This window comes from Heloderma suspectum, chromosome 3 (genome assembly GCF_057233095.1).
Source record: "Heloderma suspectum isolate Gila_16-S chromosome 3, 16-S_ref, whole genome shotgun sequence".
Taxonomy (NCBI): domain Eukaryota; kingdom Metazoa; phylum Chordata; class Lepidosauria; order Squamata; family Helodermatidae; genus Heloderma; species Heloderma suspectum.
The window spans coordinates 61,398,596-61,470,684 of NC_139460.1; the positions used below are offsets into that span (position 1 = coordinate 61,398,596).

A 72,089-nucleotide genomic window follows, 5' to 3' on the forward strand; every position below is an offset into this window, starting at 1 on the left:
GCCCCCCGAAGTTTCGGGGAGAAATTCTCCGCCAACCCTACAAAATAGGCAGAAATACTCATTTCTGGAAGGAGGCAGGTCAGCAGAGCCCCCTTATGCAAGCTCCCCTGACCTGTCTCCTTCCAGAAATGAGCATTTCTGCCCATTTAGGTTGTGCTGCTAAGTCAACATTGCACAAGCAGCAGAGACTGCTTGCACAATGGGATTGGCAGGGCATAACAGAAAGGGCAGGGGCTTAAGCAGCCCATTGAATTCTGCCGAATATGTTCCAATATTCATCTCCATCTCCTAAAAACTAGATGATGATGATGATGATGATGATGATGATGATGATGATAAGAAGGACAAGGAAGGAAGGAAGGAAGGAAGGAAGGGGGAGGGAGGGAGGGAGGGAGGGATGGAGAGAGAGAGAGAGATTTTATTTGAGGGAAGATAGAGGCTTTTCAGTTATAATTGATTTCTTTGTTTATTATGTTTCTAATGGTATAATGGTATTCTAATGGTATACTAGGGCTGTGGTGGCTTAGTGGTTAAGATGCTGAACTGCAGACCAGAAGGTCGGCAGGTCAGCAGTTCGAGACCCGAGTGCTGCGTGACGGAGTGAGCTCCTGTCTTCAGTCCCAGCTCCTGCCAACCTAGCAGTTCGAAAGCAAGAAATTGCAAGTAGATAAATAGGTACCGCCTCGGCGGGAAAGGTAACAGCATTCCGTGCACCTCGGTGTTCAGTCATGCCAGCCACATGACCACAGAAGCGTCTTCGGACAGCGCTGGCTCTTTGGCTTAGAAACGGGGATGAGCACCGCACCCTAGAGTCGGACACGACTGGTTGGGGACACCTTTACCTTTACCTTTTAATGGTATAAAATCTGAGAATGTTTGGAATGAACAGATGTGATGATGAAAATAAATACAGTAGTATTTCATAGGTGTGGAAATGAAAGGGAAAAGGAAAACAAGTCATTGCTTGTCATTGTTGCTAAGCAAATTGTTTTACAAGAGGGGTAAAAGGATGGCAAAGGGGCTGAAAAGTAACATACATGCATTCATTGCATAGCTGAACTCCAGATTGTTTTCACCAAGCTAATGATTCTTTTATCATCCCTGAGAGGTTCTTGTTTACAGTCAAGGAGTGGAAGGAAGAACAAACTGTCAGGGAAAGCAAAGGTTTCCCTGGGGAGAGTGGCATGGCTGCCAGGTTTTAAAACAATTCCCAACTCTTGGGGGAGATAAGATTAGTCCCTTAACTTATTGCAAGTTGGATGACACCTGTAGTAGTTCATTTGTTTTTGTCTAATTAAAATACAAATTAATGTTTGCAATATTACAAGTCTCTTAAAAGATTTTAATCATGCAAGGTACCCTGCTGTGATACAAACTGTGACATTTAATAAATAGAATACTTTCCCCATTTCCTGCTTTTCAGTTGTGTGGTATTAATTCTGCCCACATACCTGTCCCCAGTATAGCATGTGCTGAGAAAGGGATGAGCTTTTGTGTGTTGTCAGGAAATTTTCCACTTAGAGATGATCTGTTTGTTATATCACTCACAGAACTGTCACCTGGCAATCCTACCAATTCAAGGTGGCAGGGTCAAGCCCAGATCATGGGGCTTTCATCAAAGGCAAGGATAGCTTGAAGTGCTGGTGGACACAGGACAGGGACAGGTAAGGCAATCAAAGGGCTGCCAATACAACAAGGAGATGGCTGATTTGATGTGAGGGAAGAATGAGAAATGTATAAAGTCCAGAGAATGGCTACTTTCAATCATTTTTCTTTGAGGCATACTTATTAGCAGTTGCTGCTTTATCTGTGTATGAGGTGAATATTTGAACAAAGAGTAATGACTTGAGAAATTTGGTTTTTTGGAATGACATAAACTATCTGTGAGGAATTCTAACATTTCTCCCTTTTCCTCCACCTCTTCGTTCATGATGTTGGTATTTCTGAAGCACTGTCTAAATCATATTTGAAGGAAGATATTCTGATTTTGCTGCATTAGTTTCTGCCTTTTTGTTCTGTATCCACCCTGGAAAAAATTTACATAACACTTTTTTGAAAATACTTTTTATTCTATTTTTTATCTTTATAAATGAAATAAACAGTACCAACAACCTAGTCATTATCTACAGTTTCCAACAATACAGTATTCTTAGGAGGACACAGCAATAACGAAAAAGAAAAAGAAAAAACAGAAGAAGGAAAAGGAAGAAGAAAGCAAGAAAGAAAAAGAAAAAATATAAAAAAGTTACTTAAAAGGATTAAACTCCATTACACACAAACTTCAAATATCATTCTACTTAAAAGTTATACCTATAACATTGCCAGTATTACAATTCAGTACAGCATAGATAATCAACCTTACATTTCAATATCATATCATCAGTCTTAGAGCAAGGGAGCAAGCCTACAATTCATTTCCAATCACCATATATTGCCCTTCAGTTAACATATAATAGTAAAGCTTAACAATTTAACCAGCCAAAAATATTACTAATCAAAGTCTCATAATAATGAGAGTAATAATAATAAAAAGGAAGGAAATTAAAAGAATAAGTAATAATAACAGATCACTAATAAATTTTATGCTATCTATATTTTAGATAGTGTCACTTCTAAATCTATATATGAATGTATACATATCTATACACACACAAACAGGAATTTTATTATACAGTATATCATGTCTAATGTAAAAAAAGAGGAAATAAGAAAAAGAGAGAGAGAGAAAAGGGAGGGATAGATGTAAATAGTCCTGTGGACTGGCATACTGTCTGGACCTTATAAGCCAAACAAATCCAAAAAACAACAATAATTGAAAAGTTTCCAGCTCATGAGGCTGGGGAAGATGTATCTCGTGCCTTACTTTGAAGGCCAGCTAGCCAAACGTCTGCTATTTCATGTATGAAAAAATGTACATAATACTTAAAAAACAACATCTATTTCCTGACAACATAGCAGTCCAGAATCTGAGAGACATACGTTTAAGATGCAACCCAAGCACACTTGCTAACGATGAAGTCCTACTGAACTCAGTGGGGCTTCTGAGTTAACATAACAATATCAGCTATAATAAGTCATGGCAGAACCAATTCTCCATTGTGTAGAGTTTATTTATCTAATTACTTACTTAATTTTTTAAAATTTATATCCTGCCTTTCTGCAAAAAGAAGGAGAAAGAGGAGAAGGAGAAGGAGAAGGAGCAGGAGCAGGAGAAGGAGAAGCAGCAGCAGCAGCACTCAAGGAAGCTAAAAATAAGTTGCAGATTAAAAAGAGATTCTTAATTAAAACATAACATGAAAACATAACATTAAAAACACAATTAAATACTCAACAGTGAAAGAAATAAACAGCACCAACCAATTTAAAACCTCTTCAACTACAAATCAGCATAAATGCCCAATGGCCTGTCTAAATAAAAACTTATTTGCCGGCTCACAGAAGGACAACAGACATAGATGATAGACAGACAGACCTTAAATAAAATTTTAGAAATTGTGTTTTTCCCAAAACGAATTTGTTGTAAGCAGCATAATTTTGTACAGTCAGTTATGTTAGTGTAAGTAAGTATGAAACATTACCAGATTTAAAGTAGGGCTCTGCATTGCTTCGGTGGAAAGCCCAAACGGCAAACTCTGAGCCAAAATAGGGCACTTCGGGCCACTTCCAAGGCAAGGCGGAAGGGACGCAAAGCAGCACAAAGTAGGTCAGGTCACTGGCTCAGGATCTATTTCCAGCAATACAGGGAGTCACCATTTTAAAAATGGCAACTCCCTGGAACAAGAAGATGGCTGCTGGCACATGTCCCAAGGGCAAGTGTCCCAAGTGCCAAGTGGCAGTGGTGGCACAGCTGGGCTTCCAGATCATTCAGAAGTGTATTGAAGTGCTTCTGAGTGACCTGACCCACTTCGTGCCCCCTCTGACCAGCCTCAGAAGCATCACAAAGCAGCATGAAGCAGCCTGCTTCAGCTCGGAGTTCGGACTTTGGGACAAAGTGAGATACAGCCCTAATTTGAAGCATTGTATATTTCACAAGGCTTTCAGCCTCTTCCTACTCCTTACTATTATGTGTTGATTCTACAGAATATTTTTGCAGGCAACTACTAAAGATGTTTATTTAACACATTTATTTATAGATTACTAACATAAGGACATATCCCATCTTCCTCCTTACAAATGAAGCTGTTGAATGTTTCTACTACTCCTGGATTCTGTTTTTGTTTTCCTTCTTCTTTAAGGATAGTTCAAGGTTCCCTGTATTTCTACTTGTTCAAAGAAAAAAAAAAGTCTAAAGAAGGTCTTAGTTTGGTAGCTCTCTGGGGTGTCCAAATAAGTTAGTCTCTCTAAGAGGACATTAACGTACCCATCACAGTAGTTTAGAGATGGCAAATATACCAAGTTTAGCTAAAAGGCTACAGAATGGTCCATGGGAGGAAGATTGCACTTACTTTTCATTTTCCAGTTTGTTAATGAAATTCTTAGGGATGGGTGAGAATTTTGTTTGGTTTGATTTTTGTTAAGAACTTACCCAAGCCACACATCTCCTCATAAACAAAATGGGAAGAACTTGATATTTCACAAAATGAAGCTAACAGATTCTCCCATGCCTATTTTTTCTGGACTGCAGCAGCGGTGGCAAAAGGAACAGAAGTGTGTCATAGCAGACGTATGGTTACCAACAGAAGGAATGCATGCTTTCCTCTTTTGTGGCCATGACTGCAGTAGGGATGTCAGAGAATTCCGCCACCGATCAGTAGGGATGTCAGAGAATTCCACCACGCTAAGTTTCTCTTTCGTTTTAGAAAACCAATTTCATTTAGGTTTAGCATTATGCTTGCTCTCTACAAGCCAAAATACAGAAATAGAATGTGGGATATTTTTTAATATAAGAAGAAAATTTGGAATAATACACTTCTGGGAAGATGGATGCTAAATACTGCTCACACTTGTACTGCATCCATTTTGATACAAAGATCTTGCTATGTTGACTCATGAGGGTGCATGTTAAAGGGATCATGTTGTGGCCTAAAAATTGGGTAATAAATGTGTCGTCTCTCCATGAGTGATGATTTAGAAACTCCCACTTGACAGCTAGCAAAGATACATTGATAGAGAATTTAGAGATATTTTTTATGATCTATTAGGAAGAGAAACAAATGAACTGACTGACAATACACAGGAGAAAAATATACCCTTTCACACCAGAGAGGAAGAATACATATATTTGGCACAAGGCGAATTGCTTGCTTGGCGGTGATATGGAAGTATATCCTCAATTTGTAAAAACAACAACAAACAAACAGTGTTTTGTTGTTGTTTTTAAGTTGGGTCACTAGTGAAGGACTTATGCAAATGATTCATCAGTGCAATGCAAATTCATGTTTTCAAGGAAATGTCACCCACATAGGGATATTTTCTTTTAATATTTCATATTCTTCTTATAATGTGTGTGAAGCAAACCTGGCTGTATGGCACCATCTGCCCAATTACATACCTCTATCATTTGAACTGTATAACTAACTCATCCTAAGGGCTTCTTTTAGGATAACCTTCATGCTCAGGGATGGCTGCCCATGTATGAAATGTACATACCCCTTGGAGACTTCATTGTAAAGTGGAGATGTTCAACTTATGGAAGGTCACAACACTGCAGTTCTTCAAACCATCAGTTTCTGTCCACAGATCTTTTAATGATGGATAATCATAACCACTGAATGTATGGATTCAGTACTATTTCTCTCCAAACCCAGGCCAAGAGACTCATGAAGGCATCCATGGAATGCAGTTTTGATTGGATGTATCGATTTTATCATTCCCCACAAGAACTGTGCAGAATTTAACTGAAACATAAAGAAAGCAGTAAAGAGATGAATGAATATTGTGGGGAAATGAAGCTGATTAAGTTTCAAGAATAATCCAACAGTAAAAATACCCCTGGAGACATGATGACAATTGGGAGAATGCAGGAAAATTCTGGATGTCCATGGAGACCCTTAGATATTTCTTCTGAAGAGAATCAGAATATGAAAAATTCCTCAACCAATTCTAGAGGAAGTTGAGAGCTCCATGTGCTATCCCTATTCAACAGAGAATTTATTCTCTTTCTGTGCATGCAACAAAGTATCTCGCAGACAGTATTTTTATAGCAGAAAGATAGGTCTCAATAGCTAGTACAAAATGTTTCTTTCCCTAGCTACCGGTTCATACATGTATTTTTTTCTGATCATGCTCATAAATACGTTTAGATACATGTAGTGGTTGTTTATTTTTAAGACATTGGATTTATCTGATTTAAAAAAAAAATCTCATGCAATCATTTCCTCTAAATTTTATCCATTTCAAATCCATTTGCTAATCCTGTGAGCTTACTAATTATGAAGAAATCATGATATGATCAGGGTACTTGGTGCTTATGTCTGTAATTTTATATTTTCATGACATATTATTAGTATGCTAAATTAATGAAAAAAATTCCTCCAGCAGCCCATTTCATGTTCAGCTGTTGCTTTGGTTTACATGCAGCAAACATGGCAAAATGAATCCTGAAAAGCACATTTATTATGGAAACATCTGTTGGGCACCTCAGCTGGAAAGAAATGTGAACCCAAGCCATTTTACTACCTGAAATGGAGCCTGAATGTGTCCCTGCTCCAACACTGGTGTCTTGCTGCACCATTTAGACACAAATTCCTGCCTTCATCTATCCTCCTCTCATGGGGCCAACTGGAACAGGTTGCTTCACCTCTTGCAGCTGATCCTGCTGAAAAGAGAAACAAATGTGTCTGCTTTTGGTACTGAGCCAGAGTCCCCCAAGGGCTAGCACTGAATTCACACTGAAACTTTTATATATCAATGCACTGGAATAGCTGTGCCCTGCCTTATGAGGCACTCATCCTCAGCCACTGCTTTAATATTTTTCAGGAACTCCTATTTAAGAATGGCGGCAGAGTCTGGTTAGGGGCTCGGGTTTGGTGGATTACCACCAGCTCGGCCCCCTAAACTGGTGTTGGCAGACCGCCGCATTTGCCTGACTTGGCACGTGCCAAGTTGGGCAAGTGTGGCGGGCCCCGGTGCTCCGCCATGCAGCCATTCTGTGCAAAATGGCAGCTCAGCCTTTTCCGTAAAGGCCGATATTATGTAAATGGCAACTGTAAAGAGCCCCATTTACACAACATTACTGATGTAAATGTTGTATTTAGACCATTTACGCCTATAATCTTGCATAAATGGGCCTCTTTATGGCTGCCATTTATGCAAAATCAGCCTGTATGGAAAAGGCCAAGCAGCCATTTTGCACAGACCTGTCTGGCCCATGCAACACTCACTGGGTTGAGCGGCTGGCAGGGGTCCAAAGAGCAGTCTGTGGCACAGACAGGGGTGAATTCACCCATCCCTACACCTATTCCTATTTTATACGAATATGTAGGAATGCAAAGACCAAGACTCAAAGAGCTAGTTCAGGTGTACCTATGAAGTTGCATGTGTTTTGTGGAACCATTTAAAATATCCTCCATAGAACAGAAGACTAGCATGCCACACCACAAATTACTTTTGAAATGCCCCTCAGCTTCAGAAGAAGTTAGCCAGGGATACATGAGGGGCTGCAGTTTGAAAAACTCAAGCCAAAATGCTGCTTGGGATGAGATCTAGGGATGGTGGAGAACTCCGCCACGGACTCCAATGAGGCCAGATTCTTTAGAATCTGCCCCCCCCCCGGAGTTCATGGTGGTATGGAGCACTCCCCTCCGCCACCCTGCAAAATTCTCCCCGGATGGACCCTACCTGCCGCCGGCCGGGCCGGGCCAGGCCATCAGCTGCCATCTGCTGTCCCAGTCTGTGGCCACAAATGGCGTCCGGCACAGCGGATGCCATTTGCATCCCTGCTTTAGCCGTGATAGGCTACATAAAGATTTACAAAGCCTATCACAGCTAAAGCAGGGACGCAAATGGTGTCCGCTATGCTGGATGCCATTTGCAGCTGGCCACAGGCCGGCAGTGGACAGAAGTCTGGCTGTGGACGGGCCCGGCTGATGGCTCCGTGGACTTGCTGCAGAGCAGAGCCAACCGGGAAAGATTCCAGGGGGAGGGACGGATCACCTCTCCTCCCCTGTGGACCCCCGGGTGGAATAGTAAGTGGATTTCATACACCCCTGTTGGGATCAGAGAACTAGTTGTATTCTTATTTAGATCTTCACCAGGGTATTCCTCCTGATGTATAGAGCTCTTGCTGCAAACCTAACCTGGACCTGAGTGCTGTTAACAAGTGTAGGCTGGTAGCCAACATCTTCTTCCAGGGCAAGGTGCTTCAGCAGGTAGGGATGTTAGAGAAATCCTCCACAGACCCCAATGAGGCCAGATTCTAGTGAATCTGGCCCCCAAAGTCCATGGAGGATTGGATCTCTTACCTGCACCTCCAAGAAGAATCCTCGCTGGCCGGATCCTCCCCGCTGGTTGGCACTGGAGCGGATTGACTGAGGACTCAAATGGCATCCTGGACGCCATTTGCATCCATGCTTTTCATTAACATGATAAGCTATGCAAATATTTGCATAGCCTATCACGTAAAAGCAGGGACATCCCTGCGTCTCTGCTTTTACATGATAGGCTATGTGGATATTTGCATAGCCTATCGCATTAATGAAAAGCACGGACGCAAATGGCATCCAGGATGCCATTTGCGGCCATAAAGCCCTTAGTTTAAGGTAAATGCAGCCATTTACAGCTGCATTTACCTTAAACTAAGGCCTTTACAGCTGCAAGTGGCGTCCCAGATGCCATTTGAGGCCACAGTTACTCTGGGCCACCAGTGATACGGCAACGGTGGCTGTATCGCTGGCACTTTGGAGCCGGCTGGTGGCTCCATGGACTTGCTGCGGAGCGGAGCCAGCCAGCAAGGATTCCGGCGGGGGTGGATCGCTTCCACCCCCATGGATCCTCACGGATGCCAGGTAAGAGGGTTTTGTACACCCCTATCAGCAGGTGGTTGCCAGTCAACTCTTGAATGAAACTGATTATCTAGATCCATTTCAATCAGGTTTCAGGCCTGGTTTTTTGGAATGGAAACTGCCTTGGTCACCCTGCACTATGACCTTTGCCAAGAGAGGAACAGGGGGAGTGCAACTCTATTGATTCTCTTGGACCTTTCAGTGGTTTTCAATACCATTGACCATGGTATCCTTCTGGATATGTTGTCTGGGCCAGGAGATGGAGGCACTGCACTGCAGTGGTTCCACTCCTACTTGGATGACTGATTCCAGCAGGTGGTGCTGGGGGATTATTTATCTGTGCATTGACAGCTATGCTAATGGGTTCTGCAGGGCTCTATTCTATCCCCCATGCTGTTCAACGTCTACATGAAACCACTAAGGGAGGTTATCCAGAGATGTGGGTTGAGGTGTCATCAATATGTGGATAATACCCAGATCTCTCTCTCCTTTTCATCACATCCAGGTGAGGCAGTGGCTGTTCTGAATCAGTGCCTAGGCACAGTAATGGACTGGATGAGGGCCAATAAACAGACACTCAATCCAGACAAGACAGAGGTGCTGGTAGTGGGTGGTTCATCTGCCCAGCTGAGTGATGTTCAACCTGTTCTGGAGGGGGTTGCACACCCCCTAAAGGATCAGGTTCATAGTATGGGGGTGCTTTTGGATCAAGCATTGTCACTTGAGGCACAGGTGAACTCAGTGGCACAGAGCACCTTTTATAGCTTAGGCTAATATACCAACCACATCCTTATCTGAACAGAGATAACCTAGCTTCAGTAATACATGCTCGGTAACATCTCGTCTTGATTACTGCACTGTGTTATAAGTGGGAGTGTGGGACTGCCTTTGAAAATGGACCTGAGACTTCAGCTGGTCCAAAACAGGGCAGTGAGATTGTTAGCGGGGACTGGACAATGTGATCGTATTATGCCAGAACTTTGCCATTTGCACTGGCTGCCAGTCCATGTCCAGGCAGGGCCAGGCCTGATTCAAAATGCTGTTATTAACATTCAAAGCCCTAAACTGCTTGGGGTCAGGATACCTGAAGGATAGTCTCCTCTCACATATTCCTGTCCAGACCCTAAGATCATCCTCAGCTTCTCCAGGAGCCACTGCCAAAGGAAGTGAGGTGGGTGACTACTAAGAAGAGGGCCTTTTCTGTTGTGGCAACCCAGTTGTGGAAGGAGCTTTCCAGAAAGAATCGCCTAGCACCTACATACATTGTACTCTTTCTCGTACCGGGTGAAGACATTATTTTCCTAGGCATTTTAGTCTTTCGGTTTCTGTTGTTTACTTGTTTCAAATCTCTTACTGTTTTTTTAAGCCTTCCCATTGCTGCTAGGTGGTACTTTGGTTTTTACATCTATTTTATGTTGTAATTTTAAACGTTTGAACTTCTACAGTATATCTAATGTTGTATTTTAATTGTTGCGAACTGCCCAGAGAGCTTCAGCTATTGGGTGGTATAGAAATGTAATAAATAAATAAATAGATGATTGATAGATAGATAGATAGATAGATAGATAGATAGATAGTTATCTGGTTATACAAACTTAACATGAGGACATGTGGTGTCCCTCCACCTCAGTGGTGAATACCTCTACTATAGATCACAGCTTGACTGATAGAAGAATGATGTTACATTTAGGAATGTGCAAAAGTCACTTACCTTTTCGAAGGGGGTGATTCGCAGTGGGGTGGAGGCTCTCCGCATCTCCCCCCGAAATCCTAACATGACTGGCTCCGCTCCACGGCAACTCCACGGAGCCACCAGCCGGGTGCATTCGCAGGCATGCGGAGCCTGCGGACGCAAATGGTGGCGGCTACAGCAGCCGCCATTTGTGTTCCTTTTTTTTGCCGTGATAGGCTACGTAAATATTTACGTAGCCTATCATGGCAAAAAAACAGGGGTGCAAATGGCGTTGTTGTCGTTCAGTCGTGTCCGACTCTTCATGACCCCGTGGACCATAGCATGCCAGGCCTTCCTGTCCTGCGCTCTTGTGCCCCTGTCTTTCACCATGATAGGCTATGTAAATCTTTACATAGCCTATCACAGCCTATGCAGGGATGCAAATGGTACTGGTTAGGCCTCATCTGGAGTACTGTGTCCAGTTCTGGGCACCACATTTTAAGAAGGATCCAGACAAACTGGAGTGGGTTCAGAGAAGGGCAACAAAGATGATCAGAGGACTGGAAACAAAGCCCTATGAAGAGAGACTGAAAGAACTGGGAATGTTTAGCCTTGAGAAGAGAAGACTGAGGGGACATATGATAGCGCTCTTCAAGTACTTGAAAGGTTGTCACAGACAGGAAGGTCAGGATCTTTTCTTGATCATCCCAGAGTGCAGGACACAGAATAATGGGCTCAAGTGACAGGAAGCCAGATTCCGGCTGAACATCAGGAAAAACTTCCTTACTGTTAGAGCAATACGACAATGGAACCAATTACCTAGGGAGGTGGAGGGCTCTCCCACACTGGAGGCATTCAAGATGAGGCTGGACAGCCATCTGTCAGGGATGCTCTGACTTGGATTCCTGCATTGAGCAGGAGGTTGGACTCGATGGCCTTGTAGGCCCCTTCCAACCCTACTATTCTATGATTCTATGATCTATCTATCATCAATCAGTCATCGATCATTCTATCTATCTGTCTAGCCTATTTAATTATGAAGTGTAAGCATACCATCTTGCTAAATTTTCAAATATTCCCTCAACAACAACCTAATATTGTTTAAATTCTATTACAAAGGTTACAATATAGGAAGATAGTTCCTGCTTTTTATTATGGTGTCAGTTGTCCTTTTATCTAACCTATAATCTCTTCTGATTTATAGTCAGATCTGCCATTCACTTTAAACTCTATAACTAAACTTACTACAACCTTGGGAATATTAGACTACTGATTATCATGGTGGCAATTTGAAGAACTTGACACATTTCTTTATTGCATCAATACTGACTTGCAATTCAGAAGTGTTTCTGTCTATACACAATTTATATAGAGAGATCAAATTCAAAATAACAGTATTCATAGAAGTCTGCTGACATCTAAAAATTGGCAAGACAAAATTGACATGTGATGGAAAAGGTGCAGACAGATCCAGTCTGTAGCAAGCAAAGATCATCATAATATAATAATAACAGTAATACAATGTTTAAGCAATACCTACCAAACTTGTCCTGCAGATCCTCTTCTGGAAGCATTAGAATGGAGCAGTTTTCCCTGAACGTTTATGGTTTATATAATAGTGATCTCTTGATCCACTGCATCCAGCTTCTGTCTCATTTCTATATTACTGAGATTTCATTTTAAAATATTTTTAAACAATCCCTCCATCCATCCCTTCCTTCCTTTTTTGACTACAGAGTGTCATGGGTCATATAAAAACCAGCAAAAATCCTGATTTTGGCCAGGAATTATTAATATCAACAATGTTGTTGTTGTTGTTGTTGTTGTTCAGTCGTTCAGTCGTGTCCGACTCTTCATGACTCCATGGACCATAGCACGCCAGGCCTTCCTGTCCTGCGCTCTCTCCTGGAGCGTGCTCAAATCCATATTCATTGCATCAGTGATGCTATCTAGCCATCTCATCCTCTGCTGTCCCCTTCTCCTTTTGCCTTCAGTCTTTCCCAGCATCAGGGTCTTTTCCAGAGAGTTTTCTCTTCGCATTAGGTGGCCAAAATATTTGCGCTTCAGCTTCAGTATCTGTCCTTCCAATGAGCACTCAAGGTTGATTTCCTTTAGGATTGACTGATTTGACCTCCTTGCAGGCCAGGGGACTCGTAAGAGTCTTCTCCAGCACCACAGTTCGAAAGCATCAATTCTTCGGCGCTTAGCCTTCCTTATAGTCCAGCTCTCACAGCCATACGTTACTACTGGGAAAACCATAGCTTTGATTAGACGGACCTTTGTTGGCAAGGTGATGTCTCTGCTTCTTACTATGCTGTCTAGGTTTGCCATAGCTTTCCTCCCAAGGAGCAAGCATCTTTTAATTTCATGGCTACAGCCACCATCTGCGGTGATCTTGGAGCCCAAGAAAATAAAATCTGTCACTGCTTCCATTTCTTCCCCTTCCATATGCCAGGAAGTGATGGGGCCAGATGCCATGATCTTCATTTTTTTTCATGTTGAGTTTCAAACCAGCTTTTGCACTCTCCTCTTTCACCCTCAACAAGAGGCTCTTGAGATCCTCTTTGCTTTCTGCCATTAGGGTGGTATCATCTGCGTATCTGAGGTTGTTGATAATTCTCCTGGCAATCTTAATTCCGACCTGTGATTCATCCAACCCGGCGTTTCTCATGATGTACTCTGCATATAAGTTAATTAACAATGTACTCGCAGTGTTTTAAAAGTTATTATTATTATTATTATTATTATTATTATTATTACTATTATTAAATTTATTAAGCGCCCATCTGGTTGGTCACCCAGCCACTCTGGGTGATGTACAGCATATAATAAAACAGTTTAAAACAATAAAATTCTACAATAAAAACGTTTTCTAAAATACCCTAACCCACCCCAAATGCCTTCCTGTACAACCACGTTTTTAATGCATGGCGGAAGCTCATTAAAGAGGGGGCATGGTGGAGTTCCCTAGGGAGGGAGTTCCACAGAATGGGGGCCACCACAGAAAAGGCCCTCTCCCTCATCCCCACCAGTCTAGCTGTCCTGGCTGATGGGACAGAGAGAAGGCCATCCGAGGCTGATCTTGTTAAGCGGCCTGTCTGGTGTTGCTGGAGGTGCTCCTTAAGATAGGCTGGGCCAGAACCATATAGGGTTTTAAAGGTTAAAACCAACACCTTGAATTTGGCTCAGAAAACAACTGGTAGCCAGTGCAGCTCCTTCAGCACTGGAGTGATGTGATCTTGCTGGTGACTGCTTTTAATCAGGCGAGCCGCCGCGTTCTGTACCAGCTGCAGCTTCCGAACTGTCTTCAAGGGTAACCCCATGTAGAGCGCATTACAGTAGTCTAAACGAGAGGAGACCAGGGCATGTACTACCGATGAGAGCAGATGGTCGGGAAGAAAGGGGCGCAGCCGCCATATCAGATGGAGTTGATACAGCGCTGTCCGGCTCACAGCTGACACCTGAGCCTCCATGGACAGCTGGGAGTCCAAAATGACCCCCATGCTACAGACCTGGTCTTTCAAGGGTAGCCGTACCCCATTCAACACCAGGTCAACATCCCCCAGCCTCTCTTGTCTCCCACCAAAAGTACCTCGGTCTTGTCAGGGTTCAGCTTCAGCTTATTCCTCCCCATCCAGCCACTCACCGTCTCTGGACATTTGGACAGGGATTCTACGGCCAACCTTGGTGAAGATTTGAATGAGAGGTAGAGCTGCGTGTCATCCGCATATTGATGACACCACACCCCAAACATCCTGATGATAGCCTCCAGCAGCTTCACATAGATGTTAAATAGCATTGGGGAGAGGATGGAAGCCTGTGGCACCTCACAAGTGAGTGGCCACGGGTCCGAAACCTCCTCTCCCAGTGCCACCATCTGGTACCTGCCAGAGAGGAAGGACCGGAACCACCGCAATACAGTGTCTACAATGCCCAACCCCTCCAGGTGGTCCAGGAGGGTACCATGGTCAATGGTATCAAAAGCCACTGAGAGGTCGAGGAGAACAAGGAAGGAGCATTTACCCCTATCCAGAGCCCTCCTCATATCATCCACCAAGGTGTCCAAGGCCATTTCTGTCCCATGCCCAAGCCAAGCCTAAAGCCCAACTGAAATGGGTCTAGATAATCAGTTTCTTCCAAGTGTGCCTTCAACTGCATTGCCACCACCCGCTCAATCACCTTGCCCAAAAATGGCAGATTTGAGACTGGGCGAAAGTTGTTCAGAACTTGAGGATCCAAGGAGGGCTTCTTTAAGAGCGGTCTTATCACTGCCTCCTTGAGGGCTGATGGCATCACTCCCTCCTCAAGGGAGGCGTTCACCACTGCCCTGATCCCCTCACCCAGTCTCTCTCTGCACCCCATAATGAGCCAAGATGGGCAAGGATCAAGTAAGCAGGTGGTCGGCCTTACAGATGAAAGCATCTTGTCCATTTCAGAAGGAAGAAGCTGGAACCGATCCCACAAAACCAGTGTGCCACAGACTGCCTCCTGCTCACTAACTGTATCCGCAGTGCACGGAATAACACTCCTAATCTGATCAATTTTATCTGCAAAGTGCCTTGCCAAGGCCTCACAGGAGGCCTTAGAATGCTCCAGTGGTTCAGGAGCCACAAGACCGACCAGGCTCCGGACCACTTGGAACAGCCTCCTGGGACAGCACTCTGCAAACGCGATAGAAGCAGCATAATATTCCTTTTTTGCTGCCTTCACCACCACGTGATAGGCTGAAGATACAGCTCTAGCCCGTGTCTGATGGTCTTTGGAGCGAGACTTCCACCACCGGAGCTCTAGCTGTCTCACCTCCCATTTCAGAGCTCGTAACCACAGATTGAACCATGGTACAGTCCAAGCACTGTTCACGGGGAGAGGGTGTTTCAGAGCCACCTGATCTAATGCCCCAGTGATTGCGGCATTCCAGCCACCCACCAGGGTCTAGACTGAGTGGCCGTTGGCATGCCCCAGAGAATCTCCAAGCATGTTCAGGAATCCATTCGGATCCATAAGACGCCTGGGGCAGACCATTTTAATGGGTCCTCCACCCCTGCAGAGGGGTTGTGGAACCGAGAAGTCTAACGTCACCAGATAGTGATCTGACCATGACAAGGGGGTGGTGGATATGCCCTCGACTTCCAGATCATTCCCCGCTTCTCCAGAAACAAACACAAGGTCTAGTGCATGACCGGCTACATGGGTGGGCCCAGTTAGAATATGGTGCAGCTCCCAGGAAGCCATGGTCTCCATGAAGTCCCAAGGTGCTCCTGTGAGGATGGCCTCTGAATGTACACTGAAGTCCCCCAACACCAATAAGTTAGGGGACTGTACACACACATCAGAGACCACCTCAAGCGCCTCGGTATATGAAACCTAAGCATTTAGACATAGGGTTAGATCCACATTTACAGTGGATCAACTGCACTGATGGCAGCAAATTTCTGCACCCTTCCTTCCCATGGCAGCCCCTCCAACCTCTTGAAAATGCTACAGAGAGAGTCAGGATACACTGTTGAATGGGGTAAGCTGTGGTGTGTGGGGGAGAAGGAGATCCCCTCAAAATTGGGAGGAGCAACATTCTGTGAGCAGAGTCTTCCCTCTCACAGAAGGTCCCTTCCTCTCATGGATCCAGCCCTAAAGGTAGTGTTTTTGAGCTTGACCTTTTAGGAACACTTAAATAAAGAGGGCAAGAAACTCAGCAGACCAAATGTTTTTCACAAAAGTAGGAAAGAACAGGATGCTAAAGTTTTCCCTAGTGAACAATAGTGGTCATGGTCCTAATGAATGTAAACACAGTACCATAGTCATACAATGATGTAAAAGCTAGAAGAAGATACATTATGGACATTGGATGCCATAATTGCACCATACAATATGAATAAGTCTATAGTTGGGCCATTAAACCTCCCTTGGTCTCTGCCTCCCTTCACTTTCTTCCAGCTTTCTGCAGTCATGAATTATGCCATTCCGTGAGGAGTTAATTGGAAGTAAATGTTTGACATTTGCTGCTGATAATAAAACCATCCTGATAAACTGGTTTGAAAAGGTACCTATCACCAATGCATCTGAAAACTGAGCCATAAGAAGTGCTTACAACTTGCATCTTCCTCTTAAAAGAAACCAACTGCCTCCCACACACACACACACACAGTTTATTCTTATCTTTCTGACCGGAATATGCACCCATTTGCACTGAGAGTTGGGAGATAAGTTGCTCCTGAAAAATTAATGCAATTCGTAGTTAGTTGGAGATTTATTAAAGCTTTGCTTCAAGCAAGTCATTTCATTTTCAGAAACCCAATTTTAATGAAATGAAGGAGGTCGACCACTGGATCACTTTTATATTAATCTGCTTTTTCCCACACAATTATACCTTGTTTCCCAAGTCCCATTGAAGTGGGATGTTTGACACTTCGGGAGGGTAATTTTTGACTTTAAACTGCAAAGGTCTGTGTTTATGAAAAAATAAGTGACCCGTTTGACAAGAAGTACAGCTAATACTGTACCATAGCAGTTGCTGAAATATTAGAGCCATTTTTACAATCAGGGACACGTCTTCCAATCCCTTTAGTGCTACTTAATGGTGCATTTAAAATGATTGAAAGAGCACCCTGGGTGGATGATAGAAGTTGCATATAAGCCGAAATATATTTTGTTTTCCACATAGGGAGATCTGCATCTATACTTTCTCAGTGCAGTTCTGCAGTTTTTGCAATGGCTCATTAACAGGTATCCAATGATAAACTGTGCTGTCAAATTACAAACATTAAAAACCTGAATGGTGTGTCTTATATGCTTTTAACAGTATAACCCTGTTATAGTAGTTAACCATGGTATTTTGTGAAAAATATTTAACTGAAAGGAAATCCCTTTAAAGCAGAAAATTTGCCAATTTCAGCTTTATAATTTCTTTTTTTATTCTTCATTGCAAAGCTGACCTCCACATTATCTTTCCTATCATTATTTCCATAATATCATTAATATTTTGCCCAGTTTTATGCAAAAATGCATGCAACATATTTGATTAATTTACATTTCTTTATTTAATCTAATGTAGGCCTACACCACAAGTGACCCATTATAAGGGTTTTATTGAGCTGCTGAATACTATTAGTTTTAGATTGTTATTCATCTTACAGTGCAATCCTATACATGTATTTTCAGAACTAAGTCCCATTGTATATAGGGACGTAAGAAGTCACCCTAGCTTGAGTTCTCCAGGCACTCACTGAAGCTGCGCCCCTGCTCACACACACACACCCGGACCCGTGCTCGGGCCACCCATGAGGTGGGCGAGTTCCCCGGGCTCACCGTGATCCCCTTTGGTGTCCTCCTGCCATTTTCGCACCTTTGATTTCTACGTAAAACAGGAAGTTAAAAAATGTGCATATTTAAATATGCACAGTTTGGAGCTGGGAAAGCTAAATAAGCGCAATATTAGAGGTATACGCCCTCTAATATTGTGCTTATTTAGCTTTCCCAGCTCCAAACTGCGCATATTTAAATATGTGCATTTTTTTAACTTCCTGTTTTACGTAGAAATCAGAGGTGCAAAAATGGCGGGCGCTCACCAAACGGGATCGCGGTGAGTCCTGGAAAGTGCAAGCGGGCATGAGTGGGGGGCGAACAAGGAGCGTCTCAGCGACCGCAGTCTGGGGGGTCCTGAGCGGGGGGAGCCTGACAAATTCCCAGACCCAGTCAGGTGCCCGCAACATCCCTAATTGTATAAGTATAGGATTGCAGCCTTAACATCTTTTGGCTGGTTTTAATTGTATTGTTGGTTCTTATTAGTTAGTTCTGGTTTTTAGTTTTCTGTTATTGACATGTTATTGTTATTACAAGCTGCATTGAGAGGTTTTTACCCTTAGATGCATCCTATAAGTATTTTAAATACATACATACGTACGTACGTACATAAGCTGAATATAGCCCACGAGGCAAGGATCAGCAACATGATGTCAATGGATGCACTTGCACCTATCAAGACCCCTGAGCGTGCCTGCCAGACTCCTTATTCTCCCCTCCACTCACACAGATATCCCCTTCAAAAAAAATGGCTGCCAAAAATGTTCCCTGCCTAAAAATGGCTTGCGGGGGAAGCCCATCCCCCACCAAGGTCCCTTGGGGCAATGGTGTCATCAGAGGTGGCTGGGCTTCCCTCCTTCTGCTGGTTTTTGGCAGGGCACCCTTTTCCCCACCTCTCTTAAAGTTAATGGAGCAAGCAGTTTTCATGCCAAAGTATTAAAATCATTTTTAAAGTATTCAATTAATAAACAATTACAGGTGTAATACAAATAAATAACCGAAACAACAAAACAGCGATAGAAAAACAGTCAAATGGAACAGCATCATGATATCAATCTGTGAGATTTGTCTATGGGAAATCTTGGAATATGTTTTCCAAATCTTCACATTGCACACACACAATTTGTTAAATTAAGCATACATCTGCCTGTCCTTTTCATGCTCACTCTCTCATTTGAAATAATGAAATATACCATACAAGAGCAAAACTTGTTGACAGCTTTACTATATAGAATAGTTACCTTTACCTACTGCATCCAGTTAGGCTCACTTAGCTGAGTCACCAAGAGATATTGACTCTGCAAGCATGTTCATGCAAAGTGCTATTTCTGTAGCACCTACCTTAAAGATTTAAAACATGACATTATGATACATTTTCATAATGCTTCCAAGTTTTTCCATGCTGAAATCAAAGCCAAAAATAGTATTGTTTTATCTAGATGCCATTTGTAAATGTAGAATTTCACAGTTGAAGAAAACGAAGAAGGTGAATTGGATTAACAATTTCCCACCTCTCTTTGGGTATGGCAACCCAAGTTTTTAATCAGTCTAGGATTATTTTTAGCTATGGATACAGTACACTGAGGTGGTCCTGTTCATGCTATCAGTGTGAGAGTAGCTATTTGTGCATTCATGTTGGTAGGGATGGGGGGAGAAATTTATTTAGTTTGCATTTTAATAAAATTGACCTAATTTCACAATCCTGAACCACTATGCAAACCGAAATGCAGTTATCCTTTAAAATTTGCACTTCTCCAATTTTGCAATGAAGCTCTTCAATCAAAAATCGCATACAACAATGGCTATATTAGGGAAAATAATGTTAAAATCCATTATATTAGGGAAATCGCTTGCAAAAATGTGTATATTAGGAAGAAATGCATACAAAAATGCATGCATTAGGAAAAAATATCCACAAAACTGCTGATGAATTTTCATGCGAACTTTAAAAAAAAATCTCAATATTGAGGATGAAACAAACTTAAGACTCGAAAAATGAGAAACTGAAAGAAACCAAAATTGACAGGTTCCTCTATCCCTATGTGCAGAAAGCTAATCCACAGTGAGTTCAGCATGTGACATTGGCATGCTCACAACCACTTTAGAACATGGTGCACAGCTGGAAATAGATACAGGCTGACTGAAGGGTGGCTCCTTAAAAAAAAAAAAAAATCTAGTACGCCCTGAAAAATACCAGAGTGAGTTGCTTCTATTAGTTTCCCATCCAGGCATGGACCAATCAGACACTAGCACTAACACAAATTTCATTGCTCTAGTGTAAGGGAGCACTCGCACAATGCCAATAAGCCTTAGCAAGTGCAACAAGTTTGCTGGGGAATCCTGCCGCACCATCTAACACTATTAGTGTTGCACTAGAGGTCCCTTACATTAGGAATTTATAGTGTCTGATTGGCTACTGATCCAGGTCTGCACATGCTTAGCATCAGCAATACTGCAGGAGAGGAAGTACCAAAACATTCGCTAGGCATTGGCATGGCTGCATAAACATGGCTGCCCTAAGGAAAGCTGTAGAAATATAAGGCAACAAAGGATGTGCACTGAAGGATTTGATGAGTGAACCACTTTTGTATAGACTTTTTTTGTCTTGTCATATCTGTTCCTAGATAATTATGATGGAATTATGAAAATGTGCTTACAAATGGAAATGTCCAGACCTTAAGGATGAAGCCTCCAAAGCCTCTGCTCTCACCAGGAAATCCCCCTCACCATTGCTCAACTCTCTTACTGTGCAAGGATAAATTTGTTTGGGGGTCCTTCTTAAACTCTCAGTTTAAACAACAACAACAACAACAAGGATATACAGAAGTTCTTCAAGAAAGCTCTGAAAAAGAAAACTAATCACTAGGCAACCTAGAGGGGTCTCCAGGATATAATGGCAGCATGTGAAATGTTATTAAAATCACTGAAATATGTATTTTTCTGAGGCATAAGAATCATGCATGTAAACTTCTGGACTTATTTAAATTTTGAAATTGTTTCCTCAATATTATGTTATAATATTTCGCTGTAAAATAGTGGTTACTGTAGAACAAGGAGGAGGAGGAGGAGGAGTTGAAACCTCTTCCAAGACACTGTAACCGGTTTTGTTCAGCTTCCTCACTCTTAAAGTGACAGACCCATACCCTTCCAAGCCCTATGGATCAGGGCCAGCCCAAGTTATTTTGCTGCCTGAGGCAAAGAACAGGATGGTGGCCCCCTCCCTGCCATGCCATGTATAGAAGTGGACTGGACTGGACTGGACCAGGAGTTGAATCTTACTTCAACTCTGGCAACGGGACAGCATCCTCCACTGACCTGAGGGCAGCAGACTAGTTCAGGGGGCAAGGGCAGGCTGGGTGGCAGACATAGCCCTGTCCTCTTAACCTCACCGCCATTCCCCACCCCTCAGCATCTGCTGCCTGAGGCAGCCGCTTCACTCTGCCCAAAGAAAGGGCCAGCCCTGCTTAGGAGATACCCACATGCAACTCATGAAAGCCATTCATAAAGAAATGTGGACTGGAAAGATACATAGGTGGAATCCTCCATCTCTGCAGCCTGCTGTTGAAAGTGAAGTGCCCACAAGAGCGATGTAAGCAGACATACAATAAGGGTCCTGTTTAAAAATGTCAAACTTTAAAGTTTATTTTTAATTAGTTGTGAACAATTCTAGCAACAAGAAATTGAAAACGGCTTTCTGAGGACCAGCTGGGCTATCTGTTGTTTACAGTGCGGTGTGAAACTGCCTGTTCCACAGCTTGCTTAAACTGAAATAGAAAAGAGACTTGATGTGAATTAAACACTGTCAATTGTGTAAATAATAAAGATGTGCTTGACAGTCAGAAACCAATTACTGAAGAGTCTAAGGATATGTAAGATTACAGTTCCAGGTGGTATGCTGAAAACTGTTACTTAGTATTTACATACGTGAGGGGGGAAATCGTTGGTATGAGTAACAGTGGCAGGAATTGGTGAAGAGGTGACTTAAAAAAAAAAAAATATCCGCAAGCTACTCACACGATGACATCTGCAAACATTTGCAGGGCACAATGTGTAGCAAGGCACTACTCTGCTTGTCTCTCTAGTGTCTACGTTTTGACAGCTCGGTGAAGTAGCTTAGTTTCAAACCACTGCTTGCAATTGTAAGTACTTTATTTTCATCTCTTGTTGTTATCCATTTATCCAATTTAATTAAGGGCTCTTTTACACACATTCAGAACAATAGAAAAGGCTGCCAGGAGATGCTCTATTATTATTTAGGAGGGAGATTATTGATTTAGGGTACAAGCCACACTCTGCTCAGCGAGCTCATTCTCTCTCTATAGGTGCGTGTGTTTGTGTGATGAACTGTAACCAAATTCAAAAATACTAACAAACCGAAGGAGCGATTACCGGGCACAACTAACACACCACACGCAGCAGCTTCACAGCCATCATGCTCATTCATCTCGAGGTCTGTTCTGAAGAGAAGCTTCCCTGTGCATTGTTCCTTTGACATCAAATGAGCATGTGCCTGTGACCAGCTCAAATGAGCATGTGCCTGTGACCAGCTCGAATGAGCACGTGCCTGTGACCAGCTCGGAGCACGTGCCTGTGACCAGCTCCAAGGAGCACATGCCTGTGACCAGCTCCGAGGAGCATGTGCCTGTGACCAGAGCAAAGGAGCATGTGCCTTTGTTTGACCACTCGAAGGAGCACGTGCCTGTGACCAGCTCGAAGGAGCATGTGGCAAATCCAATGTGTGTTACGGTTGGCCATTTGACAACATGGGTTTCTGCTTGCTTGATCTCACACCCAGGCCATTTGTCGATACATGATGAGGATCACAATTTCTTTTACTTGCATCCTTTTGTGCCCTGTTGGATCTGGCCACCAAATCTAGCCTTCCTGGGCTCCCAATTTGACCATCTCAGTTTCTCCAGATTGTCACAACCCTTTTCCCCAACCACCTATCAGTTGATGGTTTCCCAGCTTTTCCCCCATTCTAAAAAGGTTGAAAATGCGTCTCCTAATGCTTAATTGCTGGCAGTAAAAGCTTTAAGCTAAAATAGGCTGATAGTTGGGTATTTTGGGCCCCAAAATACCCTTCAGCTCTGCCCACCACTGGATTGCAGCCCCCAAGAGCTTCTCCAAAATGGAATTTGACCCACACATGCTGAAAGAGGTTCAACACCACTGCTGTAAGCATCACCTCCAGCCTGTGTGACTGAAGGCAGAGCAGAGGACTTCGCCTAGAGCAGGGCTATCATTGGGCAAAAAGGATCTTTGGGGACAAAGCAAAAGACTTTCAATGTGCTTAGCTGTTGGAGGGAAGTCTTTCTCTCACTGGACATGCAAATTTGACACAAAAATCAAAACTCACAAAAACTCAGCTCAGCTCTAACATAATAGCAGTTCCATAAATCACACATACAAGGAGTTTAACATTTCAGCTACATAAAAGCTTTGCAGATTTTTGGTTAGTTTGTGCTAACCTGGGAAACAACGCCAGGCAGGGGAGGAAGAAAAGGCAGAATAAAAGCATCATTTTGATTTTGCCAGTTTCAAATCTAACCAAATCAGTGACCTTGTACACATTTATCTATCATTCTCTCTGGCCTACAAGTATATTTCACCATCTGGGTCCTTTCTTTGAGATTATCTCAAATAACTTATTCTAAATTTGGTGCTATTAGTGGAAATCTCATACTCCCTGAGAGGATAAAGATTACAGCATTTCTATATATTTTTTTTAAAGAGATTATCTTGAGATGGTTCACATACATTGCAGGAAAAGCCATTTAGCCATCACAGGGGCAGATGCCCTTCGATAGCTTTGACAAGCAGAATGCATCATCTCAGAAATACTCCGTAGGCCTAGAAGATGAATGAATTTTCTAAAGGGTTCTTTTTAGATGAAAGTATCTGTATACCTGCTGCTGTGTTCTTAAAAGCTGCAGATTAGACTGTATGAAATGTACAGGGTGATGAAAACTATAGTTAGACTGCAATCCTTTTTCCACTTTCATGGGAATAAGCCCCACTGAACTCGGGAAGACATGCCTGATGCCTCTGTGTAATCTGGAGAGGCCCAGCTTCAAATCCCCATTCACACATGAGGCGCATTAGATGAACCTGGTCCCTTAGCTCACAGCCTAACCTACCACAGGGTTGTTGCGAGGAGGATCAAAGAGTTGGTAGAATACTGCCCCAAATTCCTTAAATTGTAATCAATAAATAAATTGGGTGTGTTGTTGCTTTTTAAATAAAACTGTTCTTGTCTGTGCTCCGAAAATCTGACCATTTTTCTTCAGTATTCACTAGGAGAAATTGCATGTGTGCGCACGCGCACACACATACACACAGAAATTGAGGTGAACCAAAAGGAGTGTGCCCACTTCTAATTGCCAAAGCTGACTGATTTCTGAAAGTAATTTTAAAGGAACACACATTGCAGACATACATTAGAGAGATTTAGGCTGCAATCCTATATACACATAACTGCCTTTTTAGGGGTCCTGTTCGCAAGGAACTTTGTAATCACGTTCACTTAAATGAACTTACACTTTCATTGCAATGTGAGGAGGTCAGGAGTGGAGGGGGCAAGGCTCCCCCTAGCTCCCTCCACAAATTTTAAACTGAACACCTAAACAGGTACGTCTCACTGGATTCAGTGGTACTTTCTAGTAAATGTGTTCCACTTGCAACCTATAAATGTTTACTCAGAAGTAAATCCCACTGCGTTCAATGGAATTTATCCCCAAGTAAGTGTTCATAGAAATGCAGCATGCCAAATTTATTTCAATGTAATTTAAGACACACCTTACTTTCTCTAAGTTGTGTCCATAGACTTCAATTTTACTTTGTACTATCAGTGATAACATCCATGAATGTAGTATTCCAGAGACATCTGTACAGCCCGGCATTGTTATGTATTTGTTTCTGCTGGAAAATCTGAAAGAAAAAAACACACGACACTTGATTTGCATATTGCTTGAAAGCTAGAATCAATTCCAGATCTCAGCTGTAGTAGTGAAAATTTGGCAGTGAATATAATTAAAAGTTATATCATTCATATTTAGCTGAGAATATAAATGGCACATCAAGTTTTTTTCCTCTTATCTGAAGCAATTAAGGTATCCTCAATGGAACAAAAGCCTCATTCAAAAAGTAAGGAAAAGCACAATAAGAAAGATTCTTTCTGTCTTTTCATCCATTCAAAGGGAAATAATCTGTAAACCTAATGTATTTGACAGTGTGTATTACAAACATTTGTAAAGACTGCATCCAAATACACAAGAGCACATCACTGTAAGTCTGCTGTTCGGAAACAGATTTCCCCCTCAAATCTAATTAATATTTGCTGTAATTAATATTTGTTCCATAAAAATATTAAAAGCTGTTGGAATATGTTTCTTAAGCACCCCTTTCTTCAAAATTAATAAAGCAAAGTATTTAATTATTAAAATTAATAAAGCAAAGAGGGAAAGGTTTCCTTCATTGAAAGTTGAACCACTAAAAAAAGCCCTCTTCTGATTCCAAATACGATCTATTGTTATTAAACATTGCTGAAACATTCTGTCTTGTAAAAATAAATTTGCTTTGGTAAATCAAAAGTATAATGACTTTGTAAAGGTTATTGTTTTTAGCGATAACTTTTTAATAGCAAAACCAGTCTCTCCTGCAAGCTTCTCTCTAGTATAATATTCCTATTCTGCTTTTCCCACCTTCAACCATGACTTGCATCATTTATACTGCATGCTTTCTGCCATGATAATGAATTGTTACAACTCATCATTGCGAAAAGACTGAATGAAATTGAAAGTAAAACACAAAAAAAATCTTTTTCCAGGTATTTATTTTTTTACATTCCCAGGGATCCTATATTTTGAAGTATTTTAGTTCCAAATAGCTCTACAGCTATGAAATAAAATTGTGCTAACAAATGTTTATGGACTATAATCCTCTTCTGCAGTGATTCCAGTATTTATATCTAGGTATTTGAAAATGAGAGCTTATTTTTGGTGTGTACTGTGGTTCTAATAGTTTAAATGTCCTGTAGAGATGACAAATTACAGATACTAGAACTGATGCTAAGACTTCTACTTAATTAAAATAAAATACATCTTTAAAATAATCAGCTAGTACTTTACCATACGAAACAGCAGCTTCTTATTTACAGAGAAAGAGAATCTTGGTAACAATGAAGGTGAAGATAAACAGATATCTAAATTCTAAACATCTTCCAGACAAGATAGGAAGACAAACTTTATATGATTATACTTCATCTACGAGTGACAGTGGAAAAATCTTAGTTGGAGGAAGTCCGCTATATGTGCTAATGCTGGGATTGTGCTGAAATTTCAAATGAGGTGAATAGTTTCCAAATAGTGGTAGATGGAAAATATCTACAAAATTATCCAAATGTATGGCACGAATGGATCTGAACACCTATTTTGCTAAATCCACTTCATACAAACTGTCCCCATCATTTGAAGTCAATGGATAAGAATTTTAGACTACATACTAAAAATTGCCGAATTATACAAATGTTTATGCCTATATTCTAGAGCAGTTTCACAGATCTTAATGATCTTCTGCCTGATCCTGCTGAGGATCATATAACTTTCTATTATACACATATCTTCAGCTGGTTGGGAAAATGTGTATGGTAGTGCAACCGGGTAATTTTAGACCACAGGTGGGCAATTTGTGGCCCGTGGGCTGCATGCTGCATCTGCTGCAGTCCCTGCCACCCCCCAAATTCAAGAGAATTGGGGGAGGGAGTGGAATGGCATCTGAAGCAGCTACAAAGCACCAGAAGGGTCACATTTAGCTTGTTTGCGTTACCTGAATGGGCTTCACTGTGGCAAATAAACAACTGTTCAGGCCTCCTAAATGTAAGTCTAAGATAAACTTTGGAGGTTGTTTTACCTTTTCTGTTTTCCCAAAAATAATTACTTTTCATGCTTCAGCTACAAATATGCAGCATGCCAGTTAACAAGGATATATGTAGAAATAGCCCTATTCAGGCATTTGATATTGGTGGGTACTGAACAGTGAACACAAAGGAGCTATCTGGGGTGGCCCTACCCCTAGACTCTGACACACATCATCTAGAGGCAGAGCTAGCATGCATTCCAGACAGCCTGTTCATTTGGTATTCCCAGTTACTGAACACTTCAATAGGGCTAATAGCATTCCTGTTTAAAATACATGAAAACGCCAATGTCATGTGTCCTCATTCGCTTTTTCCAACTCTTAGGGATATACGAAATGACTTACCTGTTTCACTTCATGACACCCGCGGTGGAGGGGAGGCGTTCCATCCCTCCCCCCAAAATCCTCGCCAGCCAGCTCCGCTCTGCGGTGACTCCACGGAGCCACCGGCCAAAGCTGCCCGCAGCGACATCCGGCCGCTGCTGGGCTACGCAGGGACGCAAATGGTGGCTGCCGTAGCCTCCTCCATCTGTGTCCCTTTCTTTTGCCATGATAGGCTATGTAAATATTTACATAGCCTATCACATCCTCTGCAGGGACGCAAATGGCATCCCTGCATTAGCTGTGATAGGCTACTTTAGCATTTACATAGCCTATCATGGGAAAAATCGTGAAGTGAATGGCGGCGCGAATGGCACCAGGTAGGTGCTCCATTTCATGCACCTTTCACGGGGCGGGGGGTGGGGGGGCTTTGTTCTGCCATGGATTTCGGGGGGCCAAATGCACTGGCATTCAGTCTCACTGAGATCCATGGTGGAATTCTCTGACATCCCTACCAACTCTACAATATCCTTTCTGGTGTAGTGAATAGAAGTGTACATAGTACTCCAAGTGTGGTTGCACTATGGATTTTTATTCAATGATAAAAAAACCTGCTGGTTTAAGACCAGAGTTAACATCTCATGTTGGCTCAAACTCCAAAAAACCCAGGAAATCAGAAGCTAAAGCTGATGCCTTCATAGATGTGCCCCGTGATCAGAGATGCTGATGTGCAATGTCACAAATTGTGCTTGTTTATAACTTACCCTGTATGCACCCACACATTTCCTTGGTCTTTCAGGCCCAAATCCAGATTGGAAGGATGGAGTGCCTGGGACCAGCAAAGATGTCCCACGTTGTAATGGTCCTGTGTTGCCTTACGAAGCATCTGAGCCTTACTATATTGCAAGAGGAATCCTCCTGTGAGTTGAGCCATACCACTTTGTTGCTTACATCAGTAGCTGGCAGGATGGGTTGGACAGTGAGAGGGAGTGCTCTAATAGTAATTTTCAATATCCTTATGTTGTTTTTTGTGTCACGGTGCTTATACTGAATTACATAAAAGTTCAAGTTTCTTATTCTGGATTTGGAATTGCACCATGATTTATGAGAGGGAAAAAATCATTCACCACCACATTAAAATTGCCATCATATCCCCAACCTACCAAAATGGGTTGGGGGAATGAAAGACAAATGTTTATTATCTACCACATTGGGGTGTCTCTACCCCTCCAATTAATTGCACATTCATGATTGGCCATTCACTGAATTGTGCGGGTCCTTTCCATGACATCGTCATTGTCCAGTCATTATCCCACCATTTCCACCCTCCTATCCCATGTTTTCCTCAAATGGAAAAAATGTGGTATTTTTCCAAATATGCACAAATGGAGCGCCATGACCTCCCCGTGTATTTCTCCCCTAGTGTGAATGAACCACTGTGGTTCAGTTGTTTTGATAGGCTAGCCTATCGCGTGAAAAACCACAGACTAGGGATGTACGAATCCCTTACCTGGTTCTGGTCCGGGCCTTCGGCGGCGGGGGGGGAGGCAATCCGTCCCTCCCCCCGGAATCCTCCCCAGCCGGCTCCGCTCCGTGGCCACCATGTGCATCCTTGTATTAAGCCATGATAGGCTACATAAGTATTTACATAGCCTATCACGGCAAAAGGCGGGGAAGCAAATGGCAGCCGTTACACCATTTGCGTCCCTGCCTTTTGCCGTGATAGGCTACATAAATACTTACATAGCCTATTACGGCAAAGAGCGGGGGTGCAAATGGCGTAGTGGCCGCCATTTGTGCCCCTGCTCTCTGCCGTGATAGGCTACGTAAGTATTTACGTAGCCTATCACGGCCTAATGCAGGGACACAAATGGTGGCCGCTATGAGGGCTGCCATTTGCGGCCGCAGCAGCCCGGCAGTGGCCAGAAGATGACCCAGAGCCGCCGCCGCCACATCCGCCACCAGGTAGGTCCGTTCCAGGCGGGATTCTCCAACATCCCTACAACAGACACAAATGGCGTCGCAGATGCCATTTGCAGCTGTAAAACCCTTAGTTTAAGCTAAATGCAGCTATTTATGGCTGCAGTTAGCTTAATCTATGAGCTTTATGGCCACAAATGGCATAGTGGGTGCCATTTGTGTCCGGAGTCAGTCAGCCTCAGCCAGCGATACAGCAATGGCGGCTTTATCGCTGGCGCTCCAGAGCTGGCCAGCGGCTCTGTGGAATTGCCACAGAGCAGAGCCAGCCAGCGAGGATTCCAGGGGGAGGGACGGATCGCCTCGCCCCAAGGGTGGATTCCCTGGAGGACCGGCAGGTAGGGAATCCACCCATCTCTAGGTGTGCAGTAATGACGGTAAAGGCAGTGACAATGGGCTGCGGGGTATGTCGCCTTCCTGTGCCTGCACCACTTTGGGTCCTTCCCATTTTTGGCCTGCAGCGTTCTGAACAAGGCAGCAGGTCAGCAGAGCAGCCTGATGGCATTCTGACCTGCTGGGACGCCCCCTGCTGTGCATTCCCAGTGAGTAAACAGCTGAGTAAATGGCAGAGATTGTCAAAAACACTGAATGGCGAGGCAGGGGTGCCCAGGGAGATCGGTGGAGCAACTGTCTGCGTGTCGGTCCCGATCTACCAGTAACGTGCAAGGGGAGGGAAAGGGGCAGGAACCTGGGAGGAGCTGTCGCTACATCCCAAGACTGTGTAATGCTTTTTTGTGGAAAGGTGGCGATGCCTCTGAGCAGCATCACCACCCCCATGAGAAGGAAAGAAAGGAAAAATAACATGATGAGGACAGCCATCTAAAACGAACGACCCAGTCCTGCAATGATACTGGAAGGGGACAGAACAGGCACTGATGTGGAATTCTCCACCTGTGTAATGGAGCTCTCAGATTTCTGCCAGCATGCATGCTGCAGGGCCTATCTGTGGATGCTTTAGAATTTGAAATGTCTGGTGGGATTAAAACAGTTTTGGTGGTATCATTTTGCAGTTATGAATAAATGATAAGTGGAAGGATTAAACATCCCACTTCTTCATTTCAAACGGCATCCTCTCAATATCATTTCACACCAGAAAAGATGTGTGAGCTAAGGTTCACGAGCTCAATTGCCTAACTTCATATTCTATGTAAGTCCCTGTGTGAACACCTTTTAGAACAGCCTTGCCCACCCTGCCCCCCTCTATAATGGGAGATGTATTCCAACACATCAGGAAAGCCCCATGTCAGGGAAAGCTGTTTTAGAGAGGGAAAGGCCCTGGTCTACAAATGTACTGTAATATATATAATTCAGCTACCCATTCCTGATCAGAATCAATATGTTCCATACCCGCACCTTTTTTTCTTGGTGCCTCTTAAAAAAAATGAAACATGTCCTTGCTTTGACATTTATCATTACTGCTAACATCATCAATCACATCTGTGTTAGGAAATGCAGCTACAAGCACCATCCCACGTCATGTGTGGAGGTATGTGTGGAGAGTGGCAATGCCACTCTCAGCCCTGCTGCATCAGAGGAGACCCCCACACATACATCTCCCCACTGTCAACTCACAAGTAAAGTCATGGGTCAACAGAATAAAGGTGTGGCTCAGCTCACAGGAGGATTCCTCTAGCAAGACATTAAAGCTCAGATGCTTCATAAGGCAATACAGGACCAGGAAAACATGGGACACCTCTGATGGTCCCAGGCACTCCATCCTCCCAATCTGGATTTGGGCCTGAAAGACTAAGGAAATGAGTGGGATGGACGGCAAGCAAGTTATGAGCAAGCACGGTTTGTGCCATTGCACAACATCATCGGTGATCATGGGCCACGTCTGTTAAGGCATCAGCTTTAGTTTCTAATTTCCTGGCTATTTGGAGTTTGAGCCAAGATGAGATAGCTTTAACTCTGGTCTTAAACAGGCAGGGTTTTTTGATAATTGAATTTCCCTGGTTTTTACCCCAAGTCTCAGTGATGTATAGGCACTATATATTGAAAATATGCATCATGACCCAAATGTTCTCTTGCTAGCCAGTTTTAAAAACAAAAAGGCCCATTGTTTCAGCAGAACACATGCACTTCTAGAAAACAAGCCAATATTATTATCAGCTAAGATATCTGAGCTATAAACAACAGAAGGTATTACGAAGAAGCTAATCTGTATGAGAATAGTCTCTATTTTTCTTTTGACTTAACTGAGACATCTTAATGCTTTCCTTAAAGAAACCCAGTGAATCTTAACAAATATATATTCATTTCAAAAGAGTTAATTATACTGAGTACATGAATAAAACTGGTGAATGAATTATATTATTGAGTAAATGAATTATATTATTGAGTAAATGAATTATATTATTGAGTAAATGAATTATATTGAGTAAATGGATTATAATGAATAAATTATAAGTGTTTAAATTAATTACAAGCAAGCACATAAAATGGCTAAATTAAATAATTCCATTTCAACCAGTTTTAGTTTTCATCTAATTTGTTTTACAGAGAAACATGGTTTAAAAAAAAGTTTTGACCATCTGAATGTTGTAATTTATATTACAAAACCTTGGCACTCTGGCATTATTTTCAGTACTTCATACAATCTGGATGTCTGCCAGATGTGCCGCTAACATCAATCAGCTTAATTTCATATTTTAGCACATTTTTCACTATGAATGAAACCAGCATTTATGATCCAGAACCCTGCATGCACTGAAGCTTTCAGTCCTCTTGAATGAGAAAGGAATGCTTAGCCAGCCTAGAAAAATATGTTCTTGCATGTTTCAAGTTTCCATTCACACAAGGAAGCCCAGCATAGATTAGGGATGAGAATTTTGTTTCATTTCACAAATCACTCAAAAATGCCCTGTTCACAATCCCTAACACAAATGCAAATGGGAACATATTTTCCCTTGGAAAATGCACAACTTTCTCACAATGCACAATGTTCTCAAAATACAAAACTTTTAATTCACCCATGCTTTAGTCTGTGGGGCAAATTTGCACAATTTTGGAAATGTGTGCAAAATTGGGATTTTTTGTGCAAATTTCACATTTGATAACTGTTACTTTTGCACAATTTTCCCATTTGCCCAATTTGTGATCACCAATGGAGGCGCAAATCAAGGAGACATGAGCCACAAGCAGATATCTGAAGAATCTTGTTGACCTTGAACACTGGTCGTCTGCCTATCCCTATCCTGGGAGTGGTCATTCGAGGATTTGGAGCCAAGTGCCATCAGTATGCTGATGACACACAGTTCTATCTCCCTGTGACATCTGAATCAGGAGAGGCTGTGCAAGTCCTGGATCAGTGTCTAGATGCAGTAATAGGCTGGATGAGGGACAATAAACTGAAACTGAATCCTGGCAAGATGGAAGCCCTGTGGGTGAGTGGTTCCTAAGTCTGGGAGATAGGCTCATTGCCTGTTCTAGATGGGGTTGCACTCCTTCTGAAAGATCAGGTCTGTAGTCTGGGGGTACTCCAAGATCCATCATTGTTGCTGGAGGCCCAAATGCCTATGGCAGACCAGAGTGCTTTTATCAGCTTTGTCTGGTTTGCCAGCTATGGCCTCTCCTGGACAGGGATAGCTTGGCCACAGTGGTACAGGTGCTAGTAACCTCAAGACTGTATTACTGCAGTGCCCTCTATGTGGGGCTGCCCTTAACTCTGCTCCAGAAGCTGGAGCTACTGCAGAATGCAGCAGCTCAGCTGCTGTCAGGAGCTTCCCTTTTCAGCCTACAACTCCTTTGCTGAGGGAACTGCACTGGCTACCCATCTGCTACTGGGCCAGGTTTAAGGTTTCGGTATTAGTTTATGCACCCTTAAACAATTTGGGACCAGGATACCTGAGAGAGTGCCTTCTCCCTTACCAATCTGCCTGGTCACTGAGGTCATCAGAAGGCATGCTCCTGGTGGTTCCACATGGACATAGGGCACATGGACCAGTCCACCAGGAGAAGAAGGTTCAGTGTGGTGGTATCCTTTCTTTAGAACTTCCTCTTCCTGGAGGTCAGGCAGGCGCCAACACTTCCGGTGCCTCCTGAAAACAGTTCTGTTCCAGGAAGCATTCCTTAAATGACCAACCACAGTTTTCATTGGCATTGTGTTTTTAATAATTTTAATATGGTGTTTTAATCTTCTATCTTTTTTACTATTGTACTTGTTGTGTTCACCAGTCTGGAATTTGTTTGGATGGGGAGCAGTACAGAAATGTTGTGAAGAAAATAGTCTTTTCGGATTCCAGCTAAAATATTGAATTTGTGCATTAATAGCTAGTTCTGACTCCTTGTCCCATGGGTGGGAACCCAGCACAATAGAGCTGCAAAATCTCCCTTTCAAGGGATTAACTTAAATGTTCTTAAACAGAGCTGAGAAGCTTAATGACAAAATATCACTGTTGCCTATGAATACTGTATCTAGATCAAAAAAGGCAATTGTAGCCTATGGGCCTGACTAGAATGTTGCTTATGAGTAGAATTGGCTTGGTACTAGCCACATGCAAAAGCCTCTGATAAAAGAAGTGCGTTTTAAATCTGAACCACACAACAGATGGGAGGGCTACTGTAAGAGGTGCTCATAAGACAAGGTGCTGGTCGAACTAGTGCGACAAATGTATTTAACTTGTTATACACAGTATGAGATCCGCAGTGACAACCTACTTTATCTGCTCCTCCATACATATTTCTGGGCAGGTCCCAGAATATGTTCTGTTCAAGGTGTCCCAGGTTATGAGTGATTTGCTGATCTCATTTCCCACAGTGACTTGCCACTCGTTCCAGTCTTCAGTGCCACTCATGCCAATCTTCCCTCAGTTTCCCCCAGGAACAGTGTAGAATAGACAAACTAGCCTGGGTCCCAGCACAGATCAGGTTCTCAGATAAAAAATTCAAAGCCACCTGCCTCACCTATGCTATATCCCTTAAGGAGAGAGGATGCAGTCTGTGAAGACTCATAATTGTGGTCCACCACCTACCAGCTAGGAGCTACATACCCCCACAGATTCCTGTTCCTATCCAACCTCTCCCTGGGAGTGGACACAATGCCTTCTGCCACCATGTGCACCTATGCGAGGCTAGAAAAAGGGGAGAACTAATCTCCGTTGAAACCATGTGGTGCACATTAGAGATGCCACTAAAGTTTGCAGTCTTGGGCTCGAGGGACTTGTAATGGTCACCTGGAATGTAAGATCAATGAATCAAGGTAAACTGGAGGTGGTCAAACATGAGATGGCAAGATTGAACATCGACATCTTGGGAATGAGTGAACTAAAATGGACAAGCATGGGCAATTTTAATTCAGGTGACCATCATATCTACTACTGTGGGCAAGAATCCCTTAGAAGAAATGGAGTAGCACTCGTAGTCAACAAAAGGGTGGGAAAAGCAGTACTGGGGTACAATCTCAAAAACGACAGAATGATCTCAGTACGAATCCAAGGCAAACCATTCAACATCACAGTAATTCAAGTCTAAGCCCCAACCACTGAGGCTGAAGAAGCTGAGGTTGATCGGTTCTATGAAGACCTACAACACCTTCTAGAACTAACACCAAAAAAAGAGGTCCTTTTCATCATAGGGGATTGGAATGCTAAAGTAGGAAGTCAAGACATAACCGGGATAACAGGCAAACATGGCCTTGGTGTACAAAATGAAGGAGGACAAAGGCTAATCGAGTTTTGCCAAGAGAACACGCTGATCATAGCAAACACTCTTTTCCAACAGCACAAGAGGCGACTCTACACATGGACATCACCAGATGGTCAATATCGAAATCAGATTGATTATGTCCTTTGCAGCCAAAGATGGAGAAGCTCTATACAGTCAGTCAAAACAAGACCTGGAGCTGACTGTGGCTCAGATCATGAGCTTCTTATTGCAAAATTTCAGCTTAAATTGAAGAACATAGGAAAAACCACTAAACCATCCAGGTATGACCTAAATCATATCCCTGATGAATATACAGTGGAGGTGAGGAATAGATTTCAGGGATTAGACCTGATAGACAGAGTGCCTGAGGAACTATGGACGGAGGTCTGTAACATTGTTCAGGAGGCAGCAACTCAATCCATCCCAAAGAAAAAGAAATGCAAGAAAGCAAAGTGGCTGTCTGATGAGGCTTTACAAGTAGCTGAGGAAAGTAGGGAAGCAAAAAGCAAGGGAGAAAGGGGAAGATATATCCAACTGAATGCAGAGTTCCAGAGAATAGCAAAGATACAAGAAGGCCTTCTTAAATGAACAATGCAAAGAAATTGAGGAAAACAATAGAATGGGAAAGACTAGCGAACTTTTCAAGAAAATCGGAGATATCAAGGGAACGTTTTGTGCAAAGATGGGCATGATAAAGGACAAAGAAGGCAGGGACCTAACAGAAGCAGGTGAGATTAAGAAGAGGTTGAAAGAATACACAGAAGAACTATACAGGAAAGATCTGAATGTCCCTGATAGCCATGATAGTGTGGTCACTGAACTTGAGCCGGACATCCTAGTAGGGATGCACGAAAGTCACTTACCTGGTCTCGCAGCTTGCTTCGCGATGGGGGGGAGGCACTTCGCTGCTCCCCCCGAAGTTCAGGCCGGGGGGGGGAGGCTTCCCTCCTCACCCGGCTGAAATTCAGGCCGGGGAGAAGCGCTCCGTCTCCCTGGCTGCGAACTTCAAAAGAAAAAAAAAAAAACACCCCTGTGATAGGCTACGTAACGATTAACGTAGCCTATCACGGCTAGATCTGCAAAGTCAGCAGTGATAGGCTACGTTAATCGTCGCGTAGCCTATCACAGGGGTGTTTGTTTTTTTGTTTTTACTTTGCTTGTAATGGCGGCGGTGGCAGCCGGTCGAAAGATCGGCTGCCGCCCCCGCCCCTGACGAAGACCTGCCGAACCGCCGCCGGGACCCGCCGCCGGGAGGGACATTCGTGAAAGGTAAGTCCCATCCCGGGGGGGGCGGGGGGCAGTGGGGTGGATAATTTCTCCCCGAACAACCTTCAGAGGACCGAATGCGTTGGCACTCAGCCCCCCGAAGTTTCGGGGAGAAATTCTCCCCCATCCCTACATCCTAGAGAGTGAAGTCAAGTGGGCCTTAGGAAGCATTAGTAACAACAAAGCTAGCGGAGATGACAGTCTTCCAGCTGAGCTATTTAAAATCCTAAAAGATGATGCTGTTAAAGTGCTGCACTCAATATGCCAACAAATTTGGAACATTCAACAGTGGCCACAAGACTGGAAAAGGTCAGTTTACATTCCAATTCCAAAGAAGGGCAATGCCAACGAGTGTTCAAACTACCGTACAATTGCGCTCATTTCACATGCCAGCAAGGAGATGCTCAAAATCCTACAGGCTAGGCTTAAGCAGAATGTTGTGAACCAAGAACTACCGGAAGTACAAGCGGTGTTTCAAAGAGGCAGAGGAACCAGAGATCAAATCGGCAACATTCGCTGGATCATGGAGAAAGCAAGAGAATTCCAGAAAAAACATCTATTTCTGCTTCATTGACTATGATAAAGCCTTCAAAATTGGGAAAGGAGTACGACAAGGCTGTATATTGTCGCCCTGCTTCTTTAATTTATATGCAGAGTATATAGGACAGCTAGACTGTTGGGGACGAGGGAGAGGGCCTTTTCGGTGGTGGCCCCCATTCTGTGGAACTCCCTCCCTAGGGAACTCCGCCATGTCCCCTCTTTAATGAGCTTCCGCTGTGCATTAAAAACGTGGTTGTTCAGGCAGGCATTTGGGGTGGGTTAGGGTATTTTAGAAAATGTTTTTATTGTAGAATTTTATTGTTTTAAACTGTTTTATTATATGCTGTACATCACCCAGAGTGGCTGGGTGACCAACCAGATGGGCGATTAATAAATTTAATAATAATAATAACAATAACAATAATAATAATAACTACTACTACTACTATTACTTTTAAAACACTGCAAGTACATTGTTAATTTATTTAACTTATATGCAGAGTACATCATGAGAAACACCGGGTTGGATGAATCACAGGTCGGAATTAAGATTGCTGGGAGAATTATCAAGATATGCAGATGATACCACCTTATGGGCAGAAAGCAAAGAGGATCTCAAGAGCCTCTTGTTGAGGGTGAAAGAGGAGAGTGCAAAATCTGGTTTGAAACTCAACATTAAAAAAACGAAGATCATGGCATCTGGCCCCATCACTTTCTGGCATATAGAAGGGGAAGAAATGGAAGCAGTGAGAGATTTTATTTTCTTGGGCTCCAAGATCACCACAGATGGTGACTGTAGCCATGAAATTAAAAGACGCTTGCTCCTTGGGAGGAGCTATAGCAAACCTAGACAGCATAGTAAGAAGTAGGGATGTCGGAGAATTTCTCCACGAATCTCCAGGAGGCCGAATGCCAACACATTTGGGCCCCCGAAATTGGTGGGGAAATTCTCCGACACCCCCGCCCCCCCGGGATGGGACTTACCTCGTGCGAATGTCCCTCTCGGCGGCGGATCCCGGCAGCAGGTCGGCGGCGGTTCGGCAGCAGTTCGGTGGCAGCGGACGGTCTTCCGACCGGTTGCCGCCGCCGCCATTTCCTGTAAAGTAAAACAAAAACAAAAACGTGATAGGCTACGTAAAGATTTATGTAGCCTATCACGGCTAGATTTTCAAAGTCAGCCGTGATTGGCTACGTAAATCTTTACGTAGCCTATCACGGCTGACTTTGGGGGGGGGGGAAGCGTGTATGCAAATGGCGGCGCCCATGGGCGCCGCCATTTGCGTTCCTTATTTGGGCACGGGTAGTCTACGTAAAGATTTACGTAGACTACGGCGAAAATAAGGGCAACGCTATTTGCGTTGCCCTTATTTTCGCCATAGTGTACGTAAATCTTTACATAGACTACCTGTGCCCAAATAAGGAACGCAAATGGCGGCGCCCATGGGCACCGCCATTAGCGTATGCACTTTTTTTTTTTCAAAGTCAGCCGTGATAGGCTACATAAAGATTTACATAGCCTATCACGGCTGACTTCGAAAAACTAGCCGTGGTAGGCTACGTAAATCTTTACGTAGCCTATCAGGTTGTGTGTTGTTGTTTTTTACATAACTTTTTTCTTTCGAGGCCGGAGAGGCGGGGCACTCCCCCCCGGCCAGAATTTCAGCGGGGAGGGATGGGGCGCCTTCCCCCCGGCCAGAATTTTGCCGGGGAGGGACAGGGCGCCTCCCCACCCGCCAAGAATTTCGGGGGGAGAAATGGAGCACCTCCCCCCCCTGAAAACAGCTCCGGGACCAGGTAAGGGACTTTCGTCCATCCCTAGTAAGAAGCAGAGACATCACCTTGCTGACAAAGGTCTATCTAATCAAAGCTATGGTTTTCCCAGTAGCAACGTATGGTTGTGAGAGCTGGACTATACGGAAGGCTGAGCGCCGAAGAATTGATGCTTTCGAACTGTGGTGCTGGACTGTTACGAGTCCCCTGGACTGCAAGGAGGTCAAATCAGTCCATCCTAAAGGAAATCAACCCTGAGTGCTCATTGGAAGGACAGATACTGAAGCTGAAGCTCAAATATTTTGGCCACCTAATGCAAAGAGAAAACTCCCTGGAAAAGACCCTGATGCTGGGAAAGATTGAAGGCAAAAGGAGAAGGGGACGGCAGAGGATGAGATGGCTAGATAGCATCACTGATGCAATGAATATGAACTTGAGCACACTCCGGGAGAGAGCAGAGGACAGGAAGACCTGGCGTGCTATGGTCCATGGGGTCACGAAGAGTTGGACAAGACTTACCAACTGAACAACAACAACAATGGTCACCTCAAACAAGAAGTAACAGTATGAAATTTCTGCATTCTCTTCTGGCTCAGATTAGTCCCTAAGGCCTTCCCATAGTTCTTAAGGAAACTTCAGCAACTTCTGAAATCAGAATGGCTTTGGAAAACAAGCCAATATCAGAAAATATTTCTGATTTGAAGGGTTGGTTTGGGGCGAATGGATATTTGGGTTTCTTTTCAGATCTACTTGTTATGAATCAGGGGGAAGTCACCCATCTCTAGTACTGATAGGGATCTCATGTGTAGCCATGGATGAAAAAACCACTTTGTCAGTGGTTTTTAAAGGTGTTTCCCATAGTTGCATCTCCCAAGCCTTTCAGCAAGGCAAGTCATAGTTGTGTACCAAAATTCACATTGTTGTGAACTTTCTCATGCTGCTCATCTCCAGAGAAATGTGCAAAAATAGTGCATATTAGCGGAAAGTGACACACAAAATATGTATATCTGAAAAAAGGGCACACCAAACTGCATTTCAGCCATGTAAAATCCTTGGGGAAAATGTGTGTGTTTAACCATTGGCACAAAATTTACATATTAGGAAAAATGTGCACCAAAAAAGGACAGATTTCCATACAGATATTTAAAAAAAAAATCACAAGCTTGTGTGAAAATGGGATGGAATGAGCCTGACCTCTAAAATCCAACAGTCTCAGAAAGACCAAGATTAACAGATCTGTCCACCCTTACTCATGCACTGCTCAGGCATTCAGGCAGGTTCTTTATGAGTACAGTATTCCATAGTGTAGGTGCATGCATCCCATGCATGATCTCCTTTAATGGATTAAGCTATATCAAGAGTGTATCTTCATAACATCAGCACTAAGCACAACTTAAAGCAAAAAGAGCCCCAATGCCTCTATCCATGCGTGTTGTGACACAGTGTTGGAGGGAAGGTGTGGCTAGGTCAAAAACATGCAGGTGCATGGCTGCGGTGGCCAGCATGGACACAGGCTCATGCCAAACACCAGCAGTTGGCAGCCATGTTCCTGAGCTGTCCCAGCTATCCACCGCCTCTACTGTCATCGCATCACATCCACTGGATAAGGATATCAGGAACCCTCCCTCTTGGACACCATTCAGTGGCAGCAGAGAGCACGCAGCAGCCACTGCCTATCACACCACTGTGCCAGCTACTGCTAAGTAACACCTCTAGAATACAACTCATCAAATCTCAGTGACTCTAAAAAGTCGTATTTTGCAAAGTTTCTGAGAAACATGCTGCCACAGCTTAAATGTTTGTCATCATCAAACATACCTACGAAGAATTTTTGCTGATTAAGTTCTTTGTCAGATTCAGCTGTTCTGTTTGTCTGAAGTTTGCAAGGATGTTCAGATTTTTATCTGTTATAACGGGTGATGGAATTCTTCCAAAAGAATAAACATAAGAATCATTTATTCAGGTTAAACAAGGGCTGTACAAGAATTTTGTTTGTGCTCACAAAACATTTTTTCATAAATGTTGTATTTGTTTATTACACACAAACACGAGGCAGTATCCAGATTGCTTTGGTATAATTATACGTAAATGAATAATACAACAACAATAACCATCAGCAACAACATAAATGGGTTACTGGTTCACTTTAGAAAAATAACCCAAAGGTATAGAACCTAATTCTACCCTTATCTGAAGTAGGGGTGTATGGATTCCCCACCATCTGTTCTGGTGGGGAATCCGTGGCAGAGGGAGGTGATCCATTCCTCCCCCCCTGGGATCCTCAGAGCGGTTCTGCTCCGTTCGGATCCTGGGGAGGGACTGGCTTGGGGGTGCTTACCTTCCCTCCTGCAAGCCAGACCCATTCACTTCCTTCCTGTCCCTGCCGATTGCCTTTAAAAAAAAGTATTTTTTTAAAAAAGGCAGTTGGGAGGATGTGCCCATAGACTTATACGCAAATAGAGTCATAAATCTTGTGTATAAGTCTATGTGTCCATAGGCTTATACGCAAGATTCACCACTCTATTTTGCCTATAAGTCTATGGGCACAGCCTTCTGATCGCATGTGCCCATAGACTTATACGCAAAATAGAGAGGTGAATCTGGCATATAAGCCTATGGACTCATAGACATATGCAAGATTCATGACTCTATTTGCATATAAGTCTATGGGCACATTCCCCCCCCCCATCGCCATTAAAAAAAAAAGACTTTTTTTTTTAAGGCAATCAGCAGGGACAGGGAGGAGGCGAACGCCTCTGGCTGGAAGAAGCAGCCGAGTGCTGTTCTGTCTCCAGTCCTCCTGGAGCAGAGGTAAGTGGTCCCGATCTGCTGTGGATTCCTGAGGCCAGATTCCAAAGAATCCAGCCTCATTTGAATACGCAGCGGATTTCTCTGACATCCCTAATCTGAAGTAAGCTCATGAAAAAAAAAAAAAACCTGGTCCCATGTACTTTGGAATTCTTCCATTGTAGTAGGGAAGGCGGAGAATTTCTCCACGAATCTCGGGGAGGCCGAATGCCAAGGCATTCGGCCCCCCGAAATTGTTGGTGAAATTCTCCGCCCCCCTGCCCCCCCCCCTGGATGGGACTTACCTCCCTCGAATGTCCCTCTCGGCGGTGGGTCCCGGCGGGAGTTCGGCGGCGTTTCGTCGGGGGTGGGGGCGGAGGCCGGTCTCCCGACCGGCTACTGCCGCTGCCATTACAAAATAAAGTAAAAAACAACACACACACCCGTGATAGGCTTCGTAACGATTAACGTAGCCTATCATGGCTAGATTGCCAAAGTCAGCCATGATAGGCTACGTAACAATTAACGTAGCCTATCACGGCTGACTTTGGCAATCTAGCCGTGATAGGCTACGTTAATCGTTATGTAGCCTATCACGGGTGTGTGGTTTTGTTTTGTTTTTTTTTACTTCTGTATTTCGCGGCCGGGGAGATGGGTCGCTTCTCTCCAGCCTGAATTTTGGCCGGGCGAGGCAGGGTGCCTCCCCCCCCGGCCTGAACTTCGGGGGGAGAACCGAAGCGCCTCCCCCCACTGCGAAGCAAGCTGCGGGACCAGGTAAGTCCCTTTCGTACATCCCTACATTGTAGGAGACATCACAACTGGATGAAATGACCTTTCAGTAGTTAACTTAAAAAAGTAATTTACTATTTAAACTAGGGATGGGGGAGAAATCTGCCACGGACCCCAGTGAGTCTGGATTCCAAGAATCCGGCCCCATTGGGGCCCATGGCGGAACGGAGCACTCACCTCCACCTCCACATGAAATCCTTCCGGGGCGGATCCGTTGCTGCTCTGCAGGATCAAGGTGGAGCAGAGCCAGCCTGGATGGATTCCGGGGGGGAGGAATGGATCGCCTCCCTCCCCCCGTGGACCTCCTCACCCGGAACGGGGTAAGTGATCCTCCCATCCCTAATTTAAACTCTTTCTTTTTTACATACTTCTATATTAAATTTCACTGTCAATTAAAATTTCCAAGATGTTTCTTGGGGTGCTTCAAGATGAAGCATTCACCCTGCCTCATTCACAGATTTTTATCCTGCCTCATTCACAGAACTTGATGACATCTTCCATTTAGAGTCTTCCGTGTTTTCCCACCACTTCTGCCATCTTTTTTCTTAGCGTGCGGGGGGTGGTGGGGGTGGATCTCTTAAGGAAGAAAAGATAGAATAGCTGCCTGATGCCTATGGATGGTTAGTTCTAAGACTCCTTTCTCTGGAAGCACCCTTAGGCTGCAACCCTGTGGTCCCTGAGAAAGCATCATAGGATACCATGGACCTCCCTCTCCACCTGTGCAGGCAGAGGAGATCTGCCCTTGGAAGCCTCCTCTGTGTGGTAGCAGGAAAGACGGCCTGTGTTGGTACTCCGCCATCAGAACTCTGATGGCAGAGGGAGTAAAACGGAGGCAAGCCTAGGGTGGATCAGAAGAGGCTTTGCATCCACAGGACCAAAGCCCTTGTATTCCCCTGATATGATTCTAGAACAGAGGAAACCCTATGCCAGACCTGGAGCTGGCCATAGGTTCTTCCTCTTCCATTTGGAGCAATGGAAGGGGGGAAATCCTGTTGGTGTTCTAATTATTAAGCTGGCTCCTTAATATTTTTAATATTTGTAGGTTTTAACATTGTAATATTTTGATATATACATTGTTGTATTTTTCATTGTTGGTTCTGGTTATTTTGTTGTGTGTGTGTGTGTGGGGGGGGTATGATTGCAAACTAGCCCAAGGGTATCTGCTATTTGGGCAGCATTTAATTTAATTAATAAATAAGTTCAAATGGGAGGGCAGCCCAAAATGCCAATAACAATAGAAAAAGTGCCCCTCACACCTTCTGCCCTGCCAGAATGAGCCAGGTAGAGCAAATGAAGTGGTAGTTTGTCCAGCAAATTCTCCCTCCTACCTACCCCGTTGAATTGCTCTACCTAAAAGTACAAAGCAATAAAACAATACAATTCATCAAAATTCCACATAAAAACCCAATGAAATCTGAAAAGAAAGCAGCTTTTGAAAAGAAAAAAAACCCTTCCTAATTACTGTTCATTGAAAGTCTGATTAAACAGAGAATTTATTTTATTTATTATTTATTAAATCTATTAATCGCCTATCTGGCTGGTCACCCACTCAAGTTATAACCTGGTACCTAAAACTTACTAAGGATGGTGCTCCGGAGAGAGGCCCGGGGACGGGGAGGTTTTTGCACAGCTAGGATGCTATTGCTAACGAGGCCCTGCATCTGTGGTTACCACCCATCTAATCTCTGGTGGCAGGGGCACCTGGGCAGGGCCTCTGATTATGATCTCCAAAATGTGACAGAATGATACGGGAGCCAGCTAGGGTGGCCACTTACGCATTGCCAAAAAAAGGGGGGATGAACCATTTAAAAAAGAGGGCAAAAGATAAAACCAATTTGCTTGTACTAACTTTATGTATAGACACACATTTAGAAACTATTAACTATAATTTAAATAGAAATACAACACATCTCACCCTAGTGGGGGGAGGACTGATCGGGTGACCTGTGTGCCTGCTCAGTCTGCTGCACAGGTGCTAACTGTTGGTGAGCAACTTCAAGGCCTCTGCTGCTCTCCCTTCTTATGGTTCTTATCTTTTGACTGGACTGGGATCAGATAGCCCTTCAAACAGAGGACACCTTCAAATGAGGACTGTCCTCTGTAAAGCAGGACATCCGGAGAACCTAGCTTGAAATAATAATTTCTCCAGAAAACAAATTAATTAGATATTCTGCTAGTCTGAGGCTGTTCCAATTTGGATTGAGATTTAGGGGGAACCTCCGAGCAGTTTGTTTTATCATTCACCAAACTGTTTTATTGGTGTTTAGTTTCATCTGTGACTTTTTAAGAGGTCCTGTTCATATTGTGCTTGGGAAAAGATGGTGCTGGCTCACAGAATGGCTGCTTGGTCTGCTCGTCTGACTCTGGACTCCTTCACATGGAGCTTTTATCTTGCGATTGAGATTCCTCCTTCACGGAAGTTTCCGGGCTCTTTACATGACGCCATGATCATTCAAGGCATCTCCTGCACTAAATGCCCTCTGTTCCATTTTTAAATAGATTGCAGATAATGAGCTGTCAAATTACCCCATTGTGTTCCGCTTCAGTTTTCTCTGTGCAAAGAGTAAAAGCAACAAGAAGAGGAGCGAGATCAATGAAAGGTATGGAAAACTCAGATATGGGGAGAAGGAGGGGGAAGGGGGTCGGGGAAAAGGAAGCATGTGAAAAAAGGAGTCGTCGTGATCCTGCATTTAAAACAGAGGCAGAAATCCGCATTTTAAATGCAAGATTTTAGGCTGGTGTAGAGCCTCTATGATGACTCCATACCACCAACCACTTAATGAAACTTTCAAAAAGTAAGACTGACTGTTTCCAAAAGACACAGAAGGTTTACAGGAACTTGTAAAAAAACAAGAACAACAACCCTACCCTCTGACAAGAAGTTGGAGCCCTGTGCTTTATGTAACAGTTCCTGAGAGAATGAGCTATATCTACTTTGTCCATCAGAGATTTTCCCTCTTTAATCATATTGTGCCATTTACTTCTAACCCAGAAAATGTTTTTAAAATGACCCCTTTGCTTTGTCTTCATACAAGCACCTGAAAGTTGTCCCCTGACTAAACCTAAGTGCTTCTTCATATTGGCTTTAAAAGTGTTGCTTTGTGTATATGGCTTCCATTTGCTAGATCCACTTTTATGCCTGCTATAACTGGATGTTAGAAAATATGAACCCAGACTGCATCATCCATGCCAGTGTGCATATATCAGATGGCAGGGGCACCTGGGCAGGGCCTATAAATTAATGTTTCCTAAATACTTCTTAAGAGTGCATTGGTTTAAACTTAAAGAAGTCATAATCACATTTTTTCACTCAATATGATTGCACTGTATTTCCCCCCCTATAATACTGCTTTCCTTGTATTGTGCTGTGCTAAAAGTGAATAAAACCTTCTAAATAAAGTTATATTGGAGTGTAATGTCAGCATGAGTTCCTTCAATTTGTACTTACCTTTTTTTTCTTCTGGCAACTTCTTTGTGCGTTACTTGTGTATATTTCTACAGACAATTCTAAGGTGTGTGTGTTTTTAATGAACACAAACTCTTTTTAGAGGTAAAATCATATGGAAGATGGACACATCCCTTTTCCTTCATGTCTCGATCGTACTGTATCAAGACCATTTACTAAGTACAAATTTTTCTAACATAACAATAAACAAACACCAGAGCATATTAGAGGATCAACAGAACTTATTAGAGAATAATCAGAACTGATTGTTTAAGCAATCCTAGGGGTGGGAGGGAAGAGGACTGACGCCCCTGAACAAAGGGGATCTGAATGGGATGTTTTTCAAGGAAGACGATTGTTCACTCAGTGTTGCCTGACTTTTGCAGAGGCTGATCACCACATTAGCATTTTTCCACCTGACATTTCTTTCACCCAGACTGGGACTGGGGCTGGAGACACCATAGGATTCCCCATATACTAGCCTCTCCTCTCCCCTCTCCGTCCACTGGAACACCCTCTTTCTGACCTCCCCAATGCCTCTTTTGCAAGCTCAGGAAGCAGCTAGCATGGTCCTTTCTGAGAGGGGATGGGAGAGTGGGGAGTGATTGGATATTGGAGTACTCCTTCTGAGGTCATAGCAACAGGGCCACCCAGAAGAATCTGAAGGCCCGGGGCAATGGGATTTTCAGGTGGGGGGGCTGTCACACACAAACAATACAATCGTTTTGAAATTATATATAATTAAAAGACTATAAATCCCATTTAAAAAGTCACAGCTTCTCGGATAACTGTAGTATACATATAAAGACCTACATAATTAAAAAGTAAATATTGAAATATTTGTACCTAATAAATAATTATTAGTATGTTTAATCTTTCTTCAAAAGGTAATTAAAAATATTTCAGACCTAATGTTAAAAAGTGGGTGTGGAGAGCAGCGTCCCCTCCATTACTGGGCCGAGTATTTTCATGTTTAAATGTATGTTGTTTATCTCTAACAAACTGGCAATTTTTAAAGGAAATGTTGGTGAGAAAATTGTTAAAAAATCTACTATTTTTCATTAAATAGTTAAAATTGCTGGGAGAAAAAGTGTATGACCTCCTTCTCCCCTTACAGCCACCCCATCCCCTATTCACTACTTCTAGAAGAACTATGCACGCAGAGCTTTCAGAGGCATAGTAACCACTGCCAGGAAGTATTCCAGAACCAAGTTCTGAGCTGGTTCCTCAACTTGTTTTTGTCAGAAGCCTGGAACAGAGTACAATATTAATACAAAACAATATGAGCTGATAGTTCTGTTCAAAACAAGAAACAAAACTATGCCCTGTACCATTGTAACGCTATGCACAGTCAAGGGTGCAAGACCCATTACACTAATTGTGACTTCAGCGTGAAAATGCATATGATTGAAAGAAGGCCTATGAGGTACACCACATAACCAGCCAATGTGGAGTAAGGATTATGACCATTATTTTATAATGGGTGACCTTTACAGGAAGAAATTATGGGAAAGTTGCTGTTGAATGTTTGGCATAATCACAGACTTTTTTTAAAGTGTGGCCCAGCAAGCAGAAAAAGGAGGAATTTTTAGTCAGGAATATGCATTCTAAGGCAACTTATCAATGTCTGGAAGAAAGGGGTGTTATAGAAATTTAACACGCTTGTAAGAGGACCACGGACCAGCAAAAATGGGGCATTCCTGGGGGTGGGCCATGGTGGGAAGGGCGGAAGAGCCATTCTGATGCTTCCTAGGCATCATCCAGAGTCTGCCCCTCCTGCTCTGACTTCCCACGGCTAGACAGCCGAAATTGGCTGTCTAGTCACGAATGCAGGATGGCTGAAGTGTGGAGGGGATGATCCCCTCCATGCTGCTTCTGCCCTGCATTGGATAGGTGGTCACCTCTGAGTTCAGAGGTGGCCACATACCCCCATAAGATTGTGCCCTTAGAATCCTAAAAATTCTAGCTGCCATGTTGTTATATGTTGTTGTTTTTTAAGTTATCAAGTGGGACCTGAAATACTTCTCCAAATTTTTCAATAGAGCTCATTTTTAAAAAAAAAATGCATACCAAAATGCATGTGTTAAGGAAAAGTGTACACAAAAATGTATATATTAGTAAAACAAAACAAAAAAGGTTTAAAATGCATTATATTAGGTAAAGTGCTTGCAAAACAATGTGTATCCAAGACAAAGTTGAATACAGAAATGCGTGTATTTTGAGAAATGTACACAACAAAACATGAATTTTTAAGCAAAGTTAAAAAAAAAAATCCCAAAGTTTTGGATCAAAGTTAAGTTTGGAAAAATAAGAAACTGAGAGAAACTGAAATTGACAGATGCATCCATTCCACCCACTCTTTCCCTCCCAGTTTTCTGACACCCCCCCACACAAACCCCATCGAGATATTGTGAGCAGAGAGGGGTAATAAAGAGATGGACGCAAGGGCTTGAATTGAAAGTGAGCCACATGTATTGAAATATCTGCAAAGGGGAAAGCATAGGACGTGCACCAAGCTGCTAACTGGCACTATAATGAGGGAAAACATACACAGCCTGAGGAGTGGCGTGACAGCATCGCCGCCCCTCTGGACTGCCCCTGATGGGGGAGGTAGACCCTCCCCTGTCACCCCCTCCTGGGCCGCAAAGCTCCTGGGTGAGTGAGGTGAGTCGGTCTCACAGGCAACACCCCCTGCCGAGCCACAAAACCCATTCAGGAGGCCTCAGGTGTCACCTGTCACCACAACAGTGCCTCTGAATGTTCACCATCCCTAAGCTCATTCCCCCTTGCCCGTCCTAGCTGCCACCTGGAGGGACAAGCCTATTGCTTGTCAAACTCCCCCCACCTGCGCTGAAGAACTTTCCGCAGGCCCCTTTGCAGATCTGACAAAAACATGTCGTTCCCAGCATCAGACAGGTGCACACCATCCTATCTGTAAAGCTCCCTCCTTGTCCAGATGATTTCTTGGTGAGTGATGATCCCATCACCGTGCTTGAATAGCCCCAAAGCTATTTCCCAGTTCACTTTCTGACGGGCTCTTCCCATGGCCTTCTGGGTCAGAACATTCTGCACTTCATTCTTTGGAACACACAAGAACAAATTATCGTTATCCCCAGCTCACGGTGCCGGATAACTCAGAATTGGCCAAGGCCTACAGGATGAGGTCCTTGCCTTCACACAACCAGGTCATTCTCCCCTAGATGCAGCACCAAAACCTGCGGGGGGACATGCACCTCACGCTGACGGAACAGAGTGGGGAGGGTGCTCCCACTGCATGCCACATCAGCCAAGCCCCCAAACACGGGCACACTGGGCCATGGAAAGGGCCCATCGGAAAGTGAACCAGGAGATGGTATTGGGCTATAAATCAGAATAGCGATGGGATCATCTCTAATCTGCAAATTATTAGGATACGGGTGGAGCCTTATAGACAGGGCCTGTCCGATTTGGCAATAACAAAGTTTTGTTGGATTGGCTAAGGGGCCTGAGAGCCAGATGCGGGGGTAGGGCATTTCAGTCAGCTCACACAAGGGCTGAAAGGGGCCATTTACCCTGACATCACCTTATCCTTGGCTTTGCAGCACATGGGTTTTCACACAGGCAAATGAGCTTTCAGGGGCACTGTGTATGGGCTTTTGTGCTGTGCACAGGTTTCTTACTCAGTGAAACACCATCTGCAGCAGTATAAAGCTGCCACCACATGGCATCCTTGGCATGTGGACCAGCCTTTACATTTAAATTGTATTATTTGTAGTGAGTCCTGCTTACTGCACTTAGATTCCATAGAACATAAACTGGCCCATTGTTCCTCTAATTTTCTGTTTACTCAACAGAGACTCAGTTACCAATGTGTCATATGTGTGTTGCACAGTTGTTTCAAAATGAATTAAATCAAGCAATTGGCTATAAAGGCACTATAGTGTAAATGCTACAGCTATCAAGAGTGAATTATTATCTAGCACAAATCTTATGTGTGCAGTAAATTAACTAAGACAGATGTTAAAACTAATGTAATGTCTGTTTACTTCCAAGTATGGTACAGTTGAGGGAGTTAAAGTAGCTGAGACAGACAAAGAGAACCCCAGCATGTTATTTAAAGTTCTGGTTAGAATCTTTATCCGAAACAACTAGGAATTCTATACACCATTTCCTGTTTCTTTTTATATTGAGCATTAGTTCACTTCAGTATATTCACTGACATGTAATACTTAATGGAACTTCTATGGGAGACTAAGAGCAGTATACAGCGTGACACTGCAGCGAAGATAAAATTCTATGGAAAAATGCACATTTTCATGCTTTAGTCAATGGTAGGAATGTATGCATTTGGGTGCGCACTTTAAAAGAATGTGTGAACAAATGCATACTTTTTCTGTGGAAACAAAGAAACAAACAAAAAGCTCTCAATTGTGAACAGAAATGGGGCAGATCAAGCTTTGAAGTGGAACTTGCAGAACTTCAGTGAGCTTGAGCATCACTGAATCTCCCACCCTTATATCAACCCACTAAAACATGTGCATACAATGGGTTGAAAAGAGGATGGGGAACTGTTGCATGCAGATTTTAGACAACAAATATTTTCTTCCAAACACATTACCTGAGCCTTCCTCCTGCCCCCGGGCTTTTCGTGAGAAAAAAATTGCTTATTTACCCTATTATTTTTAAAATGAAATAATTTAAATTAACATACATATAGGGTGTTCTGAAAAACACACAAAAGTAGTCCTTATATTGATTACATTTAAAGATCTCATTTTTGCACTGCTAGCCTGATCAACCATCAAGTGTTTGTTTCATATAATTGCATTCATTTTTTGTCATTTATGTAATCTCTAGCTTGCTTTTAACATTGCCCACTGTACTCTCAAAAACATAAAGCAAAACATAATCCTGGTTCACATGTGAGGATTGTCATTTTAGAAGCACATTCATCCTCATTTATCTAAAAACCTGTGTGCCATTTTAACAATGGGTTATTTTAACAAAGTGTTATACAAGGAAGTGGGCATGCATCCAGAAAGCAGAGGTTTATCTATTTATACTGGGAAGTTCTTTTCATATTAGATATAAACTATCCAATTATCAATTTATACAAGAACAAGCTATAAATCATTGATTGATGGATTGATTGATTGCATTTTTATATCACCCAATAGCCAAAGCTCTCTGGATGGTTCACAAAAATTAAAATCCTAAAATACAACATGATAAAACATAATACAAAACCTTTAAAAGTTTTTTTTAAAAAAATAATACTAGAGTAAAAATCAGCAGCAGGGAATGATCTAAAATCTCAATAGCACACATTTAAAAACAAAGTGGAAGGGGAAAGATGGTTCTGAAGAGAAACCAGAGTAACTTTTCTGATTCCAGTAAATTTATCTTCCACTGGTATTAAACACCTGCAATGCTTAACTGTATTTATCATAAGGTTGGTAACAGGTGCTGGAAATGTAAAATGCCTAATGCAAATATGGCCCATATTTTCTGGTTTTGCGCAATAATTAAGGACTGTTGGCTAAAGATAATAGATGAAACTGAAATCATATCAGAATATAGGCTACAACTGGATCCAATAGATCCAATTGGATCCAACTGGATCCAATCTCTTCAGTTAAATAAAGGAAGTCGTTCTATCTGATGTCACAGGGATGACAGTGCATTTACAAGCAGCCTCCAGACTGCTGATATCTGCAAACTGGAAAAAAACAAAAGCCTCAACAGTTGATGATCAGATTATTAAATTATGGGAAATAATATATATGGTTAAGTTAACTAACATAGTAAGAGTTAGGGAGGGAAGACAACAAAATAATAGATTTATAGAAAAGTGGTCCTTATTTGTAATGTATCGGTACAACAAGAATCAAGAGAATGTGCAACTGGAAAACTTGTAATATTTGTTGGTTTTGTTGGTAAATTTGTTTATATCTTCTATTGTGAAATTGTTGATAATACTTGGTCCAATTATTTGTTTGTATACTTTTGTACACTTTTGTCAGCACTGTAAAAATAAATAATAAATATTTTTAAAAAAAACCAAATGTGGAAGAACTGAAAAGCCTTGGAAAATAAAAATAAAAAGTCTTCACCTGGCACTGAAAAGGCACCAGGTAAGCATCTCTGGGGACAGTATTCTAAAACTGGGTGCCATCACCAAAAAGGCCCTCTCATGCAAAAGGTGTAAGAGATGTCTATGATTTTTTTTAATTTATGTTTGTTTGTTTGCTATTGCAACCCAGTACTAAAATTGGAAACCACAGGCATGCACCAGTAAGGACAGGCAAATCTAACAGTTTTACTTTCTCTCCCATTCACATTTTTTAAACCTCAGGTTCTTTCTCTCTCACATATGAAGAACTTTGTTAATGTTGGTTAATTCTTAACAAAAACAAACGGAAATGAAATTCTCACCCATCTGCACCAGCCCAAATTCAATAGCTACAGCTATTCACCTCATGGAGAGGACCATGACAATGTACTGGCCTGCCATTTGCCTGGTAAAGATGACCAGGTAAAGGTAACCCATCAGAAAAATGATGTGGACCATTGTTCAGCACTAACATGGTTGAATACTCCAGGATTGAAGCCCAGATTTTTAAGAGCTGAGGACTCAAAGCCCTGGACCTGGATGGATGAATCTGTCAATTTTGGTTTCTTTGGTTGAATTAATTAAATCTCAAGTTCTTCTTGTCCCTAATATGAAGAACTTCACGAATTTTGGCAAATTCTTATCAAAACCAATTCATCAAAACAAAATTCTCACCCATCCCTACACACCAGCCCAATAGCATGGGAGCAAAAAGGCACCTTTCCTGGGTTAGAAACCTTACACTCTATCTTATGCCTCAGTACAGGAACCTGTGAAATACTGATGTTAGGTAGTCCAGAGAGAGATGGGAATTTTGTGGGGAAGCCCATATTCTGAGGAATTTTTTTTTCCAGTGCTGCTATAATTGTTGACATTTTTATCATATAGCCTTATTATGCACACTAAAAAATTAACATTACGTTATTCCAATCTACATTCCAGGGATGTTACATACCCCAATCCTCTCATTGTGGCATCTTCCCATATAAGTTACATGCGTGCATGTGTTTTCTGATCTGTGAAGTGCCCTTAGACATAGGGATACAATGGATTGGATCAGATACAGTCATACTTAAGACCAGGATACCTAGCAGACCACCTTCCCTTATACATACCCAGGAGACCTTTAATTTCAGCAGAGGAGGCCTTGCTGGTCATTCCAGAATGAATGGAATGTCACCATGAAGTACCCAGACAGTCGGCCTTCTCTGTAGCAGCAGCCACCATCTGGAAAACGCTCCCTCAGTTAGGGAGGCAGAAAATATGACATATATTAAATGCCTCCTGAAAACACACTTGTTCACCCAGGCTTTCCCTGGGCTGTAAATTAATTATGCCACTCCATTTTACTGCTCCTTGATTATTATTTTTTTTTTTTACTGTAGTTGGAAGTGTTTTTAATGCTGTGTTTTAATGTTGTGTTTTTAATATTGCATGTTAATTTTGTGAACCGCTGTGAGATTTTATTATATTCAGTGGTATATAAATCCCATAAATAAATAAAGTAATAAATAATACTTAGAAAAGACCCACTGAAATCAATGAGACTTAAGTCTGCTCTCAGTATGGGTCTACATTAGGTATGACTAAGTCTAGATCTAACTCTATGCCTACACATGCTTAGAAAATAGTATATTTTCCCCATTTAAAATTAAATGCACCATCTCAAAGTTCTGCTTTCAGCAAATGTGACCTGCCTAATCTGCCTTCAAAGGAATATAAGTTCAAAAAGTCAGATCGTAGAGTTTTCAAATTGAAGACCATTTTGGTAAGTATCTTTTTAATGTAGTGCTATGTCTACTGTTCCTCTAGGTATTTTTCTCCAGAGAACAAGGTGAAATGACAAAGAAGGAACTACAGTTACAGGGAAAGCTCTGAATTTAGAATCTAATTTTAATAAAATGCATTATTCAGATTAATGAGGATGTCGAAAACATTCATTAAATTACAGCACTTGAATATGAATAGGTGATGTTAACTTTGGCGGACATTTGTTCCAATGAATTCATGTTAAACAGAGATGAGATGTGCAGAAGAGTTAATAAGAAAAGGAGGTATCCTGCGACACAATGGTTGGTAACCTCTCCATTTTATCAGACTAACAGAGATCCCAGTGATAAAATCAGCAGAAAGATACAGTGAATAGATACACAACATATGTATGAAATAACTCACAAAGAATTATTACCTGTCTCTACAACAAAGGTGAGAGGGATGCACTATAAAACATATTATACTACACCCATTTATCTCTTTTCTCTCTCCTGCAGTCTTTTTGAACACCAAAGTTTAAAAAAAAATAAAGTTTTGTTTTAAGAAATATTACCTTTTCTGCCTTGTATGGAAATGTACTGTAGCAGCTTCCACTGAGAAATAAAAACAGAAGGAGATTTTTGTTGTCAATGAAATAAAATAAATCTCCTTGCCTCATTCATACAACTATGTCCTGAGAAGTGAACCTCAAGGGATTTGTTGGGTCCATATTCTGAAGCAAGCTCACCTGATCTACATCTCCCAGTCCCAGACTAATATGCATATTGAAACATAGTTCCCTCTTGGAATCTCTGCTTCAGCAAATTTCATAAGGTGGTTTGAGGACTGCCTTAAAATTTGTTTGTTTGTTTGTTTGTTTGAGGTAATAGCTGCTCCCAGCAGCTAGAAAGCCCAACTGTTGCTGTGGCTGCTTCAACACACAATCAAAATGGGATGGTATTTATTATTAGATGTGAACTGCCCTGAAGAACTACTTTGATGAAAGGTGTGGGAAGAAATGTCCTCTCTCTCTCTCTCTCTCTCTCTCTCTCATGTTATTAACAGTATATTAGATTTCCTTTTCATTTTTCAATACACTGTAAACAGTAAACACCTCCCTCCTCTTTCATCCCCCTTTCTGTCCCCCTTTCCTCCCCTTTCAGTTTCCCAATTCCCTCTTCATATTATTCTGAACATATTCCCTAATGGAGCTATCTCAGAGCTGAAATGGATTCTTCCACCTCAAAAATCTCTTCAAAGATTTTAGTGGTCAACCATCTCCTATTATTTACTGGATAGGAAAATATTTTTTTTTTTAATTCCCACTCAGAAATTTATTATTCAATGCAATGTACAACAATAAGTTATTTTTTCATCCACAAATATCAGCACTTCACATCCAAAGATTATACAACATCACTCTACTTCTGACAGCATCTGAGAGGTGGCATGCAGCAGCAGTCAGTATTTATCAGTACCTATCCTGACATGTAGTAGACAACATTAATCTATATTTGACATCTGATATTCAGAAGCAGTCCATATTGGAGAGTAGATAGATAGCTTGCAACAGAATTCAGTAAATGAAATGTTGTATTAACTTCATTCGTTCACTGAATTTTAATACAATTTTTAAATTCTGATATTTAAAGGATAAAATTTGAGATCAAATCATTTTGACATCGTGATGCAAACTGTGAAAGCTGAAAGTTTATTTAAGTGTGTGCATAGCTCTCTCCCACTGAAGTCAATGGGATTTAGAAGTGCTTAACTCAGAACAGAGTGAGTCTTTAGTTAGAGAAAGAGGGGGAGGGGAGGGGAGGGGAGGGGAGGGGAGGGGAGGGGAGGAAGGGTGGAAGGGTGGAAGGGAGGGAGGAAGGGAAATAATGGCTGATCAGAACAATCAGTGATAACCAATAGGCAAAAATCCCCACACAGCGGCCCTGTCCAGAGGACTCACACTCTGTTAGGATATGACCCTACAACATCTTTGCAAAGAGAAAACAGGGATGAGGAGATTTTAGTGTTGGCAATCAGGCAGCAACCACTTAATGGCTGACAATAACTACCTAACCAATAACAGAGAAAAAGAACTTCATGGGCCACCAGTTTGTTTCTGATCCCAATTTAAGGTGCTGATGTTGACCTTTAGGGCCTTAAATTCCTTGGGTCCTAGCTATAAGTTCTATATCAGGTTGCAGAAATGTTAAAATCATCTACAGCAGCCTTCACCAACCTGATGCCCTCCAGATGCTTTTTGGACCACAATTCCTGTGATTCCTGACCATTAGCCATTTTGGATTAGTCTGATGGGAGTTGGTCCAAAACATAAGGAGAGCACCAGGTTGGGAAAGACTGATGTAAAGATGCTCATCTTTAGATCCCCAAGCATCACCTTCTGAGGTGAGGTAGGCAGTGACCAGGAAGAGGGCACTTTGGGGTGTGTCATCCCACTTGTGGAATCCCTCCTCAGAGAAGCCCACCTGGTTGCTACTCTGTTTCCCTTTAGACCCCAGGCAAAATTCTTTTTATTCTCCCATACATTTAGACCTATGCAATGAATATGAACTGTCTTGAGCACACTCCAGGAGACAGAGGAGGACAGGAAGGCCTGGCATGCTATGGTCCATGGGGTCACGAAGAGTCGGACACGACTTAATGACTGAACAAAAACAACATTTAGACCTTAGTCTACTGTTTTAATTAGTGTTTTGTGTTTGTTGCTGGATTTTTTTTTTAATTGTTCCTATGTTTGAATTCAGATCTTTCTTTTTTCCTGAATGTTTAAGTAAACTGCCCTGTGATTGATTGAGTGATTATTTATTTATTTATTTATTTATTTATTTATTTATTTATTTGAATAAAGGGTGGCATACACACTTTGTAAGCAGATAAAACAAATAATCATGTTTAAATGTTGAATTTCATCTTGTTTTGATTCTCAAGATCTTTAGCAGACTAAAGATCTGAATTTAGACATCTTTCATTCCGCGTACCAGAAACAAAACTTGTAATTTAGTGCACTAGGAGTCCAGGACCAATATATTTTATTTCCTGTATTACATAGCCTTTTATTCAAAGAGTAGAGTTGTAAATCAATTCTGGAAAAATAAATATTATCCTACTAATGAACCAATCTAATGGCAATCATATTCATTAAGTTGGGTAGGATCCGGTTTCAGCATGAACCCTGCACAAGTCGGGAGTGTGTGTGTGTTTCACTTTTCTACTGAACAGCAAAATAGACACTGTTGAAATAGGATTTATCCAATTATTATCAGCAAAGTAGCTTTAACTTCCTTCAGATATCCACTAGCAAGATATAAAATGACACTTCCCGGACACATCACTAGCACAATAGGGCCTTTATTGATTTTCATATCATGTTTTTCAGACTGAGATGACTCTCTTGAGGACTTCTCTTCCCAGCAGGAAAAAAAAAAAAGCCTTTTCTATGTTTGAATTCAAGTCTATTAATGCATCCCTAGCTGGAGTCAGTGTCATTTTCATCCTATTCCTTTGTAGTCAATGTGTCTACACCTTGCTGCTTCAGTATCCTAATGGATGCTAGGGTTACAGGTCAAAGTATGGAAACAAAAAAATGAAAATGCTTAGTCTGAGAATCAATAAGAAAAACTCTTAACACTTGTTTGAAGGGTAAAATGTGCAACCAATGAGAGGGCCATAAGAGCATTCAAGTAAAACTATTCCGTATCACAAAGTTGCACGGTGAATATATAAAAAAAATGAGTTATGTTATTTGGCATGTACATCTACTGTCAAGAAAATCATGGATGAAAAATATATGCTGCTTTTTTTGATATGTCATCATTAAGGCTTCCAAGGCATAACAAAGATTCCACCTCTTCACCATGTAATTTAGATCCTGGGCAACAATTAGATAAGCCAAAAGAATGTTTTTAGTGAGATGCATTTAACAAAGGGGGATAATTTGACATTGGCAATGTACCTGGATTCACATAAGCTTGAAAATTAAATCTGGGCAAAAGCACAAAAATATTATCATAGCGATGTTGATGGGGAGAGGCAGAAGAAGAAACTACATCTTGAAGTAAATGTATGTAAATGCAGCAGTACCATCGCAGCTGTCAGATAAGTCAATAAAATATAATGAAATGGGGCAAATAAATATACCTAGGTTAGAGAATACACACACATATACATTCCATAAAAGAATAACGTATTCCAGACAATATGGTATACAGTATTTCCTTCTTCTAGTAGTACCCAGCATTATTGAATATAGTATTTTACAGCCAATTTCATGAAGCTTAGGGAGCAATCCTATGGCTGCTAGAGAGCAGCTCGAAGGCCATAGGATATCTGGTTTTCTGGGAACCGACCTTGGAGCCCATGCTTCCCGGAGAACCAATCTCCTCCCACTTCCGCACTGCATCAGAGGAAGCATGGAAGAGCCCCATGCTCTGTACTCTCAAGAGGAGGGTGGAGTGACCGAAAAGGGGAGATCCCAGAGGGCGTTCAAGGGTGGGGAGGGCAGAAATGCCTGTATGACACATCCAGTTCAGATACAGCAGCCTTCTCCCCCGCTCTGCCCTCCCGCGGCTAGACAGCCACAGTCAGCTGTCTAGCTGAAATGCAGGGCAGGACAAGTGTGGAGGGAACGATCCCCTCTATGCTTCTCCTGCCCTGCATTGGATAGGTGGTCGCTTCTGAGTTCAGAGGAGGCCATCTATCTGAACAGGATTGCACCCTTAATTTATTGGAAAATGGAAAAGAAAATAAAGCAAAAGTGCTCATATCAAATGCTTCAATCTTTGCTGGGATATTTAATACCTATGTAAATGGCATATATTATCACATTTGTAACAGTGCTTTAAAAGCTTGTTTTATAGACTGGTGAAATGAATTCTTGTTAGTTCATATAATATGACAGCGATCCTAAGCACATTTAACCAGGAAGTAAGCTCTCTCTTTTTTTCTTTTTTTAAGTGGAGGGAGTTCCAAGAAAAACATGGAGAGGTTCAAGCTGCAAATCTTTCAAGTTAAGGGGCACAATCCTATGCACATTTAGTTCAAAAAAAGTCCTTATATGCTGGCTGGAGAAAGCTAGGAGTCGTAGGACCTTTTTCTATCTAAACATGCCTAGGGTTGCGCTCTAAGTGGTATTGCGAGTCTCTCACTGTCTGAATGCAAGACTTCACACACTTAAAAATATGCACACAGGATGAGGAACAATAGCCATTGTATTGTGCTAGTACCACGAGCTAATTGATACCCTGCATTAGTGCAAAAGGGTGACTGGAATTACTAAGTGGAGCATAGTAATCCATCACCAGACACAGAACTACATAGACAACCAAAGCACCCTGGGATGGCTTTTCTTTCCTGAGAGAGCTGAATCATCTGCATCCTCCTCATAATGCAGATTTGAGGACACATTGATGGAGTCAAATAACTTGTGGTGGAATATGTGTAAAATGGTCATTTGTATGGGTATACATATCCAGATCAGTGATTCATGTAAAAACACAGGGATGGGTTCCTTCCTCGGAGCAGACCATCCTTCCTCTTACAGGTAAGCCTTTTCATCTACAAAAGTGTTGCATACCTGAAATTTTAATTGAGAAAAAGTGTGCATCTGCTTTTACTGAGAAGCTAGCTATGCTGAGCCAGCCATCTGTGTTCTAATATACATGAGTAAAGGGATTGCAATTGTCTCACAAGTAGGCTAAGACACCTCTCCTACCAATCTTATAGGGATACTGCTATAGCTAAGTTCAGGTGTTTGCCTGAATGCATGAGGGCTTTAAGCAGGTACAGGGATGGGGCTGTGCATGCTGGCCCCACCCCCTATGTATCCAGATGCACTGCCCCCACCTGCCTCAGTACAGACCTTTCCATGATCAGAAGCCCTGATAAGACAGGGTCCACAATCACGTGGAGAGGTCTACTTCAAGTAAAAATGAGTACAACTCCCTTTCAGACCCTGCTGGTTCAACATGGCAAAGCCTGAACTAAGGGGGGCAAAGGGGGCAAACTCTGATTTGGTAGGGATTTGGTTGAAGGATGAGTTGCTTCAGGTTTAGATATTCAAATCTAATACTTAACCATAGTTAAGAACAATGGCTAAATGTCTTTCCAAGTCCTAATTAGGGATAGTGTGGGCACCCAGTTGGGTCCAAGAGTCCGATGGACTCTCCCCCTTGCCCACACTAGCTAGCCATGCTTACTGAGCCCCTGCCCCCACTACCCCCCACCCCACACTCACTGAGCCACCCATATTCACCTCGGAGCCATCGGCAAGCGCCGCGAGCACCATTTATTAAAAAAAGGCACTTGCAAAATATGTGCACATCTAGTTCTGTGCAAAAGGGGGCCGTGAATGGCCCATATATGCAAGAATACAGGTGTTTATGGCCTCCTTTTGTGCACAACTAGATGTGCGCATAGGGGCATTGCTAGGTTCTTAAAAGATCCAGGGCACAGGCCCATTGCGAGCGGAGATGGGTCAAAGAAGATGCAGACAACAAGCTTGGATTGAAAATTGGGCCACATTTATTGAAATATTTGCAAAGGGGTAACTAGGATGGGCATCTAACTGTGTCAGCGGCTAGCTGACACTTCTAGGGCGAAAACACACCCAGCCTGAGGGGTGGCGGTGATCTCGCCATCCCTCCGGACTGCCCCTTCTGGGGGAGGTAGACCTTCCGGTGTCACCCTCGACCCGGTGCCGCACAACACCTGGGTGAGTGAGTAGGGTTGGTCTCCCAGGCAACCCTTATCCCCCCGCCGAGCCGCACAACCCGTTCGGGGGGCCGCAGATGTCAACTTTCACCATAAGGTGCCTCTGCGTGCACACCATCCCTACTCCCTTTCCTGTTTTGCCCGTCCTAGCCACCAAGTGGAATATGACCGATGCTATAGACTGTATTCCCTTACAGGACACACACAACCCGCATAACAGTGTGATGTAGGCAAAAAAGACTCACAGTCCTAGGCCAATCTGGCTGTGAGCCAAAAAATTCCTACATGGCTCCCAAAGGGGCAACCGGCAAAACCCACACTGCTAAGGGGAGGGTGGGAGGGAGCTGCGTCGCGCCAAAGAGCTGAGAGAGGGAGGGGGGTCGAGTTTAAGACAATTCAGCCCGCTCCTCCCTGACTGGTGGTGCGACTGGGGTGCACCAATCAGAGGCCCATACGTCTTATCACCCCACCCACCTACAATGCCCCCCCCCTTTCAGCCAGACAAGCTGGCACCGGGTAGGGCATTTGCGAGTGGAGATGGGTCAAAGAAGACGCAGACAACAAGCTTGGATTGAAAATTGGGCCACATTTATTGAAATATTTGCAAAGGGGTAACTAGGACGGGCATCTAACTGTGTCAGCGGCTAGCTGACACTTCTAGGGCGAAAACACACCCAGCCTGAGGGGTGGTGGTGATCTTGCCATCCCTCCGGACTGCCCCTTCTGGGGGAGGTAGACCTTCTGGTGTAACCCCCAACCCGGTGCCGCACAACACCTGGGTGAGTGAGTAGGGTTGGTCTCCCAGGCAACCCTTATCCCCCCGCCGAGCCGCACAACCCGTTCGGGGGGCCTCAGTCATCACCTGTCACCATAAGGTGCCTCTGCGTGCACACCATCCCTACTCCCTTTCCTGTTTTGCCCTTCCTAGCCGCCACAGGAGTCACAAGCCTAGAGCTTGTGAAACTCCCCCCACCTGCGCAGAAGAACTTCCCGCAGGCCCCTTTGCAGATTGGCCAAAAATAAGTCGTTGCCTATGTCTGACAGGTGGATGCCGTCCTGCCTGTAAAGCTCCCTCCTAGTCCAATGGATTCCTTGGTGGTTGATATAACCATCACCATGCTCTGACAACCCACGTACCAGTTCTCTGTTCACCTTGCGCCGGGCCCGTTCCATGGCCGCATTGTCTGCGCCCTCCACATGATTCTCAGGAGCATTGAGGACTATAATATGGTCACCCCCGGCCAACAATGTCGGATCGTCCGCAGATCAGCCAATGCCTGCTCAATCAAGCCCTTTCCAGGCTTGTAGCCCAGGTCGTTCCCTCCTAGGTGCAGCACCAGGACCTGTGGAGGGAAACTGACCAAACTTCATTGAAAGAGTGTGGGAAGAAGACTGTCCCATCGCATTTCCCGTTGCCCGAGCCATTGTATTACCACCTGTTGGGGAAACTGCAGCCGGGATCTGAAGGCCAACATAGAAGCTCTGCGGGCAGCCCAAAAAACCATACAGTGCCCACAAATGAGCACCTGTACCGGCGTCGGTCGAATCCCATCTAAATAAAACATTGGGGAAGGAGAAGAGAATCATCATGAAGCATCAGGCAACTTGCGAATGTAAGAGCGGAAGGCCCTGGAGCGCCATCTCCCTACCGCCTTCACTTGCTTGGAAGAAAAGCCTATAGCAGCTGCCGTAGAGGCCGCCCCAATACAGAATGAGTGAGTCCCAAAAAGATAATGCCCCAGACCCAGTGTGGTCAAGGCTAACTTAGTGACTGCCCAAAATTGGAACTTTGTCAGTGGTGAACCATCAGCATGGCAAAATAGGGGACCCTCTTTTGCCCCGCGATGCTCAAAGAAAGCCTGCAAGGCCCTGACAGGGCATAATCCGTCAGCCTGGGCCTGGTTAAGGGTCACCAATGCTCCCTTGCCTGACTGATCGGTTTTTGAACATCGAATATGGAGGTGAATCAGGTTAGAATGGATCAGGATATCGGAATACCTCAAGGCCCTCCCGGTGGTGTCGGATTTGGATGCCCAGACCAGTTCTGAAATCCTAAGGGCCCCGAAAAAGGCTGTTAAGGCCGCAGCATGAAAGAGGGAGGCTTCGTATGGAGAAGAGCAAATGGAGGGCCACAATGCCCGAAGCCCTATAAGAATAACTGGCGACAAAGGATGTCTGGAGTCTGGCGGGGCGGGAGACATCCGTGCCCAGCCTTGCACAGCCTTCCTGATTTGGAAATCTGAGGTGGAGTCCTCCACCCCTCGCACTTTGGCCCAGAAGGCCAAAGAGGCGAACTTCCCCGAAATGGTCCTAGCAGACAGTCCCTTATTATGCAGATGTACACAGAATTGTAACAAGTGGTCCACAGGTAAGGGCCACACATCCTGCAACTGCAGTCCACACCTGAAGGCGCTAAACTCCCTACCTGCTCTCTCGTAGGCAGCTCTAGTGCTGGGGGCTATAGAATTCAGGATAGCGTGTTCGACTTGAGAGCGCTAATCTCCCACAGTTCGTCTGGCATGGGGTCTGGCAGCGGACGTGCCCATGGAGCCAACGCATGGAACCGGTCAATCTGGTTTCGTGACAAAGCATTGGCTACAGTGTTCCCCAGACCTGGCACGTGGCGAGCGCGGAACCATATGTTGTGGCGTAGGCATTGAAGGGTAAATGTTCTAACTAACTCCATAACCCTTTGGTTTCTGGAGGATAAAGTATTAATGATGTGCACTACCGCCAAATTGTCACACCAAAAAAGAGCGACAGAGTTGGCCATCCATTCTGCCCAAATATGTACAGCCACATAAATGGGGAAGAATTCCAGGAAGGTGAGGTCACGACAGATACTGCCAGCAGCCCAGCTCTCTGGCCACTGGCCCCGGCACCACCGGTCTCACCAAATTAGCCCAAAACCAAAGGTGCCAGCCACATTCGAATGGATCTGCATGTCGGCTCATAGAAGTAACTCACGCCTCCAAAAGGAGATGCCGTTAAAGTCTCTCAAAAATTTAAGCCATACCCACAGGTCCATGCGCATAGCGGAGGTGACTCTGGTGCGATGATGCGGTAGTCGAAGACCCCGCATTGCCCAGCTGAGCCGTCACAGGAATGCGCGGCCAGGGGCCACTACCCTACAAGTGAAGTTCAAATGGCCAACAATCTCTTGGACGGCTCTAAGGGAGACTTTACAAAGGTGCAAGATGGATTGGATCTTATTCCTAAGTACCAGCAATTTATCAAGAGGGAGACGAGAACACTGTGCGAGGGTATCGAGCTCGATCCCTAAGAACGTCAAAGTAACAGCTGGGCCCTCTGTCTTCTCGTGTGCCAAAGGGACACCTAAATCTGAGGACAGGGATATGAATGCCTTAATCATGTCAGAGCATTGACTGCTGTCCCCGGGTCCAGCAAACAAGAAGTCATCCAAATAGTGAACCACATCGCCGCAGCCTGTCTTATCCCGTATGGCCCATTCCAGAAAGGTACTAAATGTTTCAAACATGGCGCAAGAAATGGAGCATCCCATAGGGAGGGCGCGGTCGATGTAAAATTTGTCCTGGAAGGAAAATCCCAGCAAATCAAAGTCCAGAGGATTGATAGGCAAAATGCGAAAAGCGGATTTGATATCACATTTGCCCATCAATGCCCCGCGGCCCAGGGCTCTTATCATGGCTACCGCAGTGTCGAAGGAAGTGTAACGCACGGAACATAGAGAATCTGGGATTTCATCGTTAACAGACTGACCGTTGGGGAAAGAGAGGTCATGAATTAACCTGAACTCACCGGGCAATTTCTTGGGGATAATTCCCAAAGGGGAAATCCGCAGGTTGGGTAGCGGGGGTGAGGAAAAGGGGCTGATGACCCAACCTGACTGAACTTCTTTGTTAATTTTGTCCTGCACCAAGTGCCGCATGCTAAGAACAGACCGGTGGTTACTGGTCAAATACGGCTTTCGCAGACCCATAAAGGGGATCCTGAAACCCAGTGTAAAGCCACGTTCCAAGTAGATCGCTGCCTGATGATTTGGGTAATGCCTTAGAAGTTGAAGGAGTGGAAGAATCTTAACTGGGCTGGGGCCCTTTGTGAGGGGGAGGGTGCCCACCGCCCTGTTTTCTGCCACGAAGGCCATCCCTTGGGGAACCTCTCCAACCTCTGCCTCTCGGGCAGGAGGAGCAGGAGTGTTGACCACCAGAAAGAGAGCACTCGTGCCGGAAGCGGCATGGGTTTCGGGAGCAGGAACATTTGGAGCTGAACTACCAGCACAGCCAGCGGTGTTGAACCCCTGGACCCGCAATAGGCCTAACGGCTATTGCGGGCGACAGCTTGGCCAGGATGTGGCCACTGTCGGACCTGTTGCCGAAGCCTGGCCTAGAAGGGGTCATGAATTGGAGCCAAAGGTCCTGGTCCTTCCGATCCCAGAGCATGGAGGGATCAATGGCGGCCCTCCTACGAAAGGCTTCATCGTAGGCCAGCCATGCACTCCCTTCATATTCCGTGTAAGCCCTGTATATTATGTCAAGGTATTTGGTGAGAACCCAAGCTCTCTCAGGGAATCTCTGTTGGAGGATGCCAGCGTAAATTAAAAAACCTGGCAACCAGTTTGCCCAGGTGCGAGGCATTTTGCGGGCTTTGCTCCGCTCAGGATCTCAGTCACAGGTAGGGATGGTGGAGAATTTCTCCCCGAAACTTCGGGGGGCCAAGCGCCAACATGTTCGGCCCCCCGAACAAGTTTCGGGGAGAAATCCTCCGAACCCCCCCCCCGCACCCCGCACACCCCCCCCGGGATGGGACTTACCTTCACCGAATGTCCCTCCCGGTGGCGGGTCCGGCCGGCGGTTCGGCGGGTGTTCGAGTGGGGCAGGAGCGGCAGCCGGTCTTTTGACCGGCTGCCGCCGCCGCCATTGCAATCAAAGAAAAAAAAAAAACGCCCCCTGATAGGCTACATGACAATTCATGTAGCCTATCACGGCTAGATCTGCAAAGTCAGCCGTGATAGGCTACGTCAATCGTCACGTAGCCTATCACGGGTGACTTTAAAAAAAAAAAAGCGCGTACGGATAATGGCGGCCCCCATAGGGAGCCGCCATTCCCGTTACTTATTTGGTCGCTGTAGTCTACGTAAATGTTTACGTAGACTACGGCGAAAATAAGGGCAATGCTATTTGCTTTGCCCTTATTTTCGCCGTAGTCTACGTAAACATTTACGTAGACTACAGCGACTAAATAAGGAACGCGAATGGCGGGGGGCTCCCTATGGGGGCCGCCATTAGCGTACGAGCTTTTTTTTTTTAAAGTCACCCGTGATAGGCTACGTGACGATTGACGTAGCCTATCACAGCTGACTTTGCAGGTCTAGCAGTGATAGGCTACGTGAATCGTCACGTAGCCTATCAGGGGGCGTTTTTTTTTAAAAAAAAAAACTTTCGCGTTCGCGGCCAGGCGAGGCAGGAAGCCTCCTCCCCGGCCTGAATTTCGGCCGGGGCAAGGTGGGAAGCGTCCCCCCTGGCCTGAATTTTGGCCGGGCCAAGGCGGGAAGCCTCCCCCCCGGCCTGAACTTCGCGGGGGGAGCAGCGAAGCGCCTCCCCCCCACCGCGAACGTCCTTCGACGACAGGTAAGGGACTTTTGTCCACCCCTAGTCACGGGTCCTATCTTTATCGCTGGGTTCGGGCTCACGAAAGAGCAGGACAAAGACATCGGTAAATTCACCCCGCAGAATCTTTTCTTTGGTGGCAATGGTTAAGTGAAAACCAATAGGGGAGGAAGTAGCACCGGTGGGCATAGATCCTCTACTCAGGTTGGCACATGGGTCAACCTAGGACAACTGTGGAGCTAGGAGAGGAGGAGATAGGGAAGCCAAGGGGTCCTGAAAAGAACCGGCGGGCCCCTGCCAAACACTGGCAGAGGTGACGTTAATTGGATGAGGCTGGAGCAGTGGCGGAGCCGACGTGATGGCATCTCCTGCTAAGGGGAATGAAGCGCCAGGCCCCACTGAATTAGGTGGGCTAGCCACCGGAACAGTTGAGCTGAGAGTTGAGGCCGAGGCAACGGGCTGGGGAGTCCTAACTAGGGAGGCTGAAGTAACTGAAGGAAGTGAGAGAGGGGGAACTGGGCCACCTTGAAGAGTAAACTACGGCAACCAACCCCATGGGGTGATTTGTCCCATGCCTGGCCATGCGAATTGAGGTGCCAAAGCAGTCTCACTTGTATCAATCGTAGGTGTGCTCTGATCCCTAGCTGGAAGAACCGACGTTGCTGCTTGTGCGCCCAGGGAAGATGAGGCCACAGAAGGGAGGAGCTCCACTGAAGGCGGTGCGCCTTCTGGAAGAGCCGAGGAAGAGGAGGTGGATGCCTAAATAGCGTCTAGACGAGCTGAAATAGAAAGAAGCAACGAGCGTTGGGTCTGCTGCTGCGTTTGCTTAGGTTGGACCGCTGAGGGTTTTGGGGGCCTGGCTGGGGGAGGGAGAGGTATCCCCGAGGAACGCTCAGCAGCTTCCAAACGAGAAAGAATTGATGACAGTACCGGGTCTGAGTCCTCATCAGACTCAGAATCAGGCCTTGGCAGCGGTCTTTTGGGAAGGGGGGGAGGGGCCCTCCCCTTACCTTTCTTACCACCTTGGCCCTTCTTAGGAGGCATGATGCAAAAGGTAAGTTAAGCTTAGCTGCTATCGGAGACTTAAGTAAGCAAGTGGGCACCCAGGGCAACAGGCAGCTATCACACAATCTTCACGATCAGCAAATACGCATTCCAGACCAAAAGATTAAAGCTTAAGAGGTGCAGCAAAGTTGTTGTTGTTGTTGTTGTTGTTTTTAGAAGGAAATGCGCTTGAGCGCGGGTGCCCTCAGCTGAGGGCGCCCTAGCTCAGGAGGTGCCAAACAGGCAGCCGCGACTGCTTCAATAGTTTAAGTAATTAATTATTTTTATTTTTATTTTTTTATTATTTTTTTGGGGGGGGGAGATGCCAACAGGAGAATAGCAAGGCACTGGGGGGGAAACACCTAGCCCCTGGCCCTGCTGCCAGACTCCTGTCCCCACCAGGCCACCTAAACTGTCAAGCTGGGGGGGGGAGGCAGGCACGCAGCTGCCGGGACAGCCGGAGCCGGCAAACGCGGGTGCCGCGCTCAACGCGCACCGCCGCCGCACCTTGCCGCCACCAACGCCTCCGAGGCCCAGCGAGGTAAGCAAAAGGCCACGGCCAGCTTTGGCCGGCGGAAGACGAGCCCGGCAGACCAATACGCCAGCCGGCAGACAGGCCGGGAGCCAGCCAGCCAGCCAGCCAGCCAGCCAGCCGGCAAACAAAAAAGGGCGGGCGATTGAGACACTGGGTGGGCGGGTGAGCGAGCGAGCGGGTGGGCGAGTGGGAGGGCGGGCGGGTGGGCAGGTAGGCAAAGGAACGATGGGGTGGGGAGGAATGAGGGGGCGGGTGATCGAGTGGGCAGGCGGGCGAGCGAGGTGATTGGGGGGGTGAAGAAAGGCCGAGGGGGCAGGCGGGCGGGCGCGCGTCGCCCCACCCGGACCCCTGGGAAGGAGTAAGGTGCCTCACCCAGGCACACAAACTAGGAGCCGCAGCCGGCATTTAGACAGCGAAGAAGAGAGATCACGTGCTTGAGCGCCGCCGCCGCACCACCGGCCAAACCGGGGCTGCGGCGGGTGCTCGAGGAAAGGAGCCGGCAAGGAGGGAGGGAAGGGGGGGTGGACACGATATCACCAGTAACGTTGGCTCTCCTGACGGCCAGCGGGCGCCGTCCCAGAGGGAGCGGCGCCGGAGCGCACGAGACCCGCCGCGAGTGTCGGCAACTTGATAGCCACTCGTGAATAGAAGCTTTGGCGCGCAGAAGCACACTGAGTCCAGGTGTCTGGAAAGATGACGACGAAGCCGGTCTCCAGCAGGCGAGAATCTCTCGTCGAATCCAGGTGAGTCTTTAGTTCTCAATAGCTGCGTCGTGCCAAAGAGCTGCGATAGGGAGGGGGGTCGAGTTTAAGACAACTCGGCCTGCTCCTCCCTGACTGGTGGTGCGACTGGGGTGCACCAATCAGAGGCCCATACGTCTTATCACCCCACCCACCTGCAATGGCCCCCCCCTTTCAGCCAGACAAGCTGGCCCCGGGTAGGGCATTAACACAAATTTGCGTATATATACATACACGAGTCTAAGTGCACGTCTAATATATGTGTGTGCGTGTATGTGTGGTGTGTGTGTGTGTGGTGTGCTTGCGTGTGTGTATAGATTACATACTCATATACATAAGAAGTGTGCACTGTCCCCCCACCCCACTTCAACTCAGACCCCGATTCAGCATTTTGGAAAACATCCCGCTTCTGCTCTGGCCAATTTGTGGTCGGACCACTTCAGCTCAGCACCAAACCTGAGTCAAGGTTTGGAAAAATGAATCTTTATGCTTCCTGTTGACTACTATGGGAAATTACAAAAAAACTAACTTTTTTCTCTTGGTCAGAACTGGATGATAATGTCAGGCATAGTAGCCCCCTAGAAGGGGGTTACACTTGCCCAATGTCAGAAAAATAGGTGCAGAGTTTATATTTTGATTTTGTTTTAAAGGGAACTGCCAATAACATTTTAATTTCTTGGTAGAAGTGGATAAAAATTTCAGGATTCATTGCTCTATCAGAGAAGATTCTGTCTGCCAAATTTCAGAATGCTAGCCACACGGGATTTTGTGCAACAGTGGCCTTGACATTTTGAGGCCTCCAAAAGAGGACATACTTATCTCCCTATGTTCCTTGTGGACCATTGTTCTGAAAATTACAGACAGCCTACAGTTGTCCCTAAGTAAGAAACCAGCAAAGTTTCAGAAGGATAGGTGCAGCAGTTCATGTGGAAGGGGAGTTCTCCAATTTGGGGGAGGGAGGGATTTGCTTTCCCTTCCATTCACCTCTTCCCCAGTAGTTTTTGGGTAAATTTGTATGAAAATGCACAGGTCATTACAGGTGCCCCCCAGGCAAGAAACTTGCAAAGTTTCTGAAGGATATACATGCATGCAGAGTTAGAATGACTAGAATTTATTTACATTTCACCAAAGTTAGCAAAGGGGAACATGGGTGAGAAGGTGATACAGCACTAGGGATGTTAGAGAATTCCTCCACGGACTCCAATGAATCTGCCTTGGAGTCTGTGGCAGAATGGACTACCCACTTCCGCCACCCATGAAGTTGCCACCCATGAAGTTGGAATGGATCCTACCTGCCACCAGCCGGTCCAGTCCAACTGCTACTGTCCTGTGGAAGAAAATGGCGTCCAGCATAGCAGACGCCACTTGCATCCCTGTTCTTTGCAGTAATAGGCTATGTAAATCTTTACGTAGCCTATCATGGCAAAGAGTAGGGACACAAATGGCATCCGCTACGCCGGATGCCATTTGCGTCCCAGCGGCTGGAGGTCCGCCAGCAGCTGGAACTGGCCGGTGAGGATTCCAGGGGGGAGGGATGGATTGCCTCCCCCCTGCGGACCCCCCGCGGACTCCAGGTAAGGTGGTTTCGCACACAGTACTCATGTCCTGCTTGTGGGTTTTCCCATGTGCATCTGGTTGGCCACTGTGTGAACAGAATGGACCTTGGTCTGATGCAGCATGGATCTTCTTATGTTCTTAAATATAGAGTGCCTCTGAGCATATGCAGAATGTTTCTCTTTCACCACTGGGCACTTAGATTCTCCCCCTACCAATTCTATTCCCCTCTATGCAACCATTACTCCTCATCCTACCACCCTCCAGCAACTCTTCATAAAAACAGAAGTCTTGTTTTGTGCAACTCCTCTCTACCTTCTCCTTGCTATGCACAAGCTCTCATTGTATCTTCCTCCCCATAACTTCATTTGTGCCAAGACTTCACCAGGATTCAGTAAATGCGTCTGTTTTCAAAACTAGGGCTAAGTTATGGAGAAACTCTGAGCATGTACTAAGTGCCTTTTCCTCATCAATGAACCTAGAGTTCATGCAAAAAAAAAAAAAAAGACCCAAAGCCACAAATGACAAAACATGCATAGGGGTGAGCTGAAAGGGTAGTCAATTCATTATTGGGTAGGCACTGTGTTAAGCTTGCAGTATCATGCCCACAACTCAGGACTTATTTCTGAGTAAACATGCAGAACATCAAGGTGCAAACCTCCCTGCAAAAGTAACTTGTGCTGGAATCCTTTGCACACTTTCCTGAGGGTAAGCCTCATTAAACATAATGGGACTTCTCAGTAATGCATACATAGGATTGGATACATTAGAAATATTTATCTCTCCTCCACTTAAAAAACAAACCAAAAACTCCTATTTTTTAATTAAAGCTTTCTGTTCATAGGAACATAGGAAGTTGCCTTATACTGAGTTACACTCTGGGTCCATCCAGCGTAGTATGGTTGACACTTATTGGCAGCAGCGGCTCTCCAGGGTTTTAGGCAGGATTCTTTCGTAGCCATACCTGGAGATGCTGGGGATTGAACCCGGGACCTTCTGCATGCCAAACATGTGCTCTGCCACTGAGCTACAGCCCTTCCTATTGCTGGATAATGGCAATTGACAATCATTAGAGCCCCAGATTTGTTTCTCTGCAACCATGTGAACCCACTCTTCCCAAAGACTTGAGTGAGGAGGAGGAGAAAAACCAACCCTCTTGTCTGTTTGTATAAAGTCAAATATAGTTCAGAACTTCTCTTGCCCCCTAAAGAGAAGTTCCTTTAGGAATTCCCCAAGATATGCCATGGGTGGAATAAAGAAGAGAAAGAAGGAAAGAAAGAAAGAAAGAAAGAAAGAAAGAAAGGAAGGAAGGAAGGAAGAAAAGGGAAGAAAAGGGAAGAAGAAAAGAAGAATAGTGATTGGAAATGTGTGTGGGGCTGGGGGGTAGAGAGAATTCCCTAAGCAAAGTGGCTCCTTTCAGAGAGGTTGTACTTCAGAGGAATTTAGGAGGCTCTGGAGGGTTTGTAAGGATTGCACGTGCTTAAATGAACTTTATGAGATGAGGTGGCCGAGGGTTTTTCCTAGCTTTTTTAAAACTGTAGAACCTGTTTAAAAGCCCCAGCAGTTTCTCCATCATGACATCATGTAGTCCCAACCCTCCCTTTGGGATTGTTTGAGCCTACACCTATTTAGGAGAAATTAAAGTGGAGGGGCAGAAAGAAGTCTGTGGAGGCTGATTGGATCCTTTGCTGTACTGAAGCTACTAAACTTCTGCAGAAGCCAAAGGTTCCAGTTTGGGGCAGTTAGTCCAGATGCTGTGTGAAATTTCAGTATTTCACATGGAACTCTTTCATCCCTTCCTTCTCCCTCTTCAAAATTTCATTGCAGGCAAGCTCCCAACAGTGGGCATGTAACAGCAGAAAAGTAGGGGGAGAGAAGTTTTTTGCACCTCAAAAAATCCCTATGCCAATGCCAGAGATTAGGAATAGTGAACTCCTAATTGTCACCTTAAACAACTTCTGATTAGGATCCCTAATACCCTGTGTGGCTTGACAGTTTTTAATTTTTTAGACTTTGAGAAAAGGAAACTTTAGGCATGGCTAACACAAAAGCCACTAAACCTAACTGTCTGAAATTTGGTAGGTCCAGTCACCTGTATAGGCCCTGCCAGCTCTCCAAATTCCATGAATTTATGTGGAAGCACACAAAAATTATAGCTCTTTACTTTGACACACTTCCTTGAAAACAGCAAAATTTACCTGTGACTAGCAGAAAAGCCACTGGACCTAACTGTCTGAAATTTGGCAGGCTCAGTCATCTCTATGGAGGTTGACAGGTCTCCAAATTCCATGCACATATGTGGAAGCACAAAAAAAATATATAACTCTTTGCTTTGACAGATTTTCTTGAAAATAGCAAATTTTACCTGTGATTAGCACAAAAGTCACTGGACCTAACTGCCTGAAATTTGGTGTATTCAATCAGCTCCATGGGGGCTACTGAGCCACCAAATTTCATGTATTTGTCATACACACTAAAAAAGTTATGGGCCAGGTTTTTTTCCAATGCAAATCTATGAGAAAATGTTTTTAAAAATAGCAATTAGGACAGCTCAGAGATCCGGGGCACAGCTCAAAATACCTAGAGCCCATGCCCAGGTGAGCCTGCTTCTAATGATGCCCCTGCATGCACATATTTTGCAAGTGCCATTTTTCCCCATAAAATTGCAATCACAGTGCTTGCCGATGGCTCC

General features: G+C 44.1%; 1 long non-coding RNA gene across 1 annotated transcript; it reads right to left on the reverse strand.

The window, feature by feature from the left end:
* Positions 1–21,529: 21,529 nt before the first annotated feature.
* LOC146349735 (uncharacterized) lies at positions 21,530–41,543 on the reverse strand. Its single transcript, XR_014788817.1, has 5 exons — positions 41,439–41,543; positions 40,165–40,273; positions 37,561–37,672; positions 24,709–24,840; positions 21,530–21,674 (listed from the first exon to the last, which is right to left on the reverse strand). It is a non-coding gene; the product is annotated as an uncharacterized LOC146349735 (long non-coding RNA).
* Between the last annotated feature and the right edge of the window lie 30,546 nt (positions 41,544–72,089).